General features: G+C 39.7%; 5 protein-coding genes across 5 annotated transcripts; 2 read left to right on the top strand and 3 right to left on the bottom strand.

Moving 5' to 3' along the window:
• The first annotated feature begins 18,306 nt into the window (after positions 1-18,306).
• LOC139196759 (uncharacterized) lies at positions 18,307-18,885 on the top strand. Its single transcript, XM_070823100.1, has one exon. The coding sequence runs from the start codon at positions 18,307-18,309 to the stop codon at positions 18,883-18,885; it is 579 nt and encodes a 192-aa protein (XP_070679201.1).
• A 7,274-nt stretch (positions 18,886-26,159) lies between these two features.
• Positions 26,160-27,488, bottom strand: LOC139196758 (uncharacterized). The gene has a single exon (XM_070823099.1). The coding sequence runs from the start codon at positions 27,486-27,488 to the stop codon at positions 26,160-26,162; it is 1,329 nt and encodes a 442-aa protein (XP_070679200.1).
• A 51-nt stretch (positions 27,489-27,539) lies between these two features.
• Positions 27,540-27,914, bottom strand: LOC139196757 (uncharacterized mitochondrial protein AtMg00310-like). The gene has a single exon (XM_070823098.1). It carries the CDS (start codon positions 27,912-27,914, stop codon positions 27,540-27,542), a length of 375 nt encoding a protein of 124 aa, XP_070679199.1.
• A 1,965-nt stretch (positions 27,915-29,879) lies between these two features.
• On the bottom strand, positions 29,880-43,228 carry LOC139196756 (uncharacterized). Its single transcript, XM_070823097.1, has 3 exons — positions 42,389-43,228; positions 30,805-31,037; positions 29,880-30,420 (listed from the first exon to the last, which is right to left on the bottom strand). Exons 1-3 carry the CDS (start codon positions 43,226-43,228, stop codon positions 29,880-29,882), a joined length of 1,614 nt encoding a protein of 537 aa, XP_070679198.1.
• A 1,605-nt stretch (positions 43,229-44,833) lies between these two features.
• On the top strand, positions 44,834-48,654 carry LOC139196755 (uncharacterized). Its single transcript, XM_070823096.1, has 10 exons — positions 44,834-44,891; positions 45,296-45,442; positions 45,551-45,610; positions 45,692-45,844; positions 45,989-46,295; positions 46,740-46,860; positions 47,018-47,139; positions 47,375-47,989; positions 48,228-48,318; positions 48,430-48,654. The coding sequence occupies exons 1-10, from the start codon at positions 44,834-44,836 to the stop codon at positions 48,652-48,654; spliced, it is 1,899 nt and encodes a 632-aa protein (XP_070679197.1).
• The last annotated feature ends 23,435 nt before the right edge of the window (positions 48,655-72,089 follow it).

Below are 72,089 nucleotides of genomic sequence, written 5' to 3'. Positions count from 1 at the left end.
CCAATTACTTGCACCCCAAGTAACTTCGGACTTCTTGTTATCACGGATTGTCGTGGATGGGTTAAGTCCACATAAAGTTCTTTTTATGCCTTGAGACCAAGGACTTTTAATTGATCAATCTTGTCTACCCGAATGGTTGGAACTTAGAAGTCTTTTAATTATAAACTGGCTAGCAATAACTTGGATGCAGATGGAAACATACATCATATTACTAGATATATGAATGAAAGACAAAAACAAAGGAGGTCGGGCAAGGTTTCACCTTGTCGGGCAAGGCTGATTGTCTTGCAACTTCCTCTCTTTGTGATTTACAAAGTGTTTGAATGCTAAAAGGGGAGATTGGAATGTGAGTTTATATGAGGAAATCTATACTACAGCAAGATTTAAACAAGGTAGCATAGCTTTTACAAAGGATTTCTGGTGAAGGTTGATCCCGAATGGGATAAACGGGGGGCTGATTACAACTTCGTGAAGGAAAATCTGGTTTGAGCAGAGTTTATGCTTGTATTTGGTTGTTTGATTGAGTGTCTTTATCCCTGATTTTTCTTCCTCCTTTTATAAACAATTTGGCTTAGCTGCCTGCAGTGTTGATTCTGCCTGAATGCATCTGAAGGGTAGTGACTCATCAACTATTTACTTGTACTGCCATTGTAAAGTACTTTTGGGCTGATTAGCTGGCTGGCCTACACCACTTGACCTCTAGGTAGGTGAGCTTGTGGTTTGAATGATCTGCACTTGGTTGGGAAACAAACCCCTTCTTTCTTTTGGGTTTCGGCTGGGCCTTGGACTTCTCCTTCTTTTGAACCTCCTTTTAGGCTTTCTTTTAGGCCCCCTTCAATTTATATTCAGGCTGGAATTCCAGGTGCCAATATTGATTAAATAGCCGCATGTCTGTATACCTACTCTCGGAACTCGTGTTTTATAGACGGGATGAATGCGATCTTGCATCTCTTGGTCTTCTCATGACCTTTGAGCTATCCTCTAAGGTTCCTATAAATTCCGGCTTAAAACTTCTCATGTCCATCCAACAGATCATCTTCAACCTTCTCTTTTATCATCCTCGGACGTTTTTGCCTTCTCAATTTTCTTCTAAAACTGGAAAATGGGTTCCTCCGGATTCAATTAGGGTTTCCTACAACTCTCATTTCCTAAGAATAAGGATTTTCATCAAATGTCTACTATCTCCAACATCTTTGGTCAAACATCCCACTATCTCCAACACCTTTAGTCAGGCGGTCTTCTCTTGAGGGCTTGCCCTCCTGCTCGTTGCTTTGATAAGTCGGGCTTCACCATCATATCTGGTGACGATCCTTGGTACGGGTCCTCTATCAAGCTCATCTTGGCAGCACAACCCAATCACCTGATCCTGACCAGGTTTTGTCCATGAAGATACCAGAAAACTAGTCGAGACACCAACACAATGTAAGGAATGAAACATGGCACATTGAGACTTAATCCGATGTAATTTTTACCAATTCGTCAAAATGAATGAAGCATCATTTTAACCACTTTTATCTTTCTGTCTTCTTCAATGGTTGATGAATACACTGCATTCCAACACCCTAACACCTGTTTTATCTTCCATATTCTTCAATATAACAATCCCTAACATCCCATAATGTAGGGCAATACCGTTTTAAGAATTTAACATTGATGGGATGTTTCTGCCAATTTCCTTCGAGGTCAGCCAAGTAATATTCTCCCTTGTCTAATACGTGACTAACAATAAAAGGACCTTCCCATGTCGGGCTCCATTTCCCAAAGCTCCTAAGCTGAGTTCCTAGAGGAATGACTGTCTTCCATACTAAATCTCCTTCCTTGAAAGACTTCAGTTTTACCTTCTTGTTATAAGCTCAGGCAACAACTCTCTTCCCTTCCTGAATCTGGTTCAAGGCCTCAATTCGGACTACATCTAAATTTTCAATCCCCTGACACATAGCTTCTATGTACTCTTCACTATGTAACCCGAATTGATTTTGAATCCTAATAGAACTTACATTGATTTCCATGGGAAGAACCACATCTTGCCCGAATGTTAAAGCATAAAGAGTTGTCCCCGTTCCTGCCCTTTTAGAGGTTCAGTATGCCCATAAAGTATTCCCTAGCTTCTCATGCCACTTTTTCGGGCTATCTGTCACCATCATTTTGATAATGTTTATCAAAATCTTATTGCTGGTCTCTGCTTGACCATTTGACTGAGGGTAGTAAGGACTGGACTGGATCATCTTTATTTTGTATTTGTTTGCAAATTCTTCAACTTCCTTTGATATAAAAGATGGCCCACGATCCGTGACTATGGTTTCGGGCACACCAAACCTGTGCAGAATCTTGGTCTCAATAAATTTCTTAACTGCAGCTGAAGTTATGGTCTTTACAGCTGAGGCTTCTACCCATTTAGTAAAATAATCCATCGCCATAATTATGAAAGTATGCCCCTTGCTAGAAGATGGATAAATCTCCCCGATGAAGTCCATTTCCCATCCTCTAAAGGGCCAAGGTTTAACCACCGGATTTAAAGGTACTGAAGGCACATGTTGGAGGGGTCCATGCCTTTAACATTCCTCACAGCCTCGGGCATAAGACTTGTAATTTTTTTTTTACGTCGGGCCATAAATACCCATACCTCCTGATTAACCACCTCATTTTCGTTCCAACTTGATGTGCCCCACATATCCCTTCATGTACCTCGACCATTACTCTCATAGATTCCTCTTGGCCTAGACATTTCAGTAGTAGCCCATCAGGAGTTTTCCTTAGCATGTTCTCCTCCCATAAGACATACTTAGTTGCATGTTGCCTATTCATCTTGCTTGTGGGTGAATAAGGATCTTTCAAATGATGAATGATAAGTGATCGCCAGTCTTCCATCTCGGTTTCTAGGACCATTACATCTAGACTGAATCCCCTTTCTAGGATAGAAGGAAGATTTCTTTTTTGGATCTCGACATCTACTCCATACTTCTGTTCCTGGATTGGTACTCTCGAGGCTATTTGCACCATCTCGTTGGCCGCCAGATTAGATTCCCTGGGAACATGATTAACTGATACTTCAGGATCCCAATAGCTCAACAATTGCATGGCCGCCAAGTAATACCCATCCATGGTGATATGTCTGCACTTGTATTCTCTGTTTAGCTGGTTTATCACCAACTTTGAATCACCAAATACCTCTACCTCCATTGCCCCCAACTCTATCGAGATTTCCAAGCCAATTATTAAGGCTTCATACTTCGCCTGATTGTTGGTATTCCTTTGGTAATCTAAAAGGAACGAGTAATAGTGGTGAACCCTTTGGGGATTTATGATGACAATCCCTGCTCCAGAAGCCTTCTGAGTGTAAGAACCATCAAAATAAAGCTTCCAAGGAGTAATCCAGAGACCAGTTACCCTTTTTATTTCTTGTTGGACCCATTCTTCTTTGCCTGAAATGCCTTTGCCTGGTGGGATCCAAACATTAATTACTTCTAAGATCCCTGGTACATTGACAATCTCATCTTGAGACTCTTGGTACTCTGCTAAGAAGTCAGTAATTGCTTGACCCTTGACCACCCTTTGGTGTACATATTGAAAACTGAACTCTGATAATGCTTGAATCCACTTCCCAATCCTTCTTGTTAGCATTGGTTTTGACAACATATACTTTATCACATCTATTTTGGCAATGATGTGCACGTGACAAGGTAACATGTAATGCTTCAACTTACTAGCAGTAAAATATAGAGCTAGACACAACTTTTCTATGGGGGAGTATCTTGTTTCTACCTTAGTCAGAATTCTACTGAGGTAGTATACTGCCTGCTCTTTTCCGCCTTCATTGTTTTGGGCTAGCTGACTCTCGATTGATTTCTCCGAAGCAGAGATATATAGTTTTAAGGGTTTTCCCATTTGAAGTGGTACCAACACTGGCAGAGAAGTCAAATAAGGTTTAATGTTGTTAAAAGCCTTTTGGTGTAGTGGTCCCCATTCGAAACTTTCTTTATCCTTCAATCTCAACAAAGGAGTCAACGGCTGAATCTTGCCTGCTAAATTGGCAATGAATCTCCTTAAGAAATTAATTTTGCCTAGCAGTCTCTGAAGTTGCATCTTGTTGGTGGGCGGAAGTGACTCCATTATTGCCTGAGACTTGTTCTTGTCCACTTCTACACCTCTTTGATGAACCAGGAATCCCAAGAAGTTGCCCGCTTTTACTCCAAACGCACACTTCTTTGGATTCATCTTGAGTTTATGAATTCTCATCCTTGTCAATGCTTGCCTGAGGTCTATCAGATGTTGCTCTTCTGTTTTGGACTTCACCACGATGTCATCAATGTACACCTCCATGTTATGGCCAATCAAATCATGAAAAATAGCATTCATCGCCCTTTGGTAGGTTGCACCAGAATTCTTGAGTCCGAATGGCATGACTAGATATTCATATGCCCCCACATGACCGGGACACCTAAAAGCTATTTTATGTATATCTTCCTGGCCCATCTTTATCTGATTATATCCGGCATTTCCATCCATAAAAGATAAGACTTTATGTTTTGCTACCACATCTATGGACAGGTCAGCCATGGGCATAGGATATTCATCTTTTGGTGTGGCACCATTAATATTTCTGTAATCAACACAACATCGTACTGTTTTTGTTATGGCTTTTAAAATAGGTACAATATTGGCCAACCACTCTACATATTTGGCAGGTCTAATAAATCCAGCTTTCACTAGTCTTTAAATTTCTTCTTTGACCTTTTCTTCTATTTCTTTTGACATCCTTCGTGGTGCTTGCTAACAGGTTTATATCCCTCCTTGATGGGCATTCTATGTTCCACCAAGGTTGAATTTAAACCTGGCATCTCAATATAATGCCAAGTAAAACAATCTTTAAATTCTTGCAGAAGACAGACAATCTTTGCTCGATTAGTAGTTTCTAATAAGCCACTGATTTGTATAGGTCTTGGATCTTCCTTTGTTCCTAGATCAATAACTTCCAAAGGATCCTAAACTTCTGGTGGTGGCTTGTCAGGTTCTGCACACAAAAATTCGACTAACTCCGGGCTCTCAGGCAAGTCGTCTGGTTCATCCAAGTCATATATGCACTAGGCCATTCATATGGCCATCTCCAATTCTTTTTCGCAAAGTTTTTCCCTGCTTTCATCCTGGCCAGTGGAAGTTCCTAGCTGCCATTCGTGCTATTCTTTTCCTAAGAGCTCCCTTTCTTGTTTTCTTTCTCTCCCATATACCAATAGTCTTTTGATCAGGGACCTGACTGCCGTTACCTGTGACTGCCGTTACCTGATCCTTCCTCTTTTGTTCTGTCATTGATGGTATTGAGGTGTTGGGACGATGCAGGGTCTATCCCATTCTTCTCTAATGAGGAACATTCCTTGTTTTAAGAGCTTTTGGGCCGTCACCTTGGTAGGGCGGCCGTTCTTATATGTTCCTGAACATTGCAAAATTCCTACATTGGGATCGTAGAAATTTGCTTCCGCTACATTGGCTATAGAAAGAAATGGTTGTGAGTCGGGCTTCACCATCTCCCAAAAACCTGGTCCCCCTGTTCCTGCCTCATGTTAAACAGCAACTTGTTGATGTAGAGTTGAGGGTATGGCAAGACTTTGGCGGATCCAGTCCCTTCCGAGTAATGCTCCACAGGTGGAAGTACAATCCACCACAAAGAATGCCAGCATGATTTGTTTGGATCCCAAGTCCACTTCTAAAGGTAATATCCCATGAGTTTTGGTAATAGCGCCCGAGAAGCTTGAAACCGTGAGGTCTGTGGGAATGAGATCTTCTACACCTCTTCCTATCTTCTTCATTTGTTTGGCGGGCAATACGTTAATAGTTGCTCCTCCATCAATCAAAACTCTTTTGAAGGGCACCCCTTCCAAATGAGCTGCAATATATATTGGCTTAAGATGGTTGGCTAGCAACATGTTTGGGCTGCTAAACACCATTTTATCAATATAGATTCTTAACGGACCATTCTAGAATGTCTTGGATGACTCAGCTTTTCCCAATTCTTCTTCTCCGGGTACTTCAACGCTGACATGGGCCATCATTGGTTCTGCTGTCAAATAGTCACCTTCCATAGTGGTGGGCTGATCAGGTTCAACACCAAACATGGTGGATAACACATAAGTCATGTTGATATGGAAGGTACTAGGCTCTGGAAAGTCTTCTTTCTTGCTCCCGATCTGTTCCATAAACTCATCTATCTAAGCCATCGCATCTTCTGGGAGTAATGGTTCGGGTGCCCTCTTCTATTGATTTATGCCCGAATCTGGTATCTGCTTGGGAACTTCACCAAAAAGATCCAATGATGTAGAATGGAGCTTCCTCTCAGGCGAAACAATCCCAAAACAAATAGGCTATGTCCTTCATCCAGGAGTTGGCATCATTATCATATCTTCTTGAGTTCTCCTCAATATCCTCTACTTCCTAGGGTGTAGGCTTTGTGGTAAATGGTTTCCTTCACCCTCTGTTTTGCTATTAGCCCTCTGCACCTTTTTTTACTCCTCCAATTAAATTGACTACTTCTCCCAGACGATGTTTTTTCAAACTTCTGATTTTTGGAGGCTTCAAATGTCGCATGAGTCTTTAAAGAATTCATAGAGGCTCCCATTTGTTTGGTAGGTTGTCCATTTTTCCCGACCACATACCATTTTCGCCCGAGACAGGCAGAGTTATCCTTTTTGACAGGATTTGTTATCCTATCATTTCTTTTATCTTCTCTCCTTATATGACCATATTAAGCATGCATTATCTCCCTCTCTCTTATACCTTTAGCCTCATTGTCTTCTGCCTCCTCAGAAGCTTCATGATTTCAAAACACTCTGATAAAACTCTAGGTTGGGAATCCACTCTTAACCGCTGAAAAACACTTCGAGAAGTCTCTCTCCCTGCTGTTCGCCTAGCTTTCTCACATGCCTCTTTTCTTTCTCCTTCGTCTTTTCTCCTGATTATTTCATGATCAATGAGGACTCCTGCTGGTGGTACTTCAAGTTCACACTCGCATTGGCATCTACTGCACAGAACCATTCCTTTTATTATGGTTGCTTTCGAATGTTTGGGCAATTTGATCACCCCTTTTGTGGATTTGTCAGCTGGCCTTCTTTCTTCTGTCTCCTTTGTAACCTTCCATTTCCCCTTCTCAACCCATGCTAAATTAATCATATTAACTGGGGCTTCCAAAAAGGAATCTGCATGCTTGTTTAGCATTGTTTCGCCTTGCACCGGATATGGGCTAGGTGGATTGTTTGCCAAGATCTTCTCTTCATCTGGCTGGCTGGCCTCTAGTTTTCCTCTCTTTTCTCCCCCATCATCTTCCTTCCTAATTAGAGGTAAAGATATGGGAACACTTGGTTTCATAAATAGATTTGTTTTTCTTTTGAAGCTTAAGGAGACGTCTTCCAATCTTTGCAACATCTGCAACAAGGTGGTGTGCAAATCTTCAGGTAGCTTTGACATATTTGATCAAGAATCCCACCGGGCGTGCCAAAACTATGTTCGGTATAAAGGAATATCCAGTGAGGACGTTTCCTGGCCACCGAGCACACAGCTCCCCGAGAGGTTGGCGCCGGTTGATATCTTCTGTCGGGCTTCTACTTATTGGCGGGCTGTAAGAGAATGACAGAGTTAATTCTAAAAGGTTCCTTTGTGGGGCCTTAGGTGTAGGCCTTGAGGCTCACAATCAAAATTAACTTTAAGTACCCAGGCGTGCCACTGCCATCTTTAGCATGACAGATCTAAAACCGATGTTAAGTTTATTGTGTATATATATATATATGCCCAAGAGACCCAGTTAGTTATGAAAGGTGCCTTTGTAGGGCCTTAGGTGTAAGCCTTGAGGCTTCCCGTCAAAACTAACTAAATAATTGAACATATCTTGGTTGTTTCATTGTTGTAGAAGTATTACACCTGTTATACTTTTAATTGCTCGAGCCCGCAGAGCATAATGAATTCAAATAGGTGCCTTTGTCGGGCCTTAGGTATAGGCTTCAAGGCTTCCTATCAGAGTTAATTCTATACTCAAGCGTTCTATGGGAATTATGATATAACATAAGTACGATTAGAGAATAAGCCAATTGTTGGCGCCCCGAGTAACTTCGGACTTCTTGTTATCACGGATTGTCATGGATGGGTTAAGTCCACATAAAGTTCTTTTTATGCCTTGAGACCAAGGACTTTTAATTGATCAATCTTGTCTGCTCGAATGGTTGGAACTTAGAAGTCTTTTAATCATAAACTGGCTAGCAATAACTTGGATGCAGATGGAAACATACATCATATTACTAGATATATGAATGAAAGACAAAAACAAAGGAGGTCGGGCAAGGTTTCACCTTGTCGGGCAAGGCTGATCATCTTGCAACTTCCTCTCTTTGTGATTTACAAAGTGTTCGAATGCTAAAAGGGGAGATTGGAAGGTGAGTTTATATGAGGAAATCGATACTATAGTAAGATTTAAACAAGGTATCAGAGCTTTTACAAAGGATTTCTGGTGAAGGTTGATCCCGAACGAGATGAAGACTGGGGGCTGACTACAGCTTCGTGAAGGCAAATCTGGTTTGAGCAGAGTTTGTGCTTGTATTTGTTTGTTTGATTGAGTGTTTTTATCTTTGATTTTTCTTCCTCCTTTTATAAACGATTTGGCTTGGCTGTCTGCAGTGTTGATTCTACCCAAATGCATCTGAAGGGCAGTGACTCATCAACTATTTACTTGTACTGTCATTGTAAAATACTTTTGGGTTGATTAGCTGACTGACCTACACCACTTGACCTCTAGGTAGGTAAGCAGGTGGTTTGAATGATCTGCACTTGGTCGGGAAACAAACCCTTTCTTTTTTTTCTAGGCTTCGGCTGGGCCTTGGACTTCTCCTTCTTTTGAACCTCCTTTTGGGCTAACCCAAAGTTCAAGTTTTATCCCAAACAGGTGGTTAGGGTTGATCTAGTTCAGGATTGGAGAAGGGCAGGGAAAGGTGTAGATCAGGTTCAGGGGGTAAGATCTTCTCATTCATGTCATCTTAGAGTCCTTACTAGTGTGGTTTTGAATGCAAACTTGAATTTAGTGGATGCTATTTTAATTGAATTTGCTAGAGGTATATCGTATGAAGTTATGGTTGCAGATGATACTTACTTTGCTTTGATTTGTGATGACCTTTGTGCTAACCCTGTGAATGGTTTGCATATTGACTTTTTTTATACTATGCATGAATTTACTTATAACCAGGATGTTGTGATGTCAAGTGTAAGAAGTGAAGAGGGTGATACTGGAGACAAGTTTGGGAGCCTGGTTGTAGCTTGTCATGCTGCCGAGGCTGCCTCTGTGAGTGCTAGACCAACTATAGTGATGTTGAGTCCAAGGAAACGAGTCCGTGAGAAGGATGTTGCAGAAGCGAGACCAAGTTCTTACCTTAACGAGCTGGATTAATGAAGTGCATAGTTTGGAACTGTAGGGGTATAGGTAGACCAGAGTTCAAGAGTAATTTAAGTTACTTATGTAGTTTGGGAAAGTTAGATTTATTTTGTGTTGTAGAAACTAAGATTTCCATGGCTAAGACCTCTATTAGGTTTTTTGGGAAGTATTTTGATCATTTTTTTGGTTTTGACCCTGACGGCAGGGCTGGGGGCCTTTATATTTGCTAAAACTCTGGAACCATTAATCTTAATGTCATTGATGCTTAGTCTCATTTTATTCATGTGGCAATTAAAGATGTTAGAAGGAACATTGAGTACTTTGCTACTTTCGTGTATGTTTTCCCACAAAAAACACTTCAAATTAATATGTGGCAAGAGTTGCTGTGCTTGGACCCGAAAGGTAAGCCTTGGATGTTGTAGGGGATTTCAATAGCATTATTAATGTAAAGGCTTCTGGTGCATATTAACAACTTAATAAATTTTTTAAATGCGGGTCATCTAATTTCGTTAGGGGCTTCTGGTGCTCCTTTTACCTAGACAAATAAACACTCGGATAATACCTTAATTTTTTAAAGACTGGATAGAGTAGCTGCTAACTCGGAATGGCTACAGTTGCATGGTAACTATAACTTGCATAATTATCCCATTTTTGGGTCAGATTACAGACCTCTTTTGCTATTAATGGTACTCAATTAAGAGGGCCAAAAAATTCGTTTAAATTTGAGGCCATGTGGTTAGTGCACCCTGAGTTTAAATCGTTTGTACATGATGCTTGGAAGTGTGGTGATAACCTGACCCCTATGGATGCCTTTAGATGTTGTCTTGGGTTGCATAAGTTCCTTGCTAAGTCGTGGAATCGAACTACTTTTGGTGTTAACATCAAGGAAAAACAAATTGCTGGAAAAGATTGATAAGTTACAAAAGGAATTATTGTGACGACCCGTCCGGAATAAATATATATTTTCTCCTCGAGTATTTAAAGTGACGATAATGCCCTTGAGGCTTAATCATGTGGATGTACATATGCGTATTTAAATTATTTTTCTCGCTGACATAATTAAATTATACTCGTCGTCACGAGCCAGTGGACGCGAGATGAGGTTTAATTGGGTTCGTAACGCGAAAGTTACGAACGTTAGAATACAATTGGATCAAATAGGAAAATAAAACTTAGATCAATCGTGATCATTCCTTTTTTTTTTTAGCCTAATCAGGATTGGGTTGAAGTAGGTTTTGGGCTAATTGGGTTTTCCCTTTCTTTTTCCCTCTTATGGCTGCCTAATAGGGAGCCTTTGATATTTTCTTTCTGCCAACCCCATAACCTACACACACACACACACACACACACACACACACACACACACACACACACACACGTGCAACCTTCTTCTCTCCTCTTCCTTCTCAAAATTTCCTTCCCGTCCGTACAACTGTGATCTCCAACTCACAAACATCATCTAAACACCACAGATTAAACCTTTAAGGACCTGGCTGCCTAATAGGGAACCTTTGATATTTTCTTTCTGCCAACCCCATAACCTACACACACACACACACACACACACACGTGCAACCTTCTTCTCTTCTCTTCCTTCTCAAAATTTCCTTCCCGTCCGTACAACTGTGATCTCTAACTCACAAACATCATCTAAACACCACAAATTAAACCTTTAAGGACCTCCATCGTGTTCCTCGTAAGCTCATGATCCCATTTATACCATTTGTTCGACGTAAGGACCCCGAGAACCCTGGAACTCTGAATTTTGGCGAGGAGTCCAATTTCCTTAAAAATGATCAAGGAACATTTACGTGGTTTTGAGGCTCAAAAAGGTATCCACGCAACTCCTCTAGTGTTTTAGACTAGTTTTGGTTAAGGTTGAATGTCGGAATAAGCTTGACTGTGGGTTTCCAGGTTTAGCTGGTTTTCCAAGGATATTTCCAACCAATTTTAGTTAGATTTTGGACTTTAAATAGGTAAGGTTGTGTTCTCCATGTTGAGAGCTTCAAATCCATATAAAATTCGTGAATTTTGGTTGAAAAATGAGGAAGAAATTAAGATTGAAAGTTTTTCCAAAAACCGGCGATGCAGCGATGGCTGGCGTCGGATCCCGGCGAAGCTTCGGAGAAGAAAAGAGAATATTCAGTCAACTTTGATAGAATATACTAACGACGTCAGGTATATACAATAGAATATTCTATTATTTAACGAAATATTCTCTAAAGGCGTTAAAGATTTCGTCCAACGTGCCAAGCGCGTGACCTCGTATAGTCAGCACGTGAAGGTGCGCGGGATATCAGAAATTTTTTCTAAAATATGGGGATGCTCATGGTGTTTAGTAGGCCACGATGGTATATTCAAACACCCCAACTGAGCAACGTATGAGAAGTTATTACATGGTTTTGATTATGTACTTTCGAATTAACGATAATTTAGTTGTTTCGCATATAGGTGAGACATTCCCGGAGGACGAGCGTAGCCAGGTGAGACTCGGGGGTTACGACCCTGCTACTTGCCAGTGAGTGGGCTTTTGGTTTTCTATATATACGTATATATGCTTTACGTTTCCCATAAATTTATTTTAAATGGATTTACGATTTTAAATGCCATGTCAATTGCATTATGCTTTAGAGTATGCATTAGTATAGATATGCATATTGTTGCTTGATGCCGCGGACGCCCAGGTAAGATTCAGGTGAGTATATATTAATGATAGTGGATGCATTGTTTGTGATTATATGTAGATGCATTTAGAGCTCATTATCCTGCACCCCGGTGTTAGTGCTCTCATCCGTGGCCAGGGCACAATCATTCACGTGATGTTCACCTCCCGCACCGCATGCTCACCTTGGATCCAAGTTTGGTGCACAGCTCTGTCGTACAGACCACAATAGGTGGTTCTGACTTGTAGGTGACATGCGATTTATTGCATAGCCTTCATGTGATCGTAACACTTGAGCGTACTTATTTACACCTAGCCCTGTCGTACAGACCATAATAGGTGGTTCCGACTCGTGTGCAGGCATATTTGATGAGCTATAGGTTCATTCGTACAGGTCACGTTAGGTGACTTCGGCTGGCATATCATTTATATTGATTTATTTCACTTGGCTTACTTATTTCATTGATGAGACACTTAACATGGCATATACTTGGTTTTCATTACTCTCAAGCATGATTTCTACATACGTATGTATTACTATTTTCTGGAAAACTATACGGGTTTTACCGTGAAGGGTTATTACTTTTGGAAAGAGAAATGGTTTTGAAAAGCTTTGTTTTTGCCCACTCATGTTTTATGTTTTGCGCCTTTCGAGGTTCTAGGTAGAAGTTCATGTTGGTGGCTTACGAGGATTCTACGGCAGTTCTGATAGACTTCAAATAATGTAGGAACCTTCTTTCTTTCATGTCCTATATAATTAATACTTAGCCTGCTGGACTGCACTTAGGTTACCTATGCTCTGATTATGTGTAGCTATACTCTAAACATCTCCACTCACACTTATTTACTTGTCTAGTGTGAACTAGCTAATTGGTTTTTAATTACTCACATTTTCATATCACTGTCACTTCCGCACTATGCTTATGGCTACGTCACCCTCACGTGACGGCTAACATGCCTCGATTCCGGTCGGGGTGTGTCAGTTTGGTATCGGAGCCTAGGTTTGGCACTCCTACATATTTTGTGAGTATTTTAATCATTTTGATATTTTATGTCAGAACCATGCCACCTCATAGAGAGCTACATACTTCATATGAGTCTAATTTTCCCGATATTGCCCAACTTGGTGAAGCCATTACTAATGCCATTTAGTCCTCACTTCATCCTCCCTAGAGGACTCCCTTGGAGATTGTATATGACTTAAAGTTGAATAATTTCATTGGTAATAAGGGTGCGTTTGGTACGTGGGACGGGACGGGACGGAACGGGACGAGGTGTTCCGTCCCGCGTTTGGTGCGCCAAAAATGGGTGGAACGGGCTGTTCCACGGGACAGATTTTGGGTGTTTTTGCGTTCCACCTCCCCCCCTGGAATGGGTTTGTTCCACGTCTGTGGAACACAATGTTTAACCATTTTAAGACAAATATACCCCATGTCTTTTTCAAAAATTACACCTTCGTTCCGTCCCGTCCCGTTCCGTCCCGTCCCGTCCCGTCCCGTTTGCGTACCAAACGCACCCTAAGGGGCCCGAAGAAGCTGAGCGTTAGCTCAACCATGTTGAGACGACTACTTGGTTTTTGGGAGAGGAGGCTGCATCCTGGTGGAGGCAGGAATCTTTTCAGTTGTCACCGGAAGAAGCAGCAGATTAGGAGGTTTTTAAGCAGTTATTCCAGAAGAGATTTGTACCCCCAGAGTATTTGGATCGTAGGAGGCAAGAATTCTTGCATTTAAAGTAGGGGAAAATGTCAGCTAATGAGTATTACCGGAAGTTCACTGATTTTTCCCGTTATTGTCTAGAGATTGCTGAAAATCCTGCTGAAATGCTTTGACGATTTAAGTGGGGTACTCGAAAGAAGTGGCGTTCCATGGCAACTACTACTCCCTGTTCCACATATCAGGAGTTTTATGAGGTTCTACTTTAGGTTGAAGATTCTGAGAACGCTCCAAATGATAGCGAGGAGGAGGAAGAAAAAGATAATAACCAGAAGAAAAATAATAATAAAGATAAAGGCCAGTCATCGCAAGACGCAGAGTTTTAAAAGAAGTGGTACTAATTATGGTTTTTCTAGTGGGGGCTCGAGTTCCACTGCACCTCGGAGAGGCGGCCGGTTTTCAGAATGTTCCCGGTTCTAGAGACAAAGAGATTCTAACAGTTCAGGTGTTCCATTATGTCATAGGTGCAATAATCAGCATTTGAGGGAGTGTAGACGAGGTAGTAGTGGATGTTTCACTTATGGCCAGATGGGACATCGGGCTATCCAATGCCCGTAAAACCAGCAGAAGCCTCAGCCACCTGCCTCGCCACCTCCAGCTTTTATTCAGCAAGTCCCAGGGCTTAGTGGCTATACCCTTACGGGTTATGGTGGAGCATATCATTATCAGGGAGATATAGCTCCATATTCTAGAGGGTCGTATCAGTACCCACACGATCCATATCATCAGAGTGGTTACGTTAAGTACCTAGGAGGTTACACGCCATATCCACCATATCCACCATATCCTGGAGGGCAGTCTTAGAATGTTGAGGTTGCTTCTAGCAGTGCAGGATCATCGAGGCAAACTAACCAGCCTGGTCAGGGACGTGGTTTGAAGGGACATGGAAATCAAGCTAACAGAGGTCGCAGAGGCTGACAGCAGACGCAGGGTTGTGTCCATCATATCACTTTGTAGGATGTTCAGAACAATCCTGATCTTATTATGGGTATGTTGAATATTCTTGGCCATTTTGCTAGAGTATTAATTGATTATGTTGCCACACACTCTGTTATTTCTCATACGTTTGTTCAAACGATGCAACCCTACCCCACATCCCTTGGTTATGAATTAGAGTTATCGATGCTTAGAGGCAAGACATGTTATGTTAGCTGGGTATATCAAAGATGTCTTGTTCTGGTGGAGGACATCGTTATGCCAGCTAATCTTGTTTCATTACACCCAGCCCTATCATACAGACCACAATAGGTGGTTCCGACTCGTGTGCAGGCATATTTGATGAGCATATCATTTATATTGATTTATTTCACTTGGCTTACTTATTTCATTGCTGAGATACTTAACATGGCATATACTTGGTTTTCATTACTCTCGAGCATGATTTCTACATACGTATGTATTAAGGGAAACTATACGGGTTTTACAGTTAGGGGTTATTACTTTTGGAAAGAGAAATGGTTTTGAAAAGCTTTGTTTTTGCCCATTCATGTTTTCTGTTTTGTGCCCCTCCAGGTTCTAGGTAGAAGTTCGTATTGGTGGCTTATGAGGATTCTACGGTGGTTTTGAAAGACTTCAAATAATGTAGGAACTTTCTTTCTTTCATGTCCTGTATAATTAATACTTAGCCTGCTGGACTGCACTTAGGTTACCTATGCTCTGATTATGTGTAGCTATACTCTAAACATCTCTACTCGCACTTAATTACGTGTTTAGTGTGAATTAGTTAATTGGTTTTTAATTACTCACATTTTCATATCACTGTCACTTTCGCATTGCACTTATGACTACGTCACCCTCACGTGAAGGCCAATATGCCTCGATTCCGGTCGGAGTGTGTCAGTTCTCACGTGAGTTCCCATAAACAAAATTGTGAGGGTGTGGCCAGGGCTCAAATCGGACAATATCATGTTACGGCTGAGTCGAGCTCGGGATGTGACAATTATTGGGTGACCATAACTCCAAAAATATTTCAAGGGAATTGTTTGACAAGATCAATTTAGAATCGTAATTAAATGGCAAACTATCCTAGGTCCTCAAAGAAGAGGAGGTAATGTGGGCTTAGAAAGTGCGAGCAGATTGGCATAAGCTCGGGGATAAAAACACTAAATACTTTCAGTTGAATGCAATGGTGAGAAGGAAGCCGAATGAAATTAACAAGGTAAGGGATACAAATGACATTTGGTGGAGTAAAGGTGAGGGCCTTGAACAAGTTTTTGTGCAGGACTTCAAGCTGCAGTTTATATGTTTTGAGGCTCCGTCACCCCAGATGCTGGCCTTAGTTCCAAATTAAGCCGTGCATTTCTAATGAGCAAAATACCAATCTAACCTCTCCCTTCTTGGTGGCGGAAATTTGGGATGTTGTTAATAGTATTGGAGCTTTGAAAGCGCCATGTCCCGATGGTATTCATGCTAGCTTCTATCAAAATTGCTAGGAGATGGTGGATAACTCAATTTGTAATATGGTGAAGGATTTCTTTGTTAACAATTCTAGCCTTAGACTAATTAATCACACTAACATTGCCTTAATTCCTGAAGTTGATAATCCTGAGACAGTGAATAACTATGGACCTATCAACCTTTGCAATGTGAGTTACAAAATTATTCTCAAAATTATCATTACAAGGTTAAAGCCGCTCCTTAATTCTTGCATTTCGCCTAATCAAGGAGTTTTTGCGCCAGGTAGATCAATTCATGATAACATCTTAATTGCCCATGAATTGTTCTTAGGATTTAACAGGAAAAAAGGAAGAACAGGTGTTATGGCGCTGAAGCTAGACCTAGAGAAAGGTTATGATCTTCTGAATTGGGATTATATAAGGTACATGCTTTTAAACTTTGGTTTTAGTGTTAGGTGGATTAATTTAGTCATGGAATGCATCTCTTCCACATCGTTCTTGGTCAACATTAATGGTGACTCCCACTATTATTTTTCCCCAAGTAGGGGTATCAAACAGGGGGACCCTCTTTCTCCTTATATATTTATTTTATGTATGGAACTGCTCATTCGAAACCTTAATGAACTGGCTTGTATCCCTAAGTCTAATGTTGGAGTGCTAACTTTCCTATTTGGATATAAAGTTTCCAATTTATGTTCGTTGATGATTGCCTTAATTATGCTAAAGTTACCCCTAGAGGCGCAAGGATAGTTCTTGAAGCTCTAAATAACTTTGCAAATGCTTATGGTCTAAATATCAACTTTCATAAGTCCTTTCTGTATTTCTCTAGTAACTCTACAAGTCATACAAGAAATGAAATTGTCCATATTCTTCAAATTCAACATAAAACTACGATAGGGAAATATTTGGGGATCTATAATATAGTTTTCGGAAAGACCCTATGAATGGGAGTGAACTGCTAAGAAGGGTCAAGCAGAAATTAGCAGGATGGAAAGCAAACTCTTTCTCGAAGGCTGGAAGGCTCACCCTTGTTAACTCTAATCTTACAGGTATGCCCAATCATGTCATGTCTTGCTTTAAATGTTCCTATAAAATAAACAACATGTTGAATAAGGAAAGCAGGGATTTCTTCTGGGGTAAGGAGAGGAGATGCAACCGTGTGAGCTGGAAAGTCATATGTAAACCTAAAAGTGCGGGTAGTTAGGTGTTTGTAACCTTGATCGTTTTAATAATGCTTGCCTTGCGAAATTGGGGTGGAAAGTCCTTTCTGATGATAATAACTGGTGGGTGAATATTGTTCGAAGAAAGTATTTAAGAAATGATGAGTTCTTGAGCTCCAACCATCACTCGATGGCTTGGAAAGACATTTTGGGTGCTAGAGAGATGATTAAGAATGGTATGAGATGATCAGTGAGTGATGGTTGGAATATTTTATTCTGGACCCATAATTGAGTTTTTCCTCATCCCATTTACCATCTTATTCTGTAAAACCGTGGTAATCAAATCAATGGGATCTTAAAGTGGAAGATTTTATTGATAATCGTAGATGGGATAAAGAAAAGTTAACGCAACTTGTTGATAATTATATTCTCACTAAGATTTGTAGTATCCTTATTCCCTTACATCAGACTGAAGACAGGCTGATTTGGGGCCCTCTGCTAATGGTAAGTTTTAGATTAAGTCAACCACTTGGTTGCAAATGGATAACCAGGCCCTGTCGCACGTGCAAAATTTCATCAATATTCTCTGGAAGGGAACCATTCCTACTAAAGTCAAAATCTTCGGGTGGTGTCTTATCAAAGTTAAGCATCAAACTAGAACTCGTCTGAGTAGGTTTATGAATAATATAGATACGAGTTGTCCTTTTTGTAAAAACAATGGGGAGGATCAAAATCATATCTTTTTAAAGTGCAATTTTGCGAGGCAAGTGTGGAACTTGGCAAATGTGATTTGCTGAGATATGCTCCTACTAGTGACAATGTGGTGGACTGGTTGAATACTCTTCCTCATAAGGATGGGAGGGAGTTAAGTACCTTTGGTAAAGCCTTAATGATCTGCTGGTAAATCTGGAATGACAGAAATAGTATAATTTTCAGAAGTGAGAATCCTATCTGTAACTGTACTTTCATTAGGGCCATGGCGGTGGCAAATGAGTTCTTTAAGGAAAATGTGAGTGGTAGAGTTCGAGTTGAATCCATGAGTTCGAGCGATATTATTAAATGGCGTAAGCCACCTAACCTACCTGTAAAAATCAATTTTGATGGGTCTATTATTAATTCAGTTGCTACTGGAGGTTTTATGATCAGGAATGAGTTGGGGAACCCTCTAATTGTGGGAGCGTTAAACTTGGGGCAAAATACCATTAATGTGGTTGAGCCCTTAGCTCTTCGAGAAGCTATTTGTTGGGCGACGAGTAAGAATCTCTCCCATATTATCATTGAGAGCGACTCCAAGCTGATCATTGATTATGTTCAAGGGAAGTGCGAGATGCCTTGGAACTTGAGATCTATCCTTGAGGATGTCAAGTGGTGCGTCGGCGGTTTTCAGGAGGTTAAATGGTGTCATATCTTTAGGGAAGCAAACTTTATGGATGATGCTTTAGCTTCTGTTGGTATTAAGTTTGCTAATCTTTGTATTTCGGATGCCTGCATTCCGTTCGAAGCTAAGCCTACTCTTTTATTTGATACTCTTGGAACTGGTTGTACTAGAGGTTAGCAAAAAAAAAAAAAAAATATCAATGATAATAATGTAGGGGTAAATATTGTAATTTTGTAAAATATGTGGGTATATATACTTGTCATTTGAAAAATACATTAAATGGACACATATTACTATGCTTTGGAAAAAAAAACACTTTTTTTAGAAGCATGGTAGATTCTGCTTCTCTTTTTCTATGTTTTTCTACTGTCATTAACAACATTTTTTTTTAAAACACTTATTTTTTATTTTTTGTTTTATCAAACACATTTGATGTTTCAAATTTTTTAATAAGCTGCATTTTTTAAAAGCACCACAATCTCAAACTAGCCCTTAGATATAAAATATTGTTGGGAAACAATCACCATTTATCAAATATTATTGAGAAATGATCACGATTTATAAAGCGTTAATTGAGAAAAAGTTGCTATTTTTAAAATGTTTATTGTGAAACAATTACTATTTCTAAAATATTAATTGAGAATCCTTAACCAAGCTAGAGTCGTAGTGACACACCCCGATCAAGATTGAGGCATGCTGGTCGTCACGTGAGGGTGACGTAGCCATGTGCACAGTGCAGAAGCAATAATGATAGCAGAGAATACGAATAAATGAAAACCAACTCATAAGAGTACTAGTTAAGATAAGTGCTGGAACATGTGTGAATACACAATCAGAGCGTAAGTAGCCTAAGTTCGGTCCAGAAAACCAGTACTAATCAAACGACACCCAAAGATGCCTTACATTTGTGATAGTCTGTCAGAACCTCCACTAATCCTCTTAAGCCACCAACGAACAAGCTTATCTAAAACTTACATTTGTTGGGGCTTCTGCTGATTCTGAGTGCAATGTGCAGCCTTATGCCCCATATATCCACAAGTATAGCATGCACTGCTGCATCTCTTACACTCCCCAAAATGCCTATTATTACACCTGTGGCATAAAGGAGTACCTGAACCACTAAAGTCCCTATGCCGCTGAAATCTAGGGCCTTCAAAAAATCTATCAACTCTCATCTGCACATTAGAGCTCAAACCTCCACTAGAAGAGCTAGAACTGACACCACTTCTCTTAAAAGTCAGGGTCTTACGAGGTATCTGAGATAAATGACCTTTACCTTTATCATCTCGCATTTGGTTCCCGTTCTTTTCTTCTTCATCTTCACTTTCACTAGGCATGTTCTCTGAGTCTTTAATTTGTAGTAAAACCTTATAAAACTCCTGGTCAGTGGCACAAGGAGTCGATGTCGATATAGAACACCATTTCTTCTTAGTACCCAACCTGAAACGACTAAGCATCTCAACTGGATTAGCAGCAACCTTCAGATCATATCGAGACAAATTAGTGAACCTCTTGTAATACTCATTCGTTGTCATCTTTCCTTGTTTAAGATGTATAAACTCTTGTTTCTTGCGATCAATATACTCATGGGGAATGAACATTTTCTGAAACAACTGTTTAAACACTTCCCAATCAGTTGCTACCTCTGGTGACATCTGATAAGACTCTTGTCTCCACCAGGATGCAGGCTCCGAACCCAGAAACCAGGTAGTCGTCTCGACCCACCTATCAGGAGGAAGATTCCCCTGACTCTGCATCACAAGGAAAGTCTTTTAGACATGATTAAGCCACTTCTCCGCTCTCTCATGTCCTTCATTACCCATGAAATGATTCAGCTTCAGGTTATACACAGTTTAAGAGGTGTCATTTGAGGAGGATGGAGCAAAGACTGAATGACATTAGCTATAACTTCCCCTAACTGAGCAATATCAGGGAAACTAGGCTCAGCTGAGTGACGTGGCTCTCTACGAGGTGGCATAGTTCTGACAATAGACATCACAATGATTAGATTATTCAAAAGATATACAGGACTGCTAAACCTAGGCTCTGATACCAAACTGACACATCCCGACCGAGATTGAGGCATGCTGGCCGTCACGTGAGGGTGACGTAGCCATATGCATAATGCAGAAGTAATAATGATACCGTATACGAATAAATGAAAAAAAAAAATCATAAGAGTACTAGTTAAGATAAGTGCTAGAACATGTGTGAATACACAATCATAACGTAAGTAGCCTAAGTAGCTTAAGTTCAATCCAGAAAATGAGTACTAATTAAACGACACCCAAAGATGCCCTACATTTGTGATAGTCTATCAGAACCTCCGCTAATCCTCTTGAGCCACCAAAGAACAAGCTTATCTAAAACCTGGAAGAGCGCAAAACAGAAAGTGTGAGTGGGTAAAAATAAAGCTTTTCAAACCTTTTCATTTATCAAATGCTCTAACCCTTCGCCGTAAAACATGTATAACTTTCCCATAAATGGAATATAAACATATATATATATATATATATTCAAATCATGCTTCACATATCCATATTCATAAGTATGCCATGCCAAAATATAAAACAGAATAAGTAACTCAAGTGAAAATAAATTCATGGAAAAATAACATATTAGCCGGAACCCTTGCAGAAGTCTATACGGCTGAATTTATAGCTCATTAGTCAATCTAGCCAGAGTCCCTGCAAGTGACCTATACGGCACTACATTGCACACAAGTTGGAACCACTGTAAAGGTCTGTACAACAAGACTGGGTGTAATATAGTTATGCTCATTACTATGTTCTCATTATAGCTATGTGATAAATCGCTAGTCACCTACGAGTCGGAAACACCTATAATGGTCTGTACGACAAGACTGTGTACCTAAATTGGATCCGATGTGAGCATATGGTGGGGGAGGTGACATTATAAACAGGCATGTGCCATATCTCTGACTAAATCACAATCACCCGGGGTGCAGGTTTATGAGCTTTCAATCATGTCTCACATTATCAATATCTCATATAACAAAACATAACTCACTTGGTACTTACCTGAGCGTCCACAACACCAATTCATATTATGCATCATATAATCATTCATATGCTGAATATAAATGTATATGCATGGCATTTCAAAGCATACTTTTATTTAAACACATTTTCTGGAAAAATATCAAGTATATAATTATATACTGAAAACCAAAAGCCCACTCACTGGTATGTCGAAGGGTCATAGCCCCTTAGCCGCCCTTGATGGCGCTCGTCCTCGGGATAGGTCTCACCTATATGCGAAATATCTGAATAAACGTTATTTAAAGTACATAGACAAAACTAGTTAATAACTTCTCATATATTGCTCAAATGGGAAGTTTGAATATACCAATATGATTTACATAACCTCACGAACATCCCCATATTTTTAGAAAAAAATTTCGATCACCCACGCGCCGCCAAGTGCACTGCAACATGCTCGGCCATGCGCAGGGAATCCTAACGGAATCCCTAACCGCCGTTAGGAATATTCCGTTAAAACCTTAACAGACGTTGACGACGTTACCTTTGCCGTTAGAATATTCTGTCAGATTTGACGGAATATGCTCCTTCGTCTTCCTCAGCTCGCCGGAGTCCAGCGTTGGTGACCTCTGCGTTGTCGGTTTCTGGAAAATAATAAAACCTTCATTTCTCACTCAATTTTCCACTAAATTTCATAAAACTTAAACCAAATTGAAGATTAGGACGAATAGAACACAACCATACCTTTCAAAAGCCCTAAAACCAACAGAAATCGCCAGAAAATCCCTCGATAATCTAGCCAAACCTGCAACTCGTTGAAACTCAACTTCCCGACGTCCAAATCACTTCATTTTATTTATAATTATATTACTCTTGTTAGTAATTAATTTGATTTATGTTGAAGCTCGCAGCCTTGTTAAAGAAAATGTGATTATTGATATCCATGTGAACATGACATATACATATGCATTGCAAAGCAAGAAAGAGAGTTCAGTTGTGTTGAGTTGTGTAAAGTGCTTGAGTTGTGAGGATATTCAAGGGATGAAGAATGCCTTGAATCTAAAATGATAAATCGTGTATATGTCAAGCGTCAGGTACAGGGATTGAGTATACAAATTGGTTGATTATAAAATAATGAAATCTTGTATATGTCAGGTATCGGGGGAAGAGGTAGAATGTACAATTGGGCATTGGGGGAAGCAGGGCAGTCTCTGAGATTTCGGGGGACTTGTGTGAAATTCATAAAATGGGCCCTTCTTATAAGATTTTGTAAAAAAAAAAAAAAGAACAATATTGATGCTAATAAGTAATACTAAAACAAACTTTAAAACTCACTAACTATCGGTTTCTAAATATTATTAAATGTTAAGAAAGCTACAAAGTAACCATATTACTAATAATCAACAATAAGTTCACTCTTAAGAAACCAAATAAACAAAACTTAAAAAAGTCTAGCACTGAAGTTTCACTTAAAGATGGTTCTTCGTGCATTCTTTGCTACAAAATTATCAATTAAACCTTCATAATCAATTTGGTCTAAAAAACCCTCTAATATGATAGGTAAAATCCTCTTGCTGACTAGTTTAATATGAACTCAATAATTAGCATAAGAATTTGGGCTTTCTTGGTTTTACACCGAAAAGTATATAGATGAAGAACATGCACTACTACAAAAGTGGCTTATTGTGTCGATGGTTGGTGTTGGTTTTATATAATATACTAGCGGATAAGGTATTTCTGACACCCTCTTTATATGGTGTCGGAATTACTGTCGGTTATAACTGACATAAACTGTCTATGTTGCTTATAACCGACATAGACAGTTATTGTCGCTTATAATCGACATAAACTATTAATATCGCTTATGTTTTCTTGTCAGTTTTTGGACCGCCAGTTATTGGTCATTTTGTAGTAGTGATGTACCAGATCAACAACTTCCTTGCAAATAGTCTCGAGGGCATCCATCACGGCTCAACTCTCTTGTCCCCTGCCGAGAAGCGCAAAGGTAGTCAGTGGCTTCAGAAGTTTGTCATAAGAACAAAGTTCAAGGATGCAAAAAGTATTTAACAAATAAAACACACATCTGATACAAGTTTTTATTCCTCAAATCATCTTATAATTCCTGCTTTGTGGTTTGGAAATAAGAAAAATCCGGCTTGATTGAGTGGATTTTCTTGTTTATTCAATTTGTAAGTATCAGAAGCAATAATATTTAAACAAATAAACAGAAAATTTCAAATCTCAATGATAATTAGCTACTAATCCCAATATTTTTTGCCTCATCAAATGAACAAGACTATTTGTCAGTCATTAGAGAGCGTTGTATATATCGCATGGCATGAAATTCAGTTGTTCAATATATTGGATATGACTGTAAATGACATGTGCTGTGCACATAGTATTAGATAGGATTGTAAATGTCATGTGTTGTGCACATGTGATTGCAAGCTTACTCTTTAAGTCATTGTATTAGAAGGGTTTAAAAGGATCTAATTTCTGGATGTATTTGTGATGTAGTGAAAAACATAATTGCAGAGAGAAATAAGAAATACTTTGAGATTCATAGCTTTTGTCTATAAACTTTTCATCTTCTTCACAAGATTTGTGAATTGTTTTCTGTTTCTTCAATGTGTTAAGATGGTATCAAGAGCAGGTTTTGCTCGCGCGGTGCTCCTGGTTTCATTTTCTGTCGTTCCGATTGCTGCTAAGGTGATCTCTCTCTAAATCTCTAGTTAGTTGCTGAAGTTGGAATTTTTTTGGGGAATTTTGAAGGCCGATGCTATACAAGACTATTATGTGAAGAATTTGTTGATGAATTGCCTCAAGGCCGATGCCAAAGGTGTTAAATGTTTTCTCGTAACTGTGTTGTGAATTTGAAGGCCGATGCCGATTGTGTTGATGAATTAGTTAATTCTTGAAGTTCTTGATTTTCTTGATTAGCGAATTTGATAATTTCTAAAGAATATATCGATTGAAGTTGGGTTTTCTTGAAATTTATCATCTGGGTTTGTTTCTTGCCGACATAAGATTGTCAATATTGTGCATCTATTTCTCTTGTTGGGTATTCAAGATTGTTGTTGTGTATAATCATGTCGAATTCGGTGAAGATTGAAAGTTTGCTGGGTATGCTTACTATAAAGCTTACTGATGATAATTTCATAAAGTGGAATTTCTAGTTTACGTCTGTTTTACATGGATATGACTTGTTTGATCATTTCACTAGTGAATCGGTATGTCCTCCTAAATTTGTTCTTACTACTGAGATGGGTGTTACAATAGAGATTAGTGCTGCTTATAAGGCATGGATTAGAACTGATATGGCCTTGTTGAGTCTTTTACTTGCAACGTTAAGTGATGATGCTATAAAACATGTTGTTGGATGCAAAACTTCAAGAGAAGCCTGGACAGCTTTGCAAGATCGCTATCTATCTGTTTCTAGCGCAAGTGTAAATCACTTGAAGGCTGAGCTTCACACTTTACAGAAAGGTGGGGATACTATTGATAAGTATTTGTTATGGTTGAAAAGAATTAAGGATTAGTTGCAGGCTGTAGGGGAAAAGGTATCTGATAATGATCTTATCATTGTTGCTCTTAGTGGTTTACCTCCTGATTATGATACGATTTGTACTGTCATTTTAGCTAGAGATACTCCAATTACCTTGAAAGAGTTTCGAGCACAGTTGATTGGTACTGAGAAGACTATTGAGTCCCGGGTACATTCTTTGGTCCAGAGTATGGCTGCTATGTATGTCAATACAAATTCTTCCACTGGTACTTCTAACACTAGTGGATCCTTTTCATTTTCGAGCAACTCTGGTTCCTTTTCTCAAGGATCATCTAATTTTGGTGATGGCTCTAATGACATTGGTTTTTCACATAATAATGGTGGTTATCCAAGTTATCAGTTTAATGGTACTAATGCTTTTTCATCCAGTGCTAATGGTAATAATGGAGGGCGATCTTATCATTCTAACATTTTTTGACCAAGGGGTAATGGTGGCTACAAACCTCGGTTCAATAATTCAAGGTATGGTACTCCTTGGCAATCTTGGTCTGGGAATACTTCTAACAGATATGAGCAGATTCCAGAGTGTCAGATTTGTTCTCGAAAGAGCTGTTACCTGTCTCTATAGACATGATACTGGAAATGGTCAGGGTGTTCAAAAGTGTCAGATTTGTGGCAAAAGGGGTCATATTGCACTTAATTGTAAACATAGAGCAAACTATGCTTATCAAGGAAATCAGCCACCTCTCTCTTTGACTGCTAACTATGCCTATCAAGGGTTTACTCCTCAGAATGAAGTATCCATGTATTCCTCTGTACCTCATTTTCAATCTCCAGTGTCATTTACTTCATTCCCTCCGAGCGTCCCTCAAGTTCCTTTTTCTCATTTGTCTGCTATGAATGCACAAAGTTCTATTTTTTTTTTCAAAGGCAAATCAGATATATTAAATTCGAAGAGAAAGGTTAGCATCATTGGCTAGGGTGTTAAACAAAAATTCTGGCCCAATACAATCCCAAACGAACTCCCTACCCTCCTTAAAAACAAACTTGGCCACCGAGTGAGCAGCAATATTGCTCTCTCTAGGCGCGAAGACGAAAGACACAGCCTGCATCCTACGTGCTAGATTTTCAATGTCGCCAAGCAAACAACCAATCCTAAAGTCCTGAGTTAGCTCATTTCTAATCATGAGGACAATAGCCCTAGCGTCAGATTCAACAAAAACGTTAACAAAACCCTGAAACAGACAAAATTCCAAGGCCCCCCGAATTGCAGTCGCTTCCGCTGCCGCAGCAAAGTGAAATCTCATAGCACCCGTTCCACCAGCCCCCTGCAGCACCTCAGCAAAGTCCCGGGCCACCCAACCCAGCCCCGCCCTCTGCGAATCCTTGCACCACGCAACATCTGTGGTCACTTTAATCATCGCAAAACAAGGTTTCTTCCAACAAACCCGTCTCCTTTCCTCCCCCACGTCCCCATTATACGCCGGAGTCTGAGAGCCCTGGACCACCATTTCGTTCGCATTTCGGTATTCAGCAACATTCTGTTTCCAAACCTCAAGAATCTCAGTCGGCGGAAGGAAGCTCCCCCTGAAGATAGCATCATTCCGGTTCTTCCATAATCTCCACAGGCCAAAGACGAACTCTTGCAGAAGCTCGTTCTTGTCAGCTAGATCAGCAACCCGATTGCAAAAATTTACCCAGCTTTGTAGGAAGTCAGTTCCCTCTAGATCAAAGGAGTTGATCTGAAGTGGGGAGCAAAACCAGAAAAGATGGCTCGTTTCGCATCTGAAAAAAATATGATTCTCAGTTTCATCCACCATTCCAAACACCCCACAGATGTTGTCAACCCGCGTATGCCGCCGTTTGAGGTTTCTCCGAACAGCCAGCGCGTGATTGCAGCATTTCCAAATAAAAAATCTCATCTTCCTGGGAACATCCAGGCTCCAAATCGCATTCCAAATCTTGTTATGTTTGGTTTTGTCGCTGGTAGCCCCTCGTCCATTCTTCCCGAGCCCTCCACTCTCCATGAGTTCCATAGCAATTCCATACCCCGATTTCACCGAGTAAACCCCATTCGCAGTGTGGAACCAGCCCATCCTGTCACAGGATCCAATCTTACTAATCGGGATACTGAGTATAGTGTTCGCCTCCTCAGAGCTGAAGCAAGCACTAATCAAATCAACTTTCCAGGTCTTGGATTCCTGGTTAATTAAATCACGAACATACAGAGCATCTAAGTTCACCGCAGGCCTGATGTAAAAGGTAGACGACATGGGGTACCAGGGATCCTCCCTAATTATGATAGTTTCACCGTTTCCCACCCTCTAAATCAGCCCCTTATCAAGCACCTTCCGAGCGTCGAGAATTCCTTTCCATCCCCAAGAAGATCCCCGGCCGATGGTTGCCTCCCTAAAGGTTTTCTCAGGATAGTACTTATCTCTCCTCACCTTTGCAAGCAAGGAATCCGGGTAAATGATTAGGCGCCACCCAATCTTGCCTAGGAAAGCCATATTAAAACCTTGAAAGTCTTTAAACCCCAGTCCCCCCAGGCTTTTCTTCTGCATAAGACGGTCCCAGGAAGTCCAATGGACCCCCCTGCTAGCCCCGCTTCCCCTCCACCAATAGCTGCGAATAGCCTTCTCAATGTCCCTACATACTTCAATTGGCAGCTTGAAGCAACTCATAGCATGATTTGGCATAGCCGTAGCCACGGCTTTTATAAGGATTTCTTTACCTGCTGGGCTTAGAAACTGTTCAGCCCATCCCTGTTGGAAATATGCCCTGAAAGTCAATCTTTGGAAGAAATCTTTCAGGACAAATGAATCGATGTATGAATGATTCTTATACATCAAATGGCAAAGATACTAATTAGGACTATCTCAATAAACGAAATATGTCCTGAATAGTGAATCCATGGACAATGGATCGATTGAAGAAGTAATCTAATGATGTTAGACTACAGAGACCTTCTTCACATAAACAGATGTCCAAAAAGGTTCTTGGTCATTGGATTGTCGGAGGGATACTGACAATGCGTAGACCGGTACATACTATGTCTGCTTCAATTGGAAAGATGGAAAGTCTCATCCCATTCGTGTTGTGACACTAAGACAAGTATGTAGGTGCTCATTAAGGGAATGAGTTCACTGAACACAATCGAACGGGAGTACTTGCATGGAGGTCTACTCACATGTCAAGCAAGTAACTCTAATGGTTGGAAAGATGTAAGTAATCCTTAGACCTGAGGCATCGTCGTTGTCTTGTGGTTAAGTACTTAATCTTTGATTATGTCAAAGTCTCCCCATTCGAGGGTGTCCACGGCATAATTGGGGTTAAGCCACTTAGTCATGAAGGCAAGTGTATGCGCAACAAGGAATCTCTAATCCTCGATAAGAGAGGAAGAATACTCTAAGATATGATTCGGGAATCTTCGGCCGAAGTATCGAGCGTAATAAAGGAAAGCGTTCCTAAACGACTCAATTGGATCATATAAGAAGGAATAATCACATTAGGGGTTTGACATGATATATCCATACCCTAATGATGTGATTGAGAGTATTGTATTAGAGAAGGATTGAATTACATTGTAATTCCAACTGACTAGGTTCTCCGAATAAACTTCTACATTAGCTTGGGTAGCTATGACATATGGTTAGATGTCACTCATAGCTTGTGAGTTCTTCTAGATGATTAGATGTAGTCGTCAAAGAAGAAAGGTGAATTAAAATGAGGTTTTAATTCACTAAGTGATTGAATTAAATATAAGCAATTGGATTAATGCCAATCACCTCACTGCCTTGCTAATTAGAACCTAAAAGGTTGTTCACCAATACACTATTGTAGTGAGTAATTAATGGATGATGGAAACAATTAATTTGATTAATTATGTGTTGTGATTAATTTAGAAAAGTCTAAAGAAATCATAAAAGCGATAAAGATCGTTTTGGGCTTAAAGAAACGTTCGGGTTTAATTAGGCCCATTGAGCCTAAACCCATTGGGCTTTTATTCAAGCATTGGATGACTTGAAATAATAAAAGCCCAAAGCCCAAAAACAACACAAGAGGGCCGGCCATATTATGTGGGTTTTGGAGAGATATTTAGTCAAGTGTTGACTAGGTTTTCTTTTTGTCTATATAAGCAACTTTATAAGATATTGTTCATTAAGGTTTTTGTGAGTTTTGAACAACAAAAGAGGCAAAAGAAAATAGCCATCTTGAACCACAAAGGCCGGCCACCAAAGGGGGGTTTTTACTAACATCTCTTACACCCTTTTGGTTATTCCTTCATCCTTCTCACTACACTAGTGGGTGAGGATCTTTAGAGGTTTCCTACTTTGGGAACTTGAAGAGAACCTAGGAGCACTCATTGTAACAAAGTGGAGGAGGCAAGGAGGGAAGCTAGGCTCAAGGATTTCAAGGAGCAAAGGCCTTGGAGGTGGTCTATCCTTGGTCTTAAGTCTAGATCAAGAGGTATAAGACTAACCTTCACTTTGTTCTTGATTCTAAAAATTGTTTTGATGCATTATATATAAACCTATGAACCTTGAAGGGGATTTGCATGACTATAGCTTTGATAATATGTTATAAATGCTTCCGCTGCTTTCGTATATTAAATTTTGATTTGTATATGCATGATAGTCATTATGAAATCCCATTCTAGAATCTCATAATTTTCCCTTCAATCCCGTCATCCTTGATTCAATCCTCTCCCGGACGTCATTGAAAACCACCTTTTTCGAGTGCCCAAAATCAGCTTGGAGCCCCAGGTATTTCCCAAACCCCGCTTTGCTTTGGATGTTTAGAGTACGTTCGATGCCCTTCTTATCTCGTTTTTTGACTTTCGAACCATAAAAAATGGAGCTTTTGAGCATGTTGATTTCCTGACCTGAACCCACAACATAGGAGTTCAAAATATCCCTCACCCCCCACACTTCCTCCACGGTTGCTTCACAAAATAATACAGAATCGTCCGCAAATAATAGATGTGTAATAGGCATTCCATTCGAGGTCACATTTACGCCGTGAAGGGCGCCCCTTTCCAATCCCTCCCTGATGAGGGCAGAGAGCCCTTCAGTGCACAAAAGAAAGAGGTAAGGGGACAATGGGTCTCCTTGTCTCAACCCTCTTTGCGGCAGAATGTAGCCTTTAGGTGTCCCGTTCATCAGAATGCTGTATGAGGCAGAGGAGACATATTCCTTAATCCAGCTACAAAAAACAGGATCAAAACCCAACTTGGCCATCATGATGAGTAAAAATCCCTACTCGATCCGGTCGTAGGCTTTAGCCATATCCAGCTTTAAGACCATGCCCGCCCGGTCCTCTTTAGTCTAGTGCATAAGAGAGTGAAGGATCTCGTGAACAACCAAAATATTATCTTGAATATGCTTCCCCGCTACGAAGGCCGACTGGTTGTCACTAATCACTTTAGGCATGACCCGTTTCAGTCTATTGGTGAGCACCTTAGCAAGAACCTTATAAATGACATTACATAAAGCAATAGGATGGTATTGCGTCATGTTTTTTGGGCAGGCAACTTTAGGAATAAGAACTAGGTTAGTGTGGTTTAGTTTCTTTAGGAGCTTGCCCGACATCCAGAAGGCTTTAACAGTACTAATGACATCCGCGCCCACCACCTCCCAATGATCCTGGTAAAAGCTCCCAGAGAACCCATCCGGCCCTGAGGCCTTCGTGGGAGGGATTTGGAAAGCCGCCTCCTGAATTTCTACCTTAGTGACCGAAGCAGTCAGCAGAAGGTTGTCTTCGTGGGACACCCTTGTCTGCACACTGCTAGTAATTCCTCCAATTTGAGTCGGGTTACTAGACTGGAAGAGATCATGATAGGAGCATTTTTATGCAACTTAATTGGCTTGTTCTCGTGCGTTTACGTTGTGTTTCCATAGTTATTTTAGTGTTTAAAGCCATTTTCATTTGTTTGTAGGCCTTAATAACAACCTTGGCAAGAAAAATGCATTTTGGTGCATGTTGGATCAATATTGGGCTCAAATGGATTGCATGCATGAGGATGGACGTTTTGGGCATATGTGTGTGCAAGTGTGTGTGTGTGTAATTGCAAGGATAAACACATGCAAAGAAGCCCACATGTAAACTCAAGGCAAGAGAGGGAGAAAACACATGCAAAGAAGCCCACATGCAAAGTGAAGACAAAACTCATGGCAAAGGTGAAGGAATTGTGTGTGTTTTGTGATTGAAATGATGAAGCATGTGTGTGTAAATGTAAAGGAGAAAACATGGCAGCAAACACATGGCAAAGAAAGCAAACACATGGTAAAGAGAAGAGCATTGAAGCATACACATACAAAACTCACGGCAAAGTGGAAGGAATTGTGTGTGTTTTATGGTTGCAATGATGAAGCATGTGTGTGTAAATGTAAAGGGAAAAACATGGCAGAAAATGTGTGTGTTTTGTGGTTGAAATGATGAAGCATGTGTGTGTAAATGTAAAGGGGAAACATGCCAACACACACCCACACAAGCTCACATGCAAAGGAAATGGAGTGGTCCTATCTCAAGCCTATAAATACCACCTTCCATATTCATCAAAGTCATAACAGATTTTCTCCTTGCTTTGGCCGAAATTTCCCACCACCATTCTCTCTAATTTCAGCCAAAAACCACCCCTAGCCACACCACCCATCAATCCTAAACCTTTCCATACCATTCTCCATCCATTCTACACCATAAAAACCACCCAAAACCGTCCAAAACCTCTAGTGCCGCAGCTTGCAAGTAAGGAAGGAGAAGGAACATCTTGTGCCGTGCCTAAGCCCAAGCCTTGGGAGTGTTGGAGCGTTTCTAGGTGTTTTCTATCTTTGATTTCAATGTCTAATTTTATGTATCTTTGTTTTGCAAGTATGAGGAACTAAACCCCCCTTGGCTAGGGGGGATTCAAAACCATGTTTATGCTTGCTATATGATTTGATTACATCCAGTTGTGATTCATAAGTTGTGAATACAATTTGCTTAACCGTTTGATTTAGAACTTATTCTTGTATGTTGATTGAGAGTGCACGCTTAATTTGCATGCTTGAATTTGGTGCTAGGATATAAGTTTGTTTCACCTAATCGTTATGAATTTATATTCGCAAGTAGTGAAGGTCGCTAGTCACGATCGTGTTAAGTAGATTCCTGGCAAGAGTATCATGCTTTTCATAGTTACAAATGCCTTGTCGATGCTTATGATTTCCAAAGAACGTAATGATTCTAACTTGTGTCTTTATCATGCTGTTCATATAAAGAACTTGTTAGGAATAATTTGTTTGCGATGCATATTCATCCAATTCAATGATTCTAGGGAAATCTGAAGGTTAATTTAAGCGGACCTAATTAACTTGGAGTGTCGAGGTTCATAACTTATCGAAAAGCAACTGGAAATCGTTTTATATGCAAGTGTGACATGTGTGGAGATGAACCCCTTAGCTAGCCTTCCATCCATTCAATTCAACCCAATTCGTTTTAAAATCTGTTTTAGTTTACAAAGTTTTGTTTTGTTTTCAAATTCGTCAAAACCGAACCCCCCTTTTATTTTCAAGTGTCATATTAGTTAGAAATCAATTTAGTTTGTGTTTTTAAGTGTCTTGAGTCAAGTTAAAACCAATTTTCGTCCAAATTCTTCCTTAGTGTTCAAAATTGCCTAGAAAGTGTTTTTAAGACAGTTTTGAGTGTTTGTTTGCTGTTTTGAGTCTTTTGGTTTGTTGTGGTGTTTTAAAGTTTAGTTTTGCATTCTTTGAGTCTAGTTTAGTGTTTTAAACTTGTTTTTACGTATTTGAGTCAGTTTTCAAGTGATTTAGCAATCCCTCCAAATCCCCGGCCTAGAACGATCCCTACTTACATACTTTACTACAATTGATAAAAAGAGGGTTTAATTTGTCTGCTTATATTTTACGCATCAAATTTTGGCGCCGTTGCCGGGGATTAGCAATTTTGCTAATCCCTTGTTATTTCTTTTTGTTTATTTTCATGTATTTTTGTTCCTAGTTGATGACTTGACTTGTTTTCTTGTTTTAGGTGGTTTATGACTCGAAGTTCTCAACCTATTCATAAGCACATCCGTGACTTTGACGACGATTTTGAGAGAACTTTTAGATGAAGAAGGAACCAACAAGAGTCCAACCCACTTAGCCTGGAACCTAACCTTGAAGAACAAGTTCCAAAAGAGGAGGAGATACCCACGGCACAAGTGGGAGAAGTAGTGCAAGACATGGCCATGGACAACCGAACACTCAAGGAGCTTGCCGTCTCGGGTTTGGATAATGCCGCACCATTGTGTATCCAATATCCCATGGCTGCTCAAGGTAAAACTGAAGAGTTCGAGTTAAAGTCAAGTTTGCTCCACCACATTCCAAAGTTCCATGGGCTGTCCATGGAGGATCAGAACAAACATTTTAAAGATGAAGGCTTTTCCATTCTCTTTAATGGACAAAGCCAAGGATTGGTTATACGAGTTGGCTCCCGGTACAGTTACATCTTGGGAGAGTATGAAGAGGGCGTTTCTGGAGACGTTTTTCCCAACTTCTCGCATCATTCTTCTTCGTAAAAAAATAAGTGGAATTCAACAAGATGAAGGTGAGTCTTTTCCTACATATTATGAACGATTTAAATCACTTGTTGCTTCTTGTCCACAGCATCAGATGAAGGAGGAATTGCTTTTGCAATACTTCTACGAAGGGCTCTTACCACTAGAACGTCAAATGCTCGATGCCTCGGCGGGTGGAGCATTGGTAGACAAAACGCCTATGGCTACAAAAATCTTGATTGCTAATCGAGCATTGAACGCTCAACAATACGAGGGTGTAGGCCAAAGAGGACCCCCACGGCAACAAGTGCATGAGGTAAGTTCCACTTCCAATATTCAATCTCAGTTAGCTAATCTTACTTCTCTTGTTTCACAGATGGCCGAGGGAATGAAGATTCAAGGACCCATGGTGTGTGGCGTATGTTCTATCCAAGGACATGTATCCGAAAAGTCTCCTCAACTCATTGAGAATGGTGGATGGGAGAGCGCTAATGCCATTGGTTTTCAAAGCCAAAATCAGCCAAGACATGATCCATATTCCAACACGTATAATCCGGGGTGGAGAGACCATCCAAACTTCAAATGGAGAGAGCCACAACAAGCCCAACCACAAGGAGGCTTTAGGCAATAACCCCCGGGCTTCTACACCAAACCATACGCACCCCCTCAAATCCAACCACAACCTGCCCAAACTACTTCAGGTAATGCTTTGGATAATGACACACTTGTTAAGTTACTAACCACTTTGACTCAGGAGCAAGAAAATCAAAACAAAAGGGTGGACCAACTAGAGATACAAATGGGGCAGATTGCCGAAGTTGTTGGGCAGATTAGAGACCAAGGAAAGCTTCCTAGTTCTACCATTCCAAATCCAAAGGGAGGGTTTGAATCAGCCAAAGCAATCACCCTAAGAAGTGGTAAGGAGGTTGGAGCAGGTTCTTCATCAAAAACAGGTCACAAAGAGGATGAAATGTTGCAAATGGAAGAGGAGGAATCAAGCTCACATACGGCAAAGGTGGACACACCTATGCCGCAAGTGTCCATGGCTCATAAACCTTCAAATATGTCCAATAAGGGTAAGAATGTGTTAAATTCAGTTCCTACTAATGTTTTTCCTTCGAATGCTCCCTTTCCTAGCAGATTTTTGCAATCTAAGAATGAAGAGGAGGAAAAAGATGTTCTAGAGACATTTAGAAAGGTGCATGTCAACATTCCCCTCCTTGATGCCATAAAGCAAATCCCGAAGTATGCCAAGTGTTTAAAGAAGCTTTGTACAGCAAAGAAACGTGCCCGGGAGAAAGAAGTGGTACATGTAAGCGAGAATGTCTCTGCCATCTTGCAACGCAAACTACCCCTCAAATGCAAAGATCCGGGTAGTTTTACAATTCCTTGTATCATTGGAAACACTCGCTTTGAATCTGCCATGTTAGATTTAGGTGCTTCTATAAATGTTATGCCATACTCAATTTATGCATCTATGAATTTAGGAGCGTTGAAAAATGATGGTGTAATCATACAATTGGCCGATAGATCTAACGCCTATCCAAAGGGAGTTTTGGAAGATGTTTTAGTGCAGGTTGATCATTTAATCTTTCCGGCGGATTTCTATGTTCTCGAAATGGATGAATCAGACCATGCCCCTTCATTGCCCATCCTCCTTGGAAGGCCATTCATGAAAACGGCTCAAACGAAGATTGATGTGGCCAAAGGATTGGTAACTATGGCATTTGGTGGTGACATGATTAGTTTTAAAATTTCTGAATCCATTGAGACTCCTAATGTTGTTCATTCTTGTTGTGCCATTGATAAAATAGAAAAGATAAGACCGGACCATTCAGCACTAGGCACAAAGGATGCATCAAGAACCATGCAAGACGAGGGAATTGGAGTGGCGCACAAGGACCATACGACCACTGCTCTCAAAATGCTCAAATTGGCCGAACGCACCATGGGGAAGAATGTTCATATTGCTGCCACTTCATCACAACACATAGGTAAGCCACTTAATCCAAATCCAATTTCCATTAAAGTTGATAGGTGGTTCCCTTCTTTGGTGCAGGTACCCAAGCAAATCCCCGATGGTGGGTGTATGAACATGAACCTTAGGCAACACAACGCACCCATCAACAAACATCACTATCCATTTCCGTTCAAGGATGTAATCTATGAGAACTTTGTTGAGCATGTTGTGGAGGACATTCCCTTGCATGCCGTGGGCTCCAGTGGGGAGTAATTGTGTTCATCGTCCAGCTGGAAGACGTTAAAGCAAGCGCTTTAAGGGAGGCAACCCATTTATTCTGCTTGATTGTCAATTTTATTACTTGTTTAATTATTTTTTTGTTGTGATTTTCTATTTTGAAACATTAACAAATATGCAAAGGATTTTAACATTAAACTTCGTGGAAATGAACAGCAAACTGGGAAATAAAGAAACATAGCATAATACAAGAGGGAGCCTTCACAAAGGCTGCTTGGGAGAGGTCGCAGTAGTCGGCGGAGTTGCAGTAGTCGGCGGAGTCTCAGCAGTCGGTGGGGCCACGGAAGGAGGAGGTATCAGAGGTTGATCAGTTGGAGCTTCACTACGTGGTGCCGCCCCAGAAGACGAAGGCAGATGCGGTTGGAACAAACACACAAACCTCCGGTGATCAAGTAAAATCTGACCATCATTTTCCTGCAGCTGGTCAATTTTCCTCTTCATGTTTGTGGCATAATTGTGTGCAAGCTTGTGCAATTGTTTATTTTCATGCTTGAGTCCTCTAATCTCCTCTTTGAGCCTTTGTATTTCAGCCACCAACGATTCAACGTGACGGGTTCGAGCAAATAGGCGTTGGGCCATGTTGGACACAGAACCCGCACACTGCACGCTAAGAGCCAGAGACTCCTTAACCGCCAATTCATCAGACCGTCTAGCGAGCAGTCTGTTATCTCTAGGGGTGACAAGGTTCCGGGCCACCACCGCAGCGGTCATGTCATTTTTCATCACCGAATCCCCAACGGTAAGAGGACCAGTAGGGGATATGAAGGACGGACGCCATATGTTGTCTGGAGAATGAGGGGCTGCTCCTTCACTAAGGTTCAAGTCAAAACGACGGTCGGAAGGGCCAGACATTTTTCAAGAGGTGTTAAAGAAAGAGGAGATCGGACAAGTGAAGATCGTAAAAGTGCAAAACGGGAGTTTTTACAGGCAGAAATTCAAGAGTGCTTTGAACGTCCTGCATACCTCTATAAAATCAGCACGCGATGGGATTTCAGAGATCGAAGAGGTGAGCTCAGAAATCGAAGAAGCCATTCGGAGATCGAAGAGGCGCCAGCTTTCTCAAAAGTTGGGCTTGCTCACAAACCACCAATTCTAGATACCGAAGAGCGTCAACTGTCTCAGCCTCGTCAGCACCCATCACACGCAACTCAGCTTTGCGAAAATCACGGGCAGTCTGTCGAAGCACCGATTCCAACCATCTGTCTCTCTCAGCCTCGTCAGCACTTGTCACATGCAATCTCTGCCCTCAACGAAGCTCAGAACTCGAAGCGTAAATTCCGAATATTAAAGAGACCTCTGCTTTATCGAGACGTGTCAGCATCTGTCAATTTGCACATCTGCGTTGCGTAAATCACGCGCAATCTGTCGAAATTTTTTGGAGAAGCGGAATGCACGTGGAAACTACTGTTAAATTATCCCAGGCTTGCCGACACGAGTAATGGAACAATGCCTTCCCAGCCATTAAGAAAATTCTATAAATGTTGAACTTCAAAGTGAAGCAGTCTCACCCAACTTTCAGCCTCACTTAACCATTCATCCTCTCTGAAATGGCTTTCCAACAAACCCTCTCGAGTCACTCTGTATTTTTCATCCCCTGGGATACCCCTGCAAACAACCCATCCAGAGCACAAGTATTTCATATCATAAGGGTTGAGAGCAAGAGTATCTCATATCATGCTTTCTCCCTGTCCTTTCTCCAGCCAGCTCTTGCTCTTGAGTACTCATCATCTTATGCTTTCTCTTTGTCTCTCACTTATAAGGGAAGTGAAGATGATACCTCGAAGCATGTGGAGACAACGTGCTGATTCATCCTCAACTAGGGACAAGGAGAAAGAAAGCAAGAGGTGGGCACTTGGAAAGATTGAAGAAAGAAACAGACCAACACCTCTCCCTCGTGCCTGCCCGTCGTGCAGAAGAAACAAGCAGAGAAGAATGCAGCTTGCTCAATCATCCTAGCGGAAGGAGTCTGAGATGAAGAACTAGAGAAGTTGCCACATCTGCTTGGAGAACAAATAAGGAATTGCAACATCGCCAAAGAGAAAAGCTTCGCCGTACAATTCCAATCCAGTTCAAGATCAAAGCTGTGGAAAGTCAACAAGATCAACTATCTCCAAAACCAGATTTGCGTTCTTAAACTCTACTCTGTCTGGTTTTTACTTTGCCATATTTGTCATGTTTATTTGTCTTTATTATTTGTTTGTTTTTTGTGTGAGTATATGCTTGAAACATTGAGGACAATGTTTGATTTAAGTATGGGGGGGTAACCATTGTTATTGTTTTGCATGAAATTCGTAGAAATTTATCACCCATTACTTCTAGTGTTGTTCCTTGTTGTTTTAAGTATTTTTAAGCTGTTTTGGAGTGTTTTAGTGTGTTTTGACATAAAACTCCGAAAATTCATAAAAATTTGAAAAATTGTTTTTGAAAATTCCAAAAAGAGTTGTTTTTGTGTGCTTATTTGTGTCTTAGGGTACCTTTCAACACAATGATGAGGATTCGGTTTGTAATTGCATGACTGTTAAAGAAAGTTATAAACATGGATGAAAGTTTGATTTACTCTTTATTTATGCGTGGTTGTGGTTATAACTTATGAAATCACATGTAATCATAAAAGAAAAAATTATTTTTTGTAACATGCTTGAAGGAAAGAACTCAAACTAACGCTACAACCTTGTGAGACTTGAGCCTAAACTTTATTTGGATAGTTGATAATCTGTGCATTATTGTTTTCTAAAGTCGTTGCATGATCTCATTTTTCTTTGCTTGGTTACTACTTAGAAGGCGTTTCATCATTTAGTTCCAAATGCTAGAACTCATGCCCATTTCATTCAAAGCATGATATTGATTTGCATAACACATATTCAAGATGAAGTTGTGTAGTTACCACCACCAAAGCCAAACTGCCATGTATCCCATATCGTTATATGTTTAAGTTAACCCCATTGAGCCTTGATAGCCTACATTCTTTGTTAAACCACATTATCCTTACCTAGCCTAGTTTAGGACCATCCATACCTTTGTTCTTGAAGCATAGTAAAGCATGATTCAAATTGAATTTCTTTTGATTAATGTATGGCAGAAAACAAGTGTGGGGGGAGTGTGAGTTATTATGCTTGTTGAAAAGAAAAGAAGAGTTGAAAAAAAAAAAAGAAAAAAAAAGGGAGTTGAAAAATATGTGAAAAAGAGTATTAAAGTGCTGCTTGTTGAAGAAAGGGTCCAAAACATAGAATTCGGCCCTAAATATTGTTTGAATTTTCCCTTCGTGTCTAAAGGCTGATTTCTGCACTCTAAGTGAATTCTAAGTTTAATTTCATTACTTTGCTTGCTATTGCTTTAAGAACGATTGTTATCCTTATCCTTCATTTGTTAGCCATCACCCCAAGCCCCGTTACAACCCTTAACTTCATCTTGAGTGTCATGCGTTTCAATATGTGGAGTTTGAAATTGATATGAGCATATGGTGTCATTGGTTCTCGCATCTAAGTAGTAGCATTCCATTCATGAGATCATATCTAAACATGCTTATTAACTCCAGAAATTGCTTTCTTTGTGATACATATATGTGAGCGTTCATTTTCATATCTACATCAATCTTCTCACATATAACTAGTATAGGGTGTGTAGTTAGAAAATCTGAGTGAAAATTGATTGCATACTTTGCAAGGACTTGAGTAAATTCTCTAAGGCATGTTACTACATCAAAAACATTGTTTTAATCGATTAATTGTGAACTAGTAAGTGGTGACTATGATTAAGTACGTGCTTAAGTGTGAAGATGACTCAAATCTGTGGGGATAATGATTTTTAGCATGTCATGTGCATTGGAAATCCCTGAGGCAAATGTTGGAAGGTTTAGGTTGTGTTTTATTTGTTTTGTTTCATTTTATTTCTTTGTTTTGCTCGAGGACTAGCAAAAGCTAAGTGTGGGGGAATTTGATAGGAGCATTTTTATGCAACTTAATTGGCTTGTTCTCGTGCGTTTACGTTGTGTTTCCATAGTTATTTTAGTGTTTAAAGCCATTTTCATTTGTTTGTAGGCCTTAAGAACAACCTTGGCAAGAAAAATGCATTTTGGTGCATGTTGGATCAATATTGGGCTCAAATGGATTGCATGCATGAGGATGGACGTTTTGGGCATATGTGTGTGCAAGTGTGTGTGTGTAATTGCAAGGATAAACACATGCAAAGAAGCCCACATGCAAACTCAAGGCAAGAGAGGGAGAAAACACATGCAAAGAAGCCCACATGCAAAGTGAAGATAAAACTCATGGCAAAGGTGAAGGAATTGTGTGTGTTTTGTGATTGAAATGATGAAGCATGTGTGTGTAAATGTAAAGGAGAAAACATGGCAGCAAACACATGGCAAAGAAAGCAAACACATGGCAAAGAAAGCAAACACATGGCAAAGAGAAGAGCATTGAAGCATACACATACAAAACTCACGGCAAAGTGGAAGGAATTGTGTGTGTTTTGTGGTTGAAATGATGAAGCATGTGTGTGTAAATGTAAAGGGAAAAACATGGCAGAAAATGTGTGTGTTTTGTGGTTGAAATGATGAAGCATGTGTGTGTAAATGTAAAGGGGAAACATGCCAACACACACCCACACAAGCTCACATGCAAAGGAAATGGAGTGGTCCTATCTCAAGCCTATAAATACCACCTTCCATATTCATCAAAGTCATAACAGATTTTCTCTTTGCTTTGGCCGAAATTTCCCACCACCATTCTCTCTAATTTCAGCCAAAAACCACCCCTAGCCACACCACCCATCAATCCTAAACCTTTCCATACCATTCCCCATCCATTCTACACCATAAAAACCACCCAAAACCGTCCAAAACCTCTAGTGCCGCAACTTGCAAGTAAGGAAGGAGAAGGAACATCTTGTGCCGTGCCTAAGCCCAAGCCTTGGGAGTGTTGGAGCGTTTCTAGGTGTTTTCTATCTTTGATTTCAATGTCTAATTTTATGTATCTTTGTTTTGCAAGTATGAGGAACTAAACCCCCCTTGGCTAGGGGGGGATTCAAAACCATGTTTATGCTTGCTATATGATTTGATTACATCCAGTTGTGATTCATAAGTTGTGAATACAATTTGCTTAATCGTTTGATTTAGAACTTATTCTTGTATGTTGATTGAGAGTGCACGCTTAATTTGCATGCTTGAATTTGGTGCTAGGATATAAGTTTGTTTCACCTAATCGTTATGAATTTATATTCGCAAGTAGTGAAGGTCGCTAGTCACGATCGTGTTAAGTAGATTCCTGGCAAGAGTATCATGCTTTTCATAGTTACAAATGCCTTGTCGATGCTTATGATTTCCAAAGAACGTAATGATTCTAACTTGTGTCTTTATCATGCTGTTCATATAAAGAACTTGTTAGGAATAATTTGTTTGCGATGCATATTCATCCAATTCAATGATTCTAGGGAAATCTGAAGGTTAATTTAAGCGGACCTAATTAACTTGGAGTGTCGAGGTTCATAACTTATCGAAAAGCAACTGGAAATCGTTTTATATGCAAGTGTGACATGTGTGGAGATGAACCCCTTAGCTAGCCTTCCATCCATTCAATTCAACCCAATTCGTTTTAAAATCTGTTTTAGTTTACAAAGTTTTGTTTTGTTTTCAAATTCGTCAAAACCAAACCCCCCTTTATTTTCAAGTGTCATATTAGTTAGAAATCAATTTAGTTTGTGTTTTTAAGTGTCTTGAGTCAAGTTAAAACCAATTTTCGTCCAAATTCTTCCTTAGTGTTCAAAACTGCCTAGAAAGTGTTTTTAAGACAGTTTTGAGTGTTTGTTTGCTGTTTTGAGTCTTTTGGTTTGTTGTGGTGTTTTAAAGTTTAGTTTTGCATTCTTTGAGTCTAGTTTAGTGTTTTAAACTTGTTTTTACGTATTTGAGTCAGTTTTCAAGTGATTTAGCAATCCCTCCTAATCCCCGGCCTAGAACGATCCCTACTTACATACTTTACTACAATTGATAAAAAGAGGGTTTAATTTGTCTGCTTATATTTTACGCATCAGATCACTGAAGTAGTTCACCGTAGTCGAACAAATCCCATCTGCATCCGAGCGCCAGACCCCCTGCGAATCTTCCAGACCCTTTATCTTATTTGATCTTCGGCGCTTCATCGTTTGTGCATGAAAAAATTTTGTATTCTTATCGCCATCGTTTAGCCACTGGACCCTAGACTTGGCCCGCCAGTAGGTCTCCTCCCCCTTAAGCGCTTCCCGCAGAAGTCTCTCCCTAAAATAAACCTCATCCGAGGCAAAGTGATCAGATTGATAGGCTTCCCTCAACTCACCTTTCAACATGTTAATTTTTTTTTTTTGGTGTTTCTTCCATTCTCCCTATAACATCTTTTGAGGCTCCGGCTGACAGCCTTTAACTTCTCAGTAAGCCAGAAGGCGTGAGAGCCCCTAACGTTGCCCGCCCAATCCCTAGCTACCAGGTTGCGGCAGTCGTCGGATTTACTCCATCTAGCATCATACGTGAATCTCCGTCCCCTCCACTCCTCAGACTTCTTAGTGGTAAGCAGCAGGAGAGAATGGTCAAAGCCTTCCAACGCAACATGAAGGATTTTGGTGTCCGGGTACAGGTCGTGCCATTCCAGACTAGCGAAGCCTCGATCGAGTCTCTGTTGGATAGGTTGAGAATCCCTTTTATTTCTCCAGGTAAACGGATACCCTTCATAGCCCAAGTCCAGCAGTTCATTATTGGCAACAAACTCTCTGAAGTCCCTCATGCTAGCAGCGGACCTGTGGTTACCACCATCTTTTTTGCCATTGCACAAAATGTCATTAAAATCCCTAATAAGGAGGCAGAGGTCCCTTTCCCTCCCAATCCGATTGCCTAACGTTCTCCATTGGTCACGCCTCTTCTTTTCGTCCGTGCTAGCATAGATGCCAAATAATCTCCAGTAACACTCATGTTCTTCGTCCCACACCTTAACTTCGATCATATGGTCCGCAGATTTCACCAGAAGGACCTTCGAGCCAACCTTCCAGAAAACACAAAGCCCCCCTCCAATTCCTTTAGGCTCTACTGCGTGCAGAAAATCCATACCAAGTCTATTCTTTAGATACCCATAGCGGCTACTTTTATTTTTTGTTTCAAGCAGGATCACTATGTCGGGGGTGTGGAGTCTATTTTGCTCCAACAAATTGTCAACTGTCAGGTCACCCCTAATACCCTGACAGTTCCACGTAATTATCTTCATTGGGATTTGGGAGACCCCTTGTGGCTGGTCTCATCCGCCGCGAGAAATAAGCTCTTCCTTGGTTTGGTTGCTATTGCCTCCACAGCTTGAGTGCAATCCATTTGTACCGCCTCCTGGTACGATCGCTTTTTCCTTTTGAATTCAATCGAACCAGCTTCAACGATAGGGTCCAGTTCAAAAGGATCATCCTCCACTTCCTTGCTAACTGTAGGTTCGCCCGCCCCACTTTCCTTCTCACCTGCCATCTCCCCCTTTCCCAGCTTCGCAGTGTCCGTGCCAGCTACTGCAAGAGGAGCTTGGTTTAAATCAAAGCCTTGATTAATGCCAGGGGGCACATTGGCCTCAAGCAGAGAGCCCTCATGCTCATGAAGTTCATAGAGGACAACATTCATTGCCCCATAAGCTACAGACCCTCATGGGCCAATTTGTCTTGCTTCAAACGCCATTTCTCTAGCCTTTCTAGCCTCATTCTCTACCAATTTCTGGCGTCAGATTTTATCTGCGAGCTTGGTAAGCCCGTGCCCGCAATTACTGGAGGACCACCAAGGCTTACTCGGAGAGGTTGCAGTATCGATGACTTCCTCTACCGATTTGGCAATATACTCACTCCCATTTTGTCCTATGCTAGCTCCGTACTTAGAGTGGCTCCCCATCCCGGACGCTGTCGAGGATCGCCCGGATAGTCTGCTCCCATCATGTTTTCCGCTGCGGTCATCCTTCCATGGCTCAGAGATTCTATGCCCGTCACTCGACCCCGCAGACCCCCTACTTCGGGAACCAGCACTTAGCGGTCTTCCACGCAGATCCGTCACTGCATCCAAACCCTGAAAGGCAAAGGTCAGCTCTTTGTCGCCAACATTCTTCTCGTCTCCCAATCCTTCTACCTGGGGGTCCTTACAGACTCGCGTTGGGTGCCCTAGCAGCCCACAGATTAGGCAGTAGTTAGGTAATGATTCATACTGAAAGGCAACCCAAATCTTTCCCTCATCAGGGAAGTTCACAAACGTCCATCTCATTAAAGGTTCGCGAGCATTGAGTCTTGTTTTCACTCGAAGGAATCTGCCAACGCAGTCTCAACTTCCCGTTTTATCAACCATCCTAACCGTGCCGATTAGCCCACCGATAAATTCAGCGACCGCCTGAGTCATACTAAGCACCAGAATGTTATGCAGCTGGATCCAGAAGGTCCCTAAGGAAAGTGGAGCCCATCTGTTCAGGCATTTCTCAGTCCGATCCGCCATCATGACCAGATCATTTTTGAAGGTCCACAGTTGATCTGCATCTACCACCCTTTGTAGATCCCAAATGGTCGCAAAGCGTACAAGGAACCTACGCTCCCCGATGTCCCTGATAGATACCCCTTCTCGCCCATGCCATAGAGACATGAAGCAATCAACGAACACTTCTCCATTCACTTCCTTGGAGGTTAGAACTTCCGTGACCATAGTGTACTGGAAGCCCAACAGAGCGCCTTCAACCTCTTTTCTATCGATTCGAAGGCATCCCCGTTCTTTCTCAAACAATCTCAAATTTGAGCCGAATCTAGATCCCAGATCCGCCATCATGTCCTTAACACGGTCATCCTTCGAGGTCTGGGCGGAGCCCATGAAACTCAAGGGGACCCAAGCCCCAAACCCACACGAACGGCCTAGAGGGATGACAGGTCAACCCTCAGATCTCCTTCCAAAGACTCCCTCCCACTATCACCACGAAGCCCAACAACTCTAGATCTTTATAGGCACTGCAAACCCCACTCAGAAGGCCACTGGCTCAGAGTAACTCCAACTCAGTACCCAGATTCGGAAGGAACCCAGATCCCAGCCTGGGATTGTGATAGAGCACACCCCCCCTAAGTCCTCTAGAGCTACACTCTCCCCTTGCCAGACACCCAAACAGCTAGGACCGAGAAAAGGGTTTGAGATTTATCAGCCGGCGTTCGCGGTGAAAACCCGACCCGTCAGATCTCAGGCACCGAAGAAACACACTTGCGCCCAGGCACGCTACCCCTCATTTCGAGGTATATTGCACAAGTATTTCTATATGCTTCTAATTTTGTGTGGATACTAGTTGCACAAAGTTCTATTGAAGGTGTAAATGGTGACTCATGGATCATTAACACAGGTGCATCTCATCACATGAGCCCTGATGTTAATGTTCTCACTCGGGCTACTCTATATGAAGGAAATGAGAAAATAATTGTTGGTAATGGGGAAGGTTTGGAAGTCAAACATATTGGCAGTACTACTTTGCATACTCAGTCTCATGTTTTACATCTTAAAAATGTTTTACATGTGCCAATGCTTACTGTCAATCTTTTATCAGTTAAACAGCTTTGCAAGGATAATCATAGTTCATTTCTTTGTGCAGGACAAGGCAACATGGGTAATCCTCCACCACGTAAAGAGTAGCAAAGAAGAGTTGTTCAGAATTCCAGTACATGTGTTCCTACATTGTTCAGTTCAGGTGTTGTTTCTTTTGCTTTTTTGGGGCATACTGTGAAAAAGTCTTTATGGCATCAACGCTTGGGTCATCCATCAAATAAGATACTTGCTGTGATGCTTAAAGATTCTGATATAGTTTGTAATCCAGATGACCATGTTCAAGTGTGTTCACATTGTATCTATGGAAAGATGAGTAGATTACCTTTTTCAGAAAGAATTGCTAGGATAGATATCCCATTTTATAAGATACATAGTGATGTTTGGGGACCTTCTTCGGTTCTTTCTATTGGAGGTTATTGATACTATGTTTCTTTCCTAGATGAAGCCACTAGGTTTGTATGGATTTTTCCTCTAATCAATAAATTAGATGTTCTTGGTGCGTTTGTTAAATTCTGTGCATATGTTGAAAACCAATTTCATACTAAGATCAAGGTGTTCCAATCTGATGGTGGTGGGGAGTTTTTGAATACTTCATTTAAGGATTATTTGGAGAAGAATGGCATATTGCATTATGTTTCTTGTCCGTACACTCCTCAGCAAAATGGCATGGCTGAAAGGAAGCATCGACATTTGCTTGAAATAGCTATTACTATTCTGTCAGTTGCTAAATTGACACACAAGTTTTGGTATTATGCAGTTGCTCATGCTGCATTCCTTACTAATAGAATGCCTTGTAGAGTTTTACAAATGACTTCTCCATTCAAAATGTTGTATGGGAAGAAACCTTTGCTGTCTACTTTAAAGGTCTTTGGTTCAGCCATATATCCCTATCTTCGACCTTATAATGTTAACAAATTGCAATCTCGATTTGTCTAATGTATTTTTCTGGGGTATTCACATGGATATAAAGGTTCTTTAGGCTACAATTTATTGACAGGAAAGATTCTCATTTCTCGACATGTTTTACATGATGAGAATTCTTTTCCTTATGTAGATATCGGTGGTACTTCAAGTTCAGTTCCTTCATCTTCTTCTGTTCTTATTTGACCTGTGGTGGTACACTTGCCAAATTCTACAGACAACTCTGAGGTGTTTACTAATACTAACGTTTCTCACGGTGTATCTTCCAGTTCTTTAGCTCATCAACACCAGTCTGTGGCTATTCCTAGTATCAGTACATCTTCACCTGCTAGTCATGATTCAGACTCCAGACTAAATGCTGCTCTTTCCGGCCCCAATCCCTTGTTGCATGTCTTCTAACGCAGCTTAATTACAAGTTTAGGTTCTTCACAAGGCATTCAAACTCGGCTGAGAACAGGCACTATTACTCGAAAGGATTATTCTGTTCTCACTATTTTATTTCCAGAAGTTCACTCATTAAATCTTGAAGATGATGCTCATTTTTCAGGGGGTTTTACATTCCTTGCTGATATTAACGATGCTTTTGAGCCATCAAGCTTTAAACAAGCTTCACAAATTCCCCAATGGCAGTTGGCAATGTAAGAGGAGATTGATGCTTTCAATCTCAAGGTACTTGGATTCTAGTCCCTAATTCTGGAGATAAGAATGTTATAGGGAGTAAATAGGTGTACAAACTTAAGAGAAATAATGATGGCTCTATTTCTAGATTTAAGGCCAAGTTGGTAGCATAGGGGTTTAACCAAGAACAAGGCCTTGATTATACAGAGACTTTTAGTCCTGTTGTTCGACACACTACAATGAGATGAGTTTTAGCATTAGCTATCACATACAAATGGGATCTTAGACAATTAGATGTTAAAAATGCGTTTTTACATGTGGAATTACAAGAAGAGGTTTATATGAAACAACCTCAGGGGTTTGTTGATTCTAAGTTCCCTGCATATGTTTGTAAACTTGTGAAATCATTGTATGGTCTAAAACAAGCTCCTCGAGCTTGGAATGACAAGTTCACTAGTTATCTTCAAGATATTGGATTTCAAGCTTCTTTATCGAATTCCAGTTTATTTGGGAAGACAGATAGTAGTCATGTTATCATTCTACTTCTATATGTAGATGATATCATAATCACAGGCTCAAATTCTGAGTTGGTGCAATCTGTGATCACTAATATTAGTGAGGTCTTTGATTTGAAGGATATGGGAAAGTTAGCTTATTTTCTTGGTCTTCAGATTACTTACAAGTCTAATGGCGATTTGTTTATCAACCAAGGGAAATATGCTAAAGACGTTATTCAGAAGGCTGGTATGGATGATTGTAAAAGTTGTTTAACACCTTGTAAACCCCATAACCAGGTTCTCACCAGTGATGGTTACTTGTTTGATCCTACATTGTATCGAAGCTTGGTAGGAGGTTTACAGTCCATCTTGCCATGGTTAAAAGAATCCTGCGATATTTGCAGGTACAGTTTACTATGGATTGACATACCTTTCTGGTGGATCTTTACATTTGCATGCCTATAGTGATTCCGATTAGGCGGCTAATTTAAACACTAGGCGTTCAATCACTGGTTATGTGGTCTTTTTGAGGAACAATCCAATCTCTTGGCAATCAAAGAAGCAATCTTTAGTTTCTAGGAGTTCCACAGAGGCTGAATATCGTGCATTAGCTCATACAACTGCAGATATTGCTTGGATCAGGTTACTTCTTAAAGATTTACATGTGTTTCTGCATTCTGCTCTAGTCCTTTACTGTGATAATCAATTTGCGATTGCTCTCAGCTTGAATCCTGTCCAACATTCCAGGATCAAACACTTAGAAACTAACTTTCATTTTGTCATGAATGGGTGCAAAAAGGAGATCTGTTAGTTGAGTATTTGTGTACTAAAGATCAAATCACAGATGTCCTCACAAAGGGCTTGCACGGACCTGATTTCCTACGGCATTGTTTCAATCTTAAGTTGGGATACCCCACTTAAGATTGAGGGGGATGAGATGCAAGAGAGGATGAGGAAAAACCCAATTGTTAGTCCAGAACAGGATGTCTTTGCCATCACCCACCACCCACCTTCTCCTGACTATATTAGCCCACCCATTATCCTTTTCAAAAAGCACTTTCTAACCTAGTTTAGCGAGGCACACCTTATTGAAATAGTCTAGGTTCCTGATACCTAAACCACCCGCATTCTTTGGTCTACTAATTTTTTTCCAACTCATAGGGTTACACTTATGACTATTGCCCCATAAAAACTGTCTACATTCCTTATTTAATTGCCTTGTTTAGAAGATCATACGCTTTCTCCAAATCTAGCTTGATAGCTAGCTCCCCGATTCTGCCTTTCTTCCTATTAAAACTTCAGAACAATTCATGAGCAATAAGAATATTGTCTTGTATTGACCTACCCGGGGCAAAAGCACCTTGGTTGGGCGAAATACAGACTTGAAGAAGGGGCTTTAACCTGGTAATCATGACTTTCGTTATAATTTTGTAACTAACATTATAGAGGCTAATTGGGCGATAGTTATTGACAATTTCCTTATTCTCCACTTTCGGAATTAGGGCAATATTTGTATGGTTTATTCAAATACTTTTCATGTTGAAGGTAGAAAAGAGGTTTAATGGTTCCAATAAATTTTCCCAATGTAATCTCTCTTTATTCTAGTCACTCAGTATTACGGTCTGGTGATATTTCTCTTCATTAAGTGAGAGGTCTTAAGTTTGAATCATTTAGATTGAAAATTTAATACCAAATTAGGTTGCTCATTATGCGACTTAGCCAAATTCCTCATTTCCTTAACGTAAAATATATCATTGTACATATAAAAATAATAAAAATAAAATAAAAATAAAAAAATAAAAAAATAAAAAAATAAAAAAATCTCTCTTCGTTCTATGTATTGTGCGGACAATCCTAAGGGAAAAATTCCACGTGCTACTAAAGGACCATCAGTGTACGGTTGGACTTATTGGACACGTTTTGTAAGCATCTTTTTCCAAATATAAAAAAAGAAAACAATACATAAGAGTGCGTAATTGACATTGTAAAAATCAGAGTAAATTGTAGCTATGGTCCTTTAACTTTAACTCAATTGGAGCAATGGTCCTTCAACTGAAAATCCATTACCATTGGTCCCTCAACTCATCAAAACATGCAACTATGATCTCTCAACTAAAAATCCATTACCATTGGTCCTTCAACTTTAATTCAGCTGGAGAAGTGGTTCCTTAACTTTAACCCAATTGTACCAATGGTCATTCCAACATAACTCGTTTTGACAAAAAATTTGACGTAGTTGACGAGAAGGACCATAACTACACACTTTGATGAGTTGAGGGACCCTAATTATATAAATGGTTATTCCAAAATAACTTATTTTGACAAAATTTTGATGAAATTGATGAAAGGACTATAGCTATACATTTTGATAAGTTGAGGGACCAATGGTAATGGATTTTAGTTGAGGGACCATTACTCCAATTTGATTAAAGTTGAAGGACCATTGTTACAATTTACTCTAAAAATCAAATTTGCATAAGTTTGAAGGATTTCTTGTGTATACAAATTATAATCCAAATAATAGTCAACCCAAAACAAGATGTAATAGTCCAACGTATATGACAATCTTTGTAGTATTATTTAATTGTTGATTAACATGTTTGTTTTCTATTAGCCCACATTATATGGTTTGCAAAATTCATCTTAAAAATTGGTCTACCTTGCATTATTCTGTGTAATAAATTGTGGTCCATTGGAATCAATGACTAAAATATCTATAATATCGGCGAAATATCGCTGATATTATCATTTTTCAGAAAGACCGATATTTTCCCACATATCCTCCTAATTGTCGTTAAAATATCACGATATTACCGATAATATCGCGATATATTCGATATTATCGAAACAATCGTCGTGGCTCCGTCGTCAAAAAGGCAGTCGAGGTTGTGTCGTCGCAGCTGCCCAGATCTCTCTTTGCAATCCAGGCTCAGACCCAAGATCTGTGCCTCCATCGTCGGATCCGGATCCCAAAACCCACTCAGGTTTGAATCAAACCATTTGATGGATCCCCTTGCCTGATGGTGGTTGTCGGGAGGTGCGAAAGGGAGGAGGAATGGTCCACAGGTGGTGATGCTACTCGCCGGAGTGTGCGCCACTGTGGTGCTCGGCGGGTGTAGGTGTGGTGCTCTGTGCTCTGGGAAGGAGAGTTGCAGAGAGATAGCCATGGTTGGTTTGCTAGAGGTTTCTGGGATAGAGAGAGAGAGAGGGATAAAGATTTCTGGGATTTTTAGTTTCACAGGTTGATAGGAAATAAGAGAGAGAGAGAGAGAGAGAGAGAGAGAGAGAGAAACTTATGGGATACGAAAAAGAAGAAAATAAAGTAGAGGAAGAAGAAGTGAGAGAGGAGGAACGAGATACGAAAAAAAAATGTCAGATATAGGATCGGGAGTCTCAATTTGGGACCTTGGGTTATGTGAGGGAGGTGAGGTGGAGGGGTCACCATGTGGTTTAAAGAAAATGTTAAACACTAATTTCATTCAAAATATCTTATATTCATTATTTTATTTTTTTAAATTAAATTGTTTTATTTGGGAAATCCATCTTTGAGACCTTGAAAGTCTCTTTGAAGATCAGATCATGCTATATACTTGAAACTCTAACGTCACATATACTATTATTTTGTAAAAAAAGTAACATATTTTTCATGTCTTTCTTATATTGTACTAATTCATTATATATAAATGATTATGGTGTGTTTAAACTTCTTTCATTAATTACTAGATATTTTCTACACTCACAATGTTTGCCAGCTCGCTATATAATCAACTTAAATCAGTTAAATCCATCATGTAATGCTTTTCCTTCCAATTTTTTGTGATAAACTAATAGATAATTGACTAAATAAACATCCTGCAAAGTTTCAATAAAAATTTTCAAGTTTTTCTTACAATTTCCGTGGTTTTTATTCAAGTTTTATTGATATCGATAATATCTCGATATTTCCATCAAAAGTTTTGTGTTTTTGGACTACCGATATTTCCGATATCATTGATATTTTATACCTTGATTGGAACTAAGATTTTGCAATCATTGCAATGATATTTGTTTTATTTAAATTTTATTTTATTTAAATATATTTAACATTATGCTACACATTAACCAATAGAAAGTTTGAAATTGAAAAATAATGGAATAAAAGTCAACATGGAGTCATTGATAGCACATGACCTTAATAGCTTCATAGTCCCAATGTTTATGACTCATATACACAATTACGACAAACTAAAAGAATGAGTAAAATACACTAAATTACAACCTACTATTTCTTTTTTGTCTTTTTTCTCTTATTTCTTGTGTGCGACCCTATGGTCTGCAATAAATGGTCAATAAAATGCCGCACTTGATAGGCTTCAATAGAAATTGAAAGAACGAGGCATAACTCAGCAAGTACTCACTAGTGGCTTAGCAAAATGATCTAATGAAGTTTTTCTTGCCAAAATTGTGACACCATTGTTACAAAATTACGGCTTCGTCACTGGATGCAAGGATATTTGTTTGTTATGATGAGAGAAGATAAAAAAAATTGGCATGCAAAGGCGCATTGGATGATTAGCTGTTGAAGGTTCTTCTAATCGCAACAAGAGCATAATATCCAAAGTTTTAAACTGTTGGATTTGGCATTAAATCAACATGCCTAAACTAAAAAGGATTAGGATATCTTGGACGCAAGATATTTGGATTTGTGTTTCCGAGTTGGTTTGGGATTTGGTTTCCTATATTCTAGGGACTTTGTATAAACCTAGGACATCTATTAGTATAAACAGATGGATGTGCGATAGAGTTTTGTGAAAGTTGTGAGAGGTATAAGTTTGTATACTTAAAAACTCTTTGTGTTTATGAGTTCTCTTGTATTCATTGGTAATCATTAAAGCTTCCGTTGTTAGAGAGGTACTCCTATATTGAAGGAACTCTGAAATCGTTGTGTTTTGTTTATTCCTTGTTTGGTTTTAGTTTAGTTTACAACAAGTGGTATCAAGAGCTTAGGTTCTTATGTGGGTTATGACTATCAAGCACTGACGAATGCTGGTGATTCCACCAGCAGTGATGATGTTGAAGAAAAGTCTGGCACTAGTGGAACCAATACGACGGTTTAGAGTGCTAAGTTTGAAATTGAGAAGTTTGATAGAACGAACAACTTTGCTATGTGGCAGTGTGAGGTTCGAGATGTCTTGATACAACAAGGTTTGGTTGTTGTGTTAAGAGACATGCCATTTTTGATGAAAAAAGAAAAATGGGAAAGATTGAATGCTCATGCATGTTCTATAATTCGGCTATGCTTGGGAAAGCAACAGAAGTATGGTGTGATGAACATAACTTCTGTGAAAGAATTGTGGGTTGCATTGGAGTCAAAATATATGAAGAAAAGTGCAGAGAATCGACTACATCTCAAGAGCAAGTTATACAGGTTCCAGTACAAAAAGGACACAAAGATGATTGGCAATCTAGAAGAGTTTAACAAGCTTCTAGCCGAACTGGAAAATCTTGAAGAGATAATAAAAAATGAAGACAAGGCCTTGATCCTGATAAACTCATTGCCTAAATCCTATGAGCCTTTCGTGACTACTTGGATTTATGGCAGGGAGATAATTAAGTATGATGAAATCTCAAGTGCTCTTATGAATCATGAGGTGAGACACCTTGACAGGAAAGAAGGGAAAAACTCTGAAGCTTTGATGGTGAGAAGGAGATCGAAAGCAAATAAAGGTTTGTATAGAAAAAATAGTAGATCTTGTACTAGGGAAGTCTCAAAGATAGGAAGTTCTTGGACAAAGATGAGTGTGCTTTTTGTCATGAAAAGAACACTGGAAAAAGGATTGCCCTAAAATCAAAGAAAAGACTAAAAAGAAGAATGACGACCCAGAAGCAAATGTGATGGAAGTTGAGGATAAGGAATTTACCTATGCCCTAACTGCATTGAGCATTGTAGATTATATGAAAGAGTGGGTGCTCGACACAAGTTGTACCCATCACATGACTTTTCAAAGGCATTGGTTTTCAAACTTCAAAGTTATGAATGGAACTATGTATATTGGAGATGATAACACATGTACGATTCAAGGAATTGGAAGCATCAGGATCAAGCATCATGATGGTGTGATTCGAGAATTGCATGGTCTAAGGTACGTCCCAAATTTGAAGAAAAATTTGATCTCACTTGCTACTCTCGAGTCATAAGGCAACAAGTTTTACTCCAATAACAACGTGTTCAAAGTTGCTAAAGGAGTACTTGTTATAATGAAAATGCCTCGAAATGGCTTACTTTGTGTGAAAGGCTTCAGACTTTGAAGTCCCAAGTTGAACAAGAATATAGTTGACATTCGATGAAACTCACATGAAATTGAAGGAAAATGTTCAGATGGTGGAGCTTGGGGAACAAGTAGTTGTGAATTCACAGCCAAGTAAGGAAGTTTTAGAAGAAGAAAGACAAGGTGATCAACTTGAACTTGAAGAAAGTGATCACAAAGAGAAAAAAAAAAACACCATAAGAAGAACTAAAGATACAAGATGATTAAATAGCCAAAAGAAAGGGAAAAAGAGACATATCTCTACCTGCGAGATATAAAGGTTACATGGCCTACATGGTATATGCATTGCTAGTAATTAAGGCTGAAATTCCCACTATTTTTTAAGAAGCAGTAAATAGTGAAGAAGAGAGTAAATGACATGATGCAATGGATGATGAAATGCCCTCCCTTCACAAGAATAAGACTTGGGAATTGGTGGAGCCGCCTAGAGGAAGGAAAGCAATTAGTTGCAAATGGGTATATCCAAAGAAGGATGGAGTGAATGACAAGAGCTTGGCAAGATTAAAGCTAGGCTAGTGGCTAAAGGATATGCTCAAAATGAAGGAATAGATTACAATGAGATTTTTTCTCCTATAGTTAAGCACTCCTCCATTCGAATATTGCTTGCCCTAGTTGCACAATTCAACCTTGAATTGGTGCACAACTAGACATGAAGACTACATTCCTTCATGGTAATTTGGATGAAAAGATTTATTTGAGGCAACCTGAGGGGCATCAAGTGAAGGGCAAAGAAAGATTGATTGTAAGCTTAGAAAATCTCTTAATGGTTTGAAACAGTCGCCCAAGCAGTGGTATTTAAGATTTGACAAGTTTATGAAGGGTCAAGACTATACAAGAAGTCACTATGATCACTGTGTTTATCACAAGAAGTTGAAAGAGGTTTCGTTCATGTAGTTGTTAATCTATGTGGACGACATGCTCAAAGCCTCAAGCAATGTTTCAGAGATAGAAAAGTTAAAGGAGCAAATGAGAAGGGAGTTCGAAATGAAGGATCTCGGGAAAGCCAAGAAAATAATGGGGATGGAAATCATAAGGGATAAACAAAAAGGTTTGATGTGTTTGTCTCAGAAGCAATATCTTAAGAAGTTGTTACAAAAGTTTGGAGTAACAAAAGAAACTAAGCCTGTAGGAACTCCATTAGGTGCTCACTTCAAGTTGCGCAGGCAACAATGTTTGAAAATTGATGAAGAAAAGATGAAGATGGATGGTATTCCATATGCTAATTTGGTTGAAGGATTAATGTATGCTATGTTATGTACTCATCCTGATATAGCACACGTAGCTAGAATTGTTAGTAGATTCATGCATAATCTTGGAATAGAGTATTGGAATGCTGCTAAGTGGATACTAAGGTATTTGCATAGAATTTGGGACAAAGGTATTTGTTTTGAAAGATGTGATGAAGGAATTGATAAGTTCTCAGTTAGATATGTGGACTCAGACTTTGCTGAAGACTTCGATAAGAGACGATCAATGACTAGGTATGTGTTTACTATGACAAAGGGTCATATATGCTAGAGATCAATATTACAAGCAACAGTGACATTATCAACCACAGAAGCAAAATACATGGTGATCACTGAAGCTATCAAAGAAGCAATGTGGGCTCTAAGGTTGTTTAGAGATTTAGGTATAGAACAACACAAGTTAGATGTATATTGTCACAGCCAAAGTGCAATTTATTTGGCCAGATATCAAGTACATCATGCTAACACTAAGCACATTGATGTACGATATCATTTTGTGAGAGAAGTGGTAGTTGAAGGTGAGATTCGTCTAAAAAAGGTTGCTACAGAAGATAATCCAGCTGATATGTTGACAAAAATGGTTAATGCAGCTATGTTCGAGCACTGCTTGGATTTGGAGTAGTTGAAGCAATTTTGATCTTGTGATATGGTGGAGCAACAGAAGTTATTTGATGCCTCGTTATGGATTTCTTGCCAAGGTGGAGATTATTGGATTTGGCAAACATGCCTAAACTAAAAAGGATTAGCATATCTTGGACGCAAGATATTTGGATTTGTGTTTCCTAGTTGGTTTGGGATTTGGTTTCCTATATTCTGGGGACTTTGTATAAACCTAGGACATCTATTAGTATAAATAGATGGATGTGGGATAGAGTTTTGTGTGTGAAAGTTGTGAGAGGCATACCTTTGTATACTTGAGAACACTTTGTGTTTATGAGTTCTTTGGTATTTGTTGGTAATCAATAAAGCTTCCGTTGTTAGAGAGGTACTCCTATATTGGAGGAACTCTGAAATAATTGTGTTTTGTTTATTGCTTGATTGGTTTTTGGTTTAGTTTACAACATAAACATTTTTGGGTGTCAGCCAAATATTATATAGTATGTGAAAACAATGATGTAATTGCTAGAAATTGACCTAAAACTGGAAAACAACAACAGTCAAAATACAATTAGACTTTTGATGATATAAAGTAACAGTTTACTGTGTTAGACTTTTGAAACAACCAACAAAATAATAAGAAAAAAGAATACAATTGAGAAAAATAAATAGATTATAAAAGCACATTGTTCTAAAAATCCCCGCCTAGCACTGCCTAGGCGCTAGGTGGTTGGCCACTACCTTGATTAATGCCTAGGCATTTGAAAAATAAGAAAAGGCACCTAAACTTGTTGAGGCGCCTATCTAGACCACCTAAGCACCTGCCTAGCCTGTCTAGACTGGCTTAGGCACCTGCCTAAGTCACGACTCACTTGGACAGAAAATAGATAACTTTCATTTTGCATTTTAGTTTTTTCAATAAATTGTAAGAGACCTTTTGCATACTTAAATGAACACGCATTATATCCTTGTTCTCCATGTTTTCATTATGTTCCAATACTTCATAATATGTATATCATTCTATTTTGTAGTTTATGATGAAAGTATATATATTTTAAGTACAAGCAGACACTTATTTACATGAATTATAATAGATCTACTCAACTTCGCCTAGTCTGCCTAGGCGCCCGCCTAAGCCCCGCCTGGCTGCCTAGGTGTTAGGCTGGGCCCACCGTCCGAGTAGCCCCTAGCGTCTTTTAGAACTTTATAAGAGCACAAACAAGACAACACAAACTTGATTGCACAAAAAGATATACAAGGCACAGGCTCACAGCTAAGAGCCATCATATTCCAATTCCATGAGAAAAATATTCATATACCTCTTTGGAGGGCTTTTTTTTCTTCTTTTAGAAATTTGGATAACTACTTTGGAGTCTTTTTATTCTTCTTTTTCTAGTCTCCACTGTTTTGTTCACGTAAACAATAAGATCAACAATAATTTCTGTTCGGCAGGATTTCTAGATTTAGTCCCTCGCACAGCTCCCTAGGGAAATGGCTTTTTCTTGCTTATAGGGCAAGATCTTGCTTTTGGTGTGCTGCAATACAAGTTTATTGTTAGCTTGAAAGGTGCCTTTGTGGGGCCTTTGGTGTTAGCCTTAAGGCTCACAATCAAAACTAACAAAGATCTAAGTGTGCCACTGTTATCTTTGTATAACAGATTGTTGAATATGTGTGAATTAGGTTGATTACTTGAGCCACAAGTTATTTAGAGTTCTTGTTTATCAAAGGATTTTCACAATGGGTTAAGTTTACATTAAGTTCTTTTTCATGCTTTGTAAACAAGGACTTTTAATTCATAACATTGTATGCCCAAGATGAAGGGGGTTCAGGGCCCTTCCAACCATTTCCTTGAGATCTTTGAGTGTAAAAAAGTTGAAAATGACTTAAATACATAATGGAAAATGCATTAAACAAAAGATCTACTATGTATAAATACAAACAAAGAGATTCGGGCAAGATTTAACCTTGCCGGGCAAGGTTGAACTTGTTGTAGCCATTTCTCTTTGTGTTTACAAAGGTTTGTAGACAGTGAGGGATGAAAAGTAAATAGGTTTTACCAAACGGAATCAATATTACAACACTAAGGGGAGGTAGCAGAGCTTCTAAACTTGACAAAAGATAACTTTTTATGGGGAAAAACAGCTTAAAAAGGACATGATCTGGACAAAGTGCAACTTTCTGGGTACGAACTTGTTTGAGAGCAAAGTTTGTATGTCTTTTGATTGATTGGTTGAGTGTTCTTGTCTCTGATGTCCATTTATGCTTTTATAGAAATTTTGGCCTAACTGCTCAGGCCTTGTTTTGGCTGATATCTTTCGGAGGGCAGTGAGTCATCACCTATTTACTTATTTATGCCCCTCAAAAGTGTTTTTTGGCTGGTGGTGAGGTGTTCTCTATTGCCCATCACCTCAAACATAGGCGTGTGGCCTATACTGTTGCTGACATGGCTTCTAATTCCTTTCGGGCCTATTGGCCTGCCCGAGCCCAATCTTTTATTTTATCTTTGCATCTTTGGGCCTCTGTCATTACAAAGCCCAATGTCAATTGTAAACCCAAACAGTGCTCCTTTTAATCATTGTCAAGTTTGTTAACCAAGACATTGATAATGATTAAAATTAAATACATGCTTTAATGTGGGACTCGCGTTATTTACTCAGCTGTTTTCGAATAAACCTTTGCACTAACCCACGATCTCCAACATTAACTAACTACCCATTAAATATCTTCCATTTAAATTCCCTCGGCCATCACTTCCAACAAACCTGTATCTCTGAATTTTCAGAATTCTCGAATCTCTTGTACTTTCAGCCTTTTCTTGCCTTCTGCCATCAATCACTTTCACTTCTTCCTTTCTAAATCAACCATGGCCCCCAACTTTTGCCCTGCATGTGAATCTGAAGAAGGAATCATTAACTTGTGCCACCGGCTCAATGGCCTTCATCACCCTCGGGCTGGGCTGAATTTATCCATCTTATTTGAGGAGGAACGGATGCACTTTCTGAGGCCTGCTTGGACTTCCCGAGTCCTAATTACAGTGGAGAATAACATGCCTACTGCCAATTGGTTTACCCCCAACCCTTATTCTGCTGAAGCTAGGATTTGTACCTCTAAGTGGTCAAATTTCAGAATCCCTTTGATGAATGACGAGGCTTGGTCTTAATGGGTGGATGAGCTTGAGCCCATTTGGAAGAAAAATTGGATGGAAAATGGTATTTATGAACTCATCATGATGTCGAAGATTACTGTCCCAGTCAAGCTTGAGCTTCAAGCCACTGCACTCCTCTTCTGGAACAATGAGACTAATACATTTGACTAAAGCCTAGGAACACATGTACTTCCTCATCTACTAGTTGAACAAACATGTGATCCCCAACAAGTCGAAGGGTGTAAAGCTGGAGTAAATCCCACTAGTGGAGGCTCTGCATTCATTTAATAATGTTATCATGGGGCCCTTCATCCTGGCACATCTCTACCACATTCTCCACGAAATGATGAAGGGTAAGCCATTTGAGACCAATGTTAATAGGGCCACCTTAATGGTGTAGCTTTGGCTCCAGTGGTACTTCCCCGAGTTTTGAGCTACCAACTTGGAATTCCTTGAGGGCGTGGCTTCAGCGTGAATCCTGGTAGACGCTTCCACCACCAATCTTTCTACTCTCACATGCCTCTACTTCTTCAGAATATGTCAGACTCTGGCAGATTTAGAGTGAAGTGCCTCTGTGCTTAGGAGGTACGCTTGGTTCTGGGACCAAATTTTCCAAGATTATTTCGGGGAGAATGCTAGCAGTTCGTGCAGAGAGAAGTTCATCAGCTGCATCCAACATAGGGATCTGGCCTGGGGAGTTTAAAGTGACCAAACCAGATACAAGCGCAGGCTAAAAGTCTACCACCCCATCTTCTGTGGTAAGCAACTAGGATTCAAGAAGACAATCCCATTGCCCTTTTTCGACTCCTTACATTATGGAACCTCTTATCGCCTCCACTCTCTCTTCGAGGATACTCGTCAGGTGACTTGGCACAGCCTCGAAGTGGTGAACAAGATCATCTACAAGCCCATAGCTCTCAACTTCGAATGCACTCCCAAGTTTACCACTTAGTGAGAGGCCAAGTGGTCAAATAAGTACAATGGGGACATCAATGAGGCCCACAACAGACTCTTTGGGCAAGTCTTTTTCAAGTCTATCCTCGAGAAGGACAAGTTCAAGAGTTAGAAGGAGGCCATCAACCAAAAGAACCAGCTTCTGCTTATAGGTACATCACGTTGCCTCTGTTTTGCTTTTCTTTATGATGTTTTCATAATCTATGGTTAACTAACTCTTCTTTCTGGTTTGCAGCCCAAGGCAACACTGAGTAAATGGATGCCAAGCAAGAAAAAGAGGCTGCAGATGCCATGGTTCTCCAAGAAGCCACTGTGGAGCTAACAAAGCAATGAGTAGGGTCTAGCCATGCTTCTAGAGATGTTGGGGATATCTCCGGGCTATTCAGTTAATCAGAGGCTGAGGTTGAGCCTGAAGTGGAGACAAGAGCCCATCATCGGGCAAGGGCTACTATAGTGGAGTCTTCGGAGTCTAAGCCCAATGAGAGGTTCTCGCTAAGATTTTAAGGAGTTAAAGGTATAACTTTTCAAACCTTGAGTGCTAAGTTGATTTTGGAGCTCACCTACCTTAATAGTCTTGCCAAGTCTTTGCTATTTTCTTGAAATAGGATAGAGAGCAGAAGGAACTTCCCAGCCAAAGCCTTCTTCTCTTCCAACCTGATTGATGCATCTTTCCCCTCTTCGGGCTATGTTGTATTTCTGAATTTTGAAGGCTAACAGTCACTTCTGTTATTTTTTAGGCAATGGGAAGCACTTCTGCACTTTTAGTTAGCCAAACATCAGCTCTCCATTCTTCCACTCGTCCTCCGGCAATGGTGGTGACTCCCACTTCCCAGTTCAATCCAACAATTAGGGAAATGCTTCACTATGTAGAGGATGATAGCACTTTTATAAGTCTCTTTCCTTAAGTCTTTCTTTTAAGTTTCCTCCTTAACTTACAATATGTGTGTTGTCTTTGCCAATCTTCCCCAGTGCATGAGGCTATCAATCAGTCATCACCAGCTTTTAGGGAGCCAATAGTCCCTGAGATACCTGTTGTCTTAGAGGTGATTAACCCCAAGGCTTTCCAAACTTTCTCTCGAGTTAGCCATCCTACTTCTCCTAAGGCAGCAACAACAACAGAGGTTCTTTCAAAAACTCAAGGCTCTGCTCAGGTATACAAGTTTTTTCATTCCTGGTCTTTCTTTAGTTTAGGTGTTGATTAACCCCCTAACTCACCACTTCCTTCTTCATTTTCCTACTTGTCCATTTATACTTCAATGCTTAACTGTTTTAAATAGATAACAAGGTTTCACTACTCTTTCTAGCACTTAAACTTCATCAATGTAACAATCTCTAACATAACATCCCACAAAATTGGGTGATGATGTCTTTGCAAGTTTCCTTCTAAATATGCCAAGTAGTACCCTCTTCTGTCTAGCAATTGTTGATGATGAAAGGGCCTTCCCAAATGGGACTCCACTTCCTAAAACCCCTAACTTGAACTCTTAAGGGTAGAACTGCCTTCCATACCAACTTTCCTTCCTTAAAGGTTTTCAATTTCACTCTCTTGTTGTATGCTAGGGCAACAACCATCTTCCCTTCCTAGATATTATTTAAAGCTTTAAGCTACAACCAAATCTTCAATCCTTTGACACATGGCCCGTATGAATTCTTCACTATGTAATCCATACTGGTTCTGAAACTTTACATAACATACTTTGATTTCCATAGAGAGTACAACATCTTGCTCGAAGGTTAATGCATAAGGGTTAGTCCCAATTCTTGCTCTCTTTGAGGTTCTGTAAGCCCAAAGAGTATCTCCCAACTTCTCATGCCATCTTTCTGGGCTGTCTGCCACCATTCTTTTACTAATGTTTATCAAGATCTTATTGTTGGTTTCTGCTTGGCCATTGGATTAGGGATTATAAGGACTAGACTGGACCATCTTTATCTTGAACTTGTCTGCAAACTCTTTTTTTTCTTTCAAGATAAACGATGGCCCTCTGTTTGTAACAATTATCTAGAGCACCCCATATATATGTAAGATCTTGGTCTCAATAAACTTCTTCACATCAGCTGAATTGATGGTGTACCCACTTAGTAAAGTAGTCAGTTGCCACAATTATGAAGGTATGCCCCTTGTTGGAATCTGGGTATATTTGCCCGATGAAATCCATTGCCCACCCTCTAAAAGGCCATGGCTTCACCATTGGTTTCAAGAGTATTGAGGGTATGTGTTTGAGAGGTCCATGTCTTTGACATTCTTCATATCATCTAGCATACGTTTTACAATATTTTTCCATTTCAGGCCTGAAGTAGCCACATCTTCTTAGCAACCACCTCATCTTTGTTCCAGTTTGGTGTGCCCCACAAATGCCTTCATGCACCTCACCCATTACCCTCATTGACTCTTCCAAACCCAAGCATTTCAACAAAAGTCCATCTGGAGTCTTTCTTAGCTAGGTTTTGTCTCACAAAACAAACTTAGTTGCTTGTTGTCTTATCTTCTTACAGGTAGGGGAACAAGGGTCTTTTAAGTACTGAATGATGAATGTTCTCCAGTCTTTTATCTCAGGTTCTTTTGTCATTACATCCAGGCTAAACCCTCTTTCAAAGATAGAAGAGAGATTTCTTCTTTGTACTTCTACATTCATCTCAAGCCTTCTTTCTTGAATTTGTGCTCCATATGCCATCTGTGTCATCTCATTGGCAACTAATTTTGCTTCTCTAGGGACATGATTGATTGATACTTCACTATCCCAATAGTTTAGCAATTAAGTAGCTGCCAAATAATATCCTACCATTGTGCTGTGTTTACACTTGTATTCTCCATTCAACTGATTAATCACCAACTCAGAATCACCATATATTTCTATCTCAGTTGCCCCCAACTCTATCAAGATTTCTAAGCCAGTGATTAATGCCTCGTACTCTGCCCTGTTGTTGGTAATATCTTAGTAATCTATAAAGAATGAGTAGCAATGTTGAATTCATTTTGGATCAATGATGACAATCTCAACGCGTACAACATGTTGAGTGGAAGACCCATCAAAATATAATTTCCATGGAGTGATCCATAGGGTAATGAAGTATAAAGCTAAACATAGTCTCTTAACTGGGGTATATCTTGTTTCTACCTCAGTAAGGATCCTACTGAGCTAGTATATTGCTTGCTCATTCCCACTTTCATTGTTTTGTGCCAGCAAACTCCCTATTGACTTCTCATATGCAGAAATGTAGAGTTTCAAGGGTTTCCCCCTATGGGGAGGCATAAGTAATAATGGAGAGGCTAGACAATCTTTCACTCTGCCAAAAGCTTCATGGTGTTTAGGGCCCCACTCAAACTCATCTTGATTCTTTAATCTCAATAAAGGAGTCAACGGTAGGATCTTGCCTGGCAGATTAGCAATGAATCTCCTTAAAAAGTTGATCTTTCCTAACAGCCTCTGTAATTGCACTTTGTTGATAAGGGAAGGTGATTCCATAATAACCCGAGCTTTGTTCTTGTCTATCTCCACTCCTCTTTGATGAATTAGGAATCCTAAAAAGTTGCCCGATCTAACCCCAAAGGCACATTTTTTAGGATTCATCTTCAACTGGTGGGTCCTCATTCTCAATAAGGCTTGTGTGAGGTCTTCTAAGTGTTGCTCTTTATTTTTAGACTTCACCATATTATCATCAATGTATACCTCCATACTATGCCCGATTAAATCATGAAAAATAGCATTCATTGCCTTTGATAGGTAGCACCAACATTTTTTAGACTAAATGGCATGACTACGTATTCATATGCTCTTACATGTCCTAGGCACCTAAATGTTGTCTTATGTATATCTTCTTTAGCCATTTTTATATGATTATATCGTTCTGGACCGGGGATTAGGAGGGCTTGCTAATAACCTCTAAACTGACTCAAAAACATAAAACTAAACTTAAAAACACTTAACAAGATTCACAAGACTCAAAGCAAACTTAAAATACTCAAAACAGCTTAAAACAACTAAATAAACTTAAACTAGACACTAGGAATGGCTTTGTACGAAAATTAACTTTTACTTGAATCAAAACATTTAAAAACACAAAATAAAACAGATTCTAACCAATTAGACACACTAAAGTAAAGGGGGATTGAGTTTTGGACGAAGTTGAAACAAACAAACAAGTATGAAAAACTAGACAGATTGTAAAACAAATTTGAGAAATAAGATGATGGATGGGATAGCTAGAGGCTTTTTCTCCACACATGATATGTATGCAAACAACTCGATTTCCAGTTACTACTTCATTGAATTATGAACGACAATGCTCCAAATTAACCGTAACATCACTAGTTAACTCTCAGATTTTCCTTGTTTTATTGGATTGGATGACATCATTCGACAACCTAAAACATTCTTCTAAAGTTCCCTACATGACATCATAATAGAGATACAATCAAAGATCATTACATTTAATGAAAATCATAAGCATTGACAAAGCATTTGCAACTATGACATCATGTCACTCATGCTAGGAATTGAACTTAACGCGATCGTTTATAAGCGATCTTCACTACATGTGAATATAAGTTTGTAACGATTATGTGAAACTTCCTTATATTCTAGCAACGGATTTATGCATTCCAATTAAGTGTCGACCCTTAATTAACAAATACAAATAAGTTATCAATCAAATAGTTAAGCCAATTGCATTCATGATTCAAGAGTTCATAACTGGAATTTATCAAATTATATTACACACATAATCATGGCTTTGAAATCACCCCTAGCCAAGAGGGGTTTAGCCACTCATATTTACAACAAAACGAAAGGAAATGAATTTAAACATTAGAAACAAAAGAAAGAAAACACCTAAACGCTCCAACGATCCAAGTTGGACAGCAAGCACGTCCAAGCACTTTCCTTCCCTTCCTTTGCTACGGCACATGGTGTTGGTGAGTGTTTGAAGGTTTGTTTGTATGGAGGAATGGATGTGTTTGGATGAAGGTTCTGTTGAAATGGGAGTGAATGATCTAACCAAGTATGAACTCCATTTATGTTACACACACTTCCTTTTATAGAGCAAGTGCAAGGCAAAGCATGGGTAAAATGGAGTGGTGGTGAAATGATTTAAAGGTGAAAGTGAAGTAATGATGCAAAGCATGGGTAAAATTGAGTGGTGTTGAAATGATTTAAAGGTGAAAGTGAAGTGATGATTGATGCAAGAATTAAACATGGATGAAGTGCACGGCAAAGGTATGTTATGGTACAAGGAACCCTAAATTTGTGTCCTAAAATGCATAGGAAACCTTTAATGTTGCTGGAACTTAGGGACATTTAGGATTTAGTAAAGATCAAACCAAAATAGGAAACATTGGCTTAACTTTCCTACTTCAAGTAGGAATCCTCATCTGTAGGTCTTCAATTTCGTCCATTCCTTTAGTTCCAAGCATGTGAGAACCAATGACACCACATTTTCTGACTACACACCCTACATTAGTTATATGTGAGCAGATTGATGTAAACATGGGAGACTAGTACTCACATATGTTATAACAAAGAAAGCAATTTCTGGAGTTAATAAGCATGTTTATGTTTAGATATGATCTCATGAATGGAATACTACTACTTAGATGCGAGAACCAATGACACCATATGCTCATACCAATTTCGAACTCCACAAATTGAAACACACAACACTCAAGATTGAAGTCAAGGGTCGTAACAGGGTTTGGGGGTAATGGCTAATAAAGAAAGGATAGCAATAACAAACGGTCTTAAAGCGATAGCAAGCAAAGCAATGAAATAGACACTTGGAATTTACTTTAGAATGCAGAATCAACTTTTAAATACAAAGGGAAGATTCATGCAACACTTAGGGCCAAATTCAATGTTATGGACCCTTTTTTAACAAACTTTTTTTTTCACTCTTTTTTTTGTTTTTTTTTTCTACCCGTGCCTTATTAAGGACTTTGGTACACACACACACACAAGAATCACTTCCCTCACACTTTCTTTCTGCAATACATTGATAAAAAAGGAGTTCATTTTAAGTTATGCTTTACTATGCTTCAAGAACAAGGGTATGGATGGTCCTAAAACTAGGCTAGGTAAGGATAGTGTGGATTAACAAAGAACATAGGCTTAACAAGGCTCAACAGGGTTAAACTTAAACACATAATGAAATAGGGGCACGGCAATTTGGCTTTGGTGGTCACTGATAGGGATTTTTACTATTTATGTGAACGGGTTTAAATTTCCTATTTTACTTGCAAGAATCACAAGGTTATTGTAGTATAAACGGATTTTGCAAGGTCATCTCCACAGGGATTATTAAATAATTCGAACTATTCAGATTCCATTTAATTATTGTAAAATAGAAATTGAAGTGATTGATTTTATAACCTAATAAAAATAAAAACGAATTTAATGAATTAAAATAAACAATCTGCAATATTAGGACTAGAGAGAAGAAAACAGTTTTGAGAAAATCAAATTAAGAAAGCACTAGGGTTCCACCATCACCTAGCAATCCTATGAATTTTTACCAATTACTTATGATCTACACATGCCACTTTGAAGGTTAGATTTTCCTAATTCATATTCTACTTGGAACCTCCAACATAGAACGTATATCTAACATGCAATTCGTCCAGACGTTCGGATCAAATCTAAACATGAAAGACTCATTATGCTTTATGAAAATCCTTTGAAAAACCATGCAATCCTTAAGACGTGATATTCATCCTAAGAGAAATTACAATTATTAATCACAAGAAGCCAGCGTCAATTTCAGGGAACCTTCCGACCAAAATTGCATCAAATTACTTTTCTAAAGATCCTAATGGTGATCAGGCATTAAGACAATTAGATAGTTTTTATCCCAGTGATTAACAATTCAAAATATGCATGCAATCAATCATAAGCAATTAAATAAAAATCACATATTCATGCTAAGGCTCAAGGCTTCGCCATAGCAAAAGAAATTAGTTCCGCATATTCATAATTGAAATCATAGAAAATATTATTAAGAAAAAGATTGAAAACACCTTCAAGTAGAAAATCTTCAAAACCCTAGCACTTCTCTCTGTCTCCAATATTGCATAAAATAAAGCGTTTCCTAAAACTGTAGACGGCCAATCAATATATTTGCTAAGCCACCACACAAACCCTAGCCAACTAAAATTAATAAAAACCCTAAATAAAAATAGTAAAATTCATCTAAAATCTGAACAGCCACGTTTTGGCCCATAAGCTGCTCCAAAACTGGCCCAATATAGCTGGACTTAATGTTTGGAATATTCTGAACACTTTTCCAGAAGGTCCCGAACTCATCCGAGGTCATCTTGGGCTCCAAAAACGTCATTTAATCCCAAAAACGTCATTTTCCAGCACTGCGCGCTACTTCTTTATTTCATCGCCAGAAAATAACCGCTTGGTGGAAAAATCCCAAATTTTGATACGATCAAGCTAAGTGACTCACAAACGTCCTCCAACTGGAATTACTCCAAAATTAGTCCTTTTGGTCCTGTTTTGCTCCAGAGGAAGTCGAAAGTCCTATATTGAAAATACAATTCAAAGTATCAAAATTCTTTCAATATATTAACCAAAATATACTAAGATTAGGGTAAAATATATAATATAAAATCTACTCATCAGTCACTACACAACTTCATCTTGAATATGTGTTATGCAAATCAATAGCATGCTTTGAATGAAATAGGCATGAGTTCTAGCATTTGGAACTAAATGATGAAATGCCTTCTAAGTAGCAACCAAGCAAAGAATAATGAGATCATGCAATGACTTTGGAAAACAATGATGCACAGATTATTAACTCTCCAAATAAATGTTTTAGGCTCAAGTCTCACAAGGTTGTAGCGTTCATTTAAGTTCCTTCCTTCAAGCATGTTACAAAAACTGATTTTTCCTTTATGATTGCATGTGAATTCATAAATTATAAGTACAACCAAGCATGCACCAAAGAGTAAATCAAATTTTCATCCATGTTTATAACTCTCTTTAACAGTCATGTAATTAAAAACCAAATCTTCATCATTGTGTTGAAAGGTACCCTAAGACACAAATAAACACACAAAAACAATTCTTTTTGGATTTTTCAAAACAATTTTTCAAAATTTTATGAGATTTTCGGATTTTTATGTCAAAACACACTAAAACACTCCAAAACAGCTTAAAACAACAAGGAACAACATTAGAAGTAATGGGTGATAAACTCCTACGAATTTCATGCAAATCAATTTGGTTACCCCCCCCCCCCAACACTTAAATCAAACATTGTCCTCAATGTTTCAAGCATAAACTCACACAAAAACAAGCAAACAAACAAACAACGAATAAACATGACAAGTATAGCAAAGTAAAAACTAGACAGAGTAGAGTTTAAGAACGCAAATCTGGTTTTGGATATAGATGATCTTGTTGACTTTCCACAGCTTTGATCTCGAACTAGTTTGGAATTCTGAGTAAGGAATATTAGAGTTCCTTGGTTGTGCAGTCTGCATTCTTTTCTGCTTGTTTCTTCTGCATGGCAGGCAGGCACGAGGTAGAGGTGATGGTCTGTTTCTTTGTTCAATCTTTCCAAGTGCCGACCATTTGCTTTCTTTCTCCTTGTCCCTAGCTGAGGATGAATTAGCACATTGTCTCCACATGCTTCAAGGTATCATTTTCACTTCCCTTATGTGTTCCCTAGGCAGAAGTGGCAGACAAAGAGGAAGCATAAGATATTAAAGATGAGTACTCGAGAGCAAGGCTAGGTAAGCAATCAGGAAGGGGTTCCAGGCAGTCAGTTCCAGATCGAAAGATTGATACCAAGTGTTGGTTGATTACTCTCTTTCTCCTTGTCCCGCAGATGAAAACAACGACAAACAGAAGGACAGGGAGAAAGCATGATATGAAATACTTTTGCTTTTGATGGGTTGTTTATAGAGGTATCCCAGGGAATAAGGAACACTGAGTGACTCGAGAGGCTTTGTTGGGAAGGCATTCTCGGAGATGAAGAAGGGTTATGTATGTCTGCCTTGCAATGGAGGGTGAAGGTCAACATTTATATGAATTAATAACCGGTACTATTCTTTCACTCTTATCGGCAACCGTTAGATGATTGAATAGTAATCTTTATATGCTTTCTACATCACCAAAAATCTTCGACAGATTGCCCGTAATTTCTGCAAGCCTGAGTATGCATGTGATGAATGCTGACACGTTTGGAAAAGAAAATGCCTCTTCGATATCTAAAATCGGCGCTTCGACAAATTGCCCGTGATTTCCGCAAGCTAAGTGTGCACGTGACAGATGCTGACACGTCTGGAAAAGAAAATGCCTCTCCGATATCTAAGCTTTCCTTTTTGATTTTTTAGCTCCGTCGAGTGCAGAGGTTGTATGTGACAAGTGCGGACAAATCTGGAATAGAGGATGGCCCATGGTTTCTGAGCAAGCCCAGCTTTTGAAAAAGCTAGCGCCTCTTCGATTTTTGAATTGGCCTCTTCGATTTCTGAGCTCGCCTCTTCGATCTCTGAAATCCCGTCAAGTGCTGATTTTTATAGAGGATAAGCAGTTCGTTTCTAAGCACACTTGAATTTCTGCCCATACAAACTCCCTTCATTGCACTTTTAAGATCTTGATTTGTCCGACCACTTTTTTCTTCAACACATTTGAAAATGTTTGGCCCCTCCGACCGTCGTTTTGACTTGAACCTTGGTGAAGAGGTATCCATGCCTTCTCCAGACAACATATGGTGCCCATCCTTCATATCCCCTACTGGTCATTTTATCGTTGGGGATTCGGTGATGAAGAATGATATGACCGCTGCGGTGGTGGCTTAGAACCTTGTCACTCCCAAAGATAACAGACTACTTTCCAAACGATCTGATGAGTTGGTTGTTAAGGATTCTCTGGCTCTCAGTGTGCAGTATGCAGGTTATGTGTCTAATATGGCCCAACGTTTATTTGCTCGAACCCATCAAGTTGAATCATTGGCGGCTGAAGTGATGAGTCTCAAATAGGAGATTAGAGGGCTCAAGCATGAGAATAAATAGTTGCACAAGCTTGCACAAAACTATGCTATAAACATGAAGAGGAAGATTGACCAGATGCAGGAATCTGATGGTTAGATTTTACTTGATCATTAGAGGTTTGTGGGTTTGTTCCAACAGCATTTACCTTCGTCTTCTGGGGCTGTATCGCGTAGTGAAGCTCCAAATGATCAACCTCTGATACCTCCTCCTTCTGTGGCTCCGCCGACTACTGAGACTTCTGCTAAGCAGCCTTTGTGAAGGCTCCATCTTGTATTTTTCTGCCTCTTGTTCATTTTCAACGAATTTTAATGTAAAATACCTTGTATATCTGTCAATGTTTCAAAAATAAACCCACAAGAAAAGCAATTAAACAAGCAACAAATAAAAATGACAATCATGGCAAAATAAAATTGCAGAAAATGGAAGGTTTTTAGGAATGCAAAACATGGGTTGCCTCCCAAGAAGCGCTTGCTTTAACGTCTTGCAGTCGGACGAAACTTCCTTCTAAGCTTGGATAGGGCCCACAACATTGAGTGGGATTTCTTCCACAATCTGCCCCACATCACTCTCATAGTATAGCTTCAGGCGATGCCCGTTCACTTTGAATTCGTCGCCGTTCCTTAAGCTTTTAACTTGGACTGCACCATGGGGAAAAACATTAGTAACAACAAATGGCCCATTCCATTTAGACCGTAACTTACCGGGGAACAATCGTAGACGAGAATTGAATAGTAGCACTTTCTGTCCAATTGAGAATGTTTTTCCCCGAATCATTTTGTCATGAAACGCCTTTGTTTTCTCCTTGTAAATTCGTGCATTCTCATAGGTTTCGTTCCGTATCTCCTCAAGTTCATTTAGTTGGAACTTCCTATTCATTCCAGCAGAATCTAAGTCCAAACTGAATGTTTTCACAGCCTAGTACGCTTTGTGCTCCAGTTCCACAGGTTGGTGACACGGCTTGCCGTAGATTAGTCGAAATGGAGATATCCCTAGAGGTGTTTTGTAGGCAGTGCGATATGCCCACAGTGCATCATCTAAACGCAAGCTCCAATCCTTCCGGTTTGGCCCAACAGTCTTCTCTAAGATTTGCTTGATTTCTCTATTCGAGACTTCCGCTTGGCCACTTGTTTGAGGGTGGTATGGCATGGAAACCCGATGCTTCATATTATACTTTTTAAATAGCGCCTTAATGGTGTGATTGCAAAAGTGGGAGCCTCCATCGCATATGAACACCCTCGGCATGCCAAATCTGGAAAAGATGTTAGCCTTGATAAAATCTGCCACCACTCTAGAATCGTTAGTATGGGTGGCTTTGGCTTCCACCCATTTTGACACATAATCAACGGCTAGCAAAATATAAGTACAACCATATGAGGGCGGAAATGGTCCCATGAAATCCATACCCTATACATCAGAGATCTCCACATTAAAGATGGGGGTTTGCGACATTTCGTCTTTGGCACCGATTGTACCTGTTCTTTGGCATCTATCACAAGTTATACAAAATGTTCTAGCATCCTTAAACAATGTAAGCCAATAGAAACCACTCTCTAAAACCTTAAGGGCTGTCCTTTGGGTGCCAAAATGACCCCTACATGCATAACTATGGCAAAATGCAAGAATTGAATTAAACTCGGAATTGTGCACACATCTATGAATAATCTGGTCAGGACAATACTTCCACAAATATGGATCATCCCACACATAAAATCGTGCATCATTTCTGAGTTTATGAAGCTTGTATTTATCTAGAGTGCTAGGAACTTGTTTTGTGACCAAATCAACATACCAGGGCTCACTTACCTCTAGGGAAAGCAATTGCTCGTCAGGGAAGGTATCTAGAATAGGTAAGGAGTCCTCCTCGTGCACCAAATAGCTGAGGTGGTCAGCCACTACGTTTTTACTCCCCTTTTTGTCTCTTATTTCAATGTTGAACTCTTGAAGTAGGAGCATCCAACGAATCAGCCTTGGTTTGGCCTCCTTCTTGGTGATGAGGTACTTCAACACTGCATGGTCAGAATATACAATCACTTTAGTGCCAAGTAAGTATGAACGAAATTTATCTAAAGCAAATACAACTGCAAGAAGTTCTTTCTCGGTGGTAGAATAATTCAATTGAGCATCATTTAGTGTCTGGGAAGCGTAGTGGATGACGTGGGGCTGTTTGTTCCTTCTTTGGCCTAAAACAGCACTAATGGCATAATCAGATGCATCACACATTAGCTCAAATGGAAGGCTCCAATCTGGTGGCATGATGAT

Source organism: Malus domestica, chromosome 06, assembly GCF_042453785.1.
Source record: "Malus domestica chromosome 06, GDT2T_hap1".
NCBI classification, from domain to species: Eukaryota; Viridiplantae; Streptophyta; class Magnoliopsida; order Rosales; family Rosaceae; genus Malus; species Malus domestica.
This window is presented reverse-complemented; position numbering and strand designations above follow the sequence as displayed.

What these genes read in the sequence shown, in the direction of transcription:
- LOC139196755 (XM_070823096.1), top strand. Translation starts at nt 44,834, where the DNA reads ATGAAACTCAAGGGGACCCAAGCCCCAAACCCACACGAACGGCCTAGA. An exon ending in AATTGTTGGTAATGGGGAAG is followed by an intron (nt 45,443 to 45,550) that starts GTTTGGAAGTCA and finishes ATCTTTTATCAG; the next exon opens with TTAAACAGCTTTGCAAGGAT. An exon ending in TTGCTCTCAGCTTGAATCCT is followed by an intron (nt 48,319 to 48,429) that starts GTCCAACATTCC and finishes ATCAAATCACAG; the next exon opens with ATGTCCTCACAAAGGGCTTG.
- LOC139196756 (XM_070823097.1), bottom strand. Translation starts at nt 43,228, where the DNA reads ATGAAGATAATTACGTGGAACTGTCAGGGTATTAGGGGTGACCTGACA. An exon ending in TTACTGAGAAGTTAAAGGCT is followed by an intron (nt 31,038 to 42,388) that starts GTCAGCCGGAGC and finishes GATCTCTTCCAG; the next exon opens with TCTAGTAACCCGACTCAAAT. An exon ending in ACTGTTAAAGCCTTCTGGAT is followed by an intron (nt 30,421 to 30,804) that starts GTCGGGCAAGCT and finishes TGTTTTTTGTAG; the next exon opens with CTGGATTAAGGAATATGTCT.
- LOC139196759 (XM_070823100.1), top strand. Translation starts at nt 18,307, where the DNA reads ATGGCGGTGGCAAATGAGTTCTTTAAGGAAAATGTGAGTGGTAGAGTT.
- LOC139196758 (XM_070823099.1), bottom strand. Translation starts at nt 27,488, where the DNA reads ATGTCGTCTACCTTTTACATCAGGCCTGCGGTGAACTTAGATGCTCTG.
- LOC139196757 (XM_070823098.1), bottom strand. Translation starts at nt 27,914, where the DNA reads ATGCCAAATCATGCTATGAGTTGCTTCAAGCTGCCAATTGAAGTATGT.